At 42.4% G+C, this 72089-nt stretch overlaps 1 protein-coding gene across 3 annotated transcripts; it reads right to left on the minus strand.

Moving 5' to 3' along the window:
• Window positions 1-10288: 10288 nt before the first annotated feature.
• Window positions 10289-42209, minus strand: GPR63 (G protein-coupled receptor 63). Of its 3 annotated transcripts, none has more exons than XR_014710743.1 (3): window positions 41712-42209; window positions 30570-30717; window positions 28630-29805 (listed from the first exon to the last, which is right to left on the minus strand). XR_014710743.1 is itself a non-coding variant. In XM_084622595.1 (2 exons), exon 2 carries the CDS (start codon window positions 11782-11784, stop codon window positions 10525-10527), a length of 1260 nt encoding a protein of 419 aa, XP_084478721.1. In that variant the 5' UTR covers window positions 11785-11928; window positions 41712-42185; the 3' UTR covers window positions 10289-10524. The 3 variants fall into 3 exon arrangements, 1 of the variants encoding a protein (XP_084478721.1); XR_014710744.1 differs by having other exon boundaries at window positions 30570-31784; window positions 41712-41799; XM_084622595.1 differs by lacking the exons at window positions 28630-29805; window positions 30570-30717 and adding an exon at window positions 10289-11928 and having other exon boundaries at window positions 41712-42185.
• Window positions 42210-72089: the final 29880 nt, after the last annotated feature.

The following is a 72089-nucleotide window of genomic DNA, read 5'->3' on the forward strand; positions in this document are numbered from 1 at the left end:
GGAGGAGATGGAGAGGATAAAGGCCCAGCAGAATATACCAACAAACCCTAGCAATCCTTCTCCAGGTACCACTTCCCATCCCAGAAAGTTCCCCACCTACAAGGCAGGTGATGATACTGAGGCCTTCTTAGAAAACTTCGAAAGGGCCTGCCTTGGGTACAACATCTCTACTGACCAATACATGGTAGAGCTGAGGCCGCAGCTCAGTGGACCCTTAGCTGAGGTGGCAGCTGAAATGCCTAAAGAACACATGAACAAGTATGAACTGTTTAAATCCAAGGCGAGAGTCAGAATGGGGATAACACCCGAGCAGTCTCGTCGGAGGTTCAGAGCCCTAAGGTGGAAACCAGACATGTCATTTACCCGACATGCCTACCACATTGTAAAACATTGGGATGCCTGGATATCAGGAGCAAGTGTTGAATCTCCAGTAAATTTGCCCTTCCTAATGCAAATGGAACAATTCTTAGAGGGTGTTCCTGAGGAAATAGAAAGATACATCCTAGATGGGAAACCCAAAACTGTAATTGAGGCAGGAGAGATTGGAGCCAGATGGGTGGAGGTGGCAGAGAAGAAGAAAACTGGCCGCAGTTGGAGCGGAGACCAGAAGGGACCACCCCAGACCACACCCTATTACCGGGGGCCGCCCAAAGCCCCACCTACCTCCCAAAGAACCCTCCAGACCCCTTATCGTCCCACCACCCCGTTCTCCAGCAACCCTCCTCGCCCCAGTGACCCGTCAGCTGGACGATGTTTTAAGTGTAACGAGCTGGGGCATGTAAAGGCCAACTGCCCCAAGAACCCCAACAGATTACAGTTCATTGCACCGGAATCACACCAGAGGTCCACAGGCCCAGATACCTCCCAGATACCCTTGGAGCGGAGGGAAACTGTGAGTGTGGGTGGGAAGAAGGTCACCGCGTGGAGGGACACCGGAGCACAAGTGTCAGCTATCCATGCTTCCTTAGTGGACCCCAATTTAATCAACCCAGAGATCCAAGTGACAATTCAACCCTTCAAGTCCAACTCTTTCAATTTGCCTACAGCCAAGTTGCCTGTCCAGTACAAGGGCTGGTCAGGAATGTGGACTTTTGCAGTCTATGATGATTATCCCATCCCCATGCTGTTGGGGGAAGACTTGGCCAATCATGTGAAGCAGGCCAAGAGGGTGGGAATGGTCACCCGCAACCAGGCTAAACAAGCCGTGAGGCCTAGCTCTGTTCCGGAAACTTCTATCAGGACCCAGTCAGAGGTGATGGACCTGGACCCCAGGCCAATGTCTGCAACAGCAGTAGTGGATCCAGTCCCAGAGACCCAGACGGAACCAGTCCCAGAATCGGAACCAGCCAAACAACCAACACCAGACCCCGTGTCAGCACTGAATCCAGTACTTGCAACCTCAACACCAGAGGGCCCCACCGAACCTGAACTGGCAGCAGCCGATAACCCTACACAAGAGGCTCAGCCGGAGCCTGAATCCCAACATAGTGCACCAGCGGAGAGCGGTTCACAGTCAACAGAAACAGCTCCATCCCCTATATCGCTTCCAGAGGGACCAAGCCTAGGTCCACAATCCCATGAGGAACTGATGTCTCCAGCATCAAGGGAACAGTTCCAGACCGAACAGGAAGCAGATGAAAGCCTCCAGAGAGCTTGGACGGCGGCACGGAGCAACCCACCGCCTCTCAGCTCTTCTAATCGATCCAGGTTTGTTGTAGAAAGAGGACTTTTATACAAGGAAACTCTTTCTGGGGGACACCAGGAAGACTGGCATCCTCAGAGACAGTTGGTAGTTCCAACTAAATACCGGGCCAAGCTCTTGAGCTTAGCCCATGATCACCCTAGTGGCCATGCTGGGGTGAACAGGACCAAAGACCGTTTGGGGGGGTCATTCCACTGGGAGGGAATGGGCAAGGATGTTTCTACCTATGTCCAGTCTTGTGAGGTGTGCCAAAGAGTGGGAAAACCCCAAGACCAGGTCAAAGCTCCTCTCCAGCCACTCCCCATCATTGAAGTTCCATTTCAGCGAGTAGCTGTGGATATTCTGGGTCCTTTTCCGAAAAAGACACCCAGAGGAAGGCAGTACATACTGACTTTCATGGATTTTGCCACCCGATGGCCGGAAGCAGTAGCTCTAAGCAACACCAGGGCTAAAAGTGTGTGCCAGGCACTAGCAGACATTTTTGCCAGGGTAGGTTGGCCCTCCGACATCCTCACAGATGCAGGGACTAATTTCCTGGCAGGAACTATGAAAAACCTTTGGGAAGCTCATGGGGTAAATCACTTGGTTGCCACTCCTTACCATCATCAAACAAATGGCATGGTGGAGAAGTTTAATGGAACTTTGGGGGCCATGATACGTAAATTCGTAAATGAGCACTCCAATGATTGGGACCTAGTATTGCAGCAGTTGCTCTTTGCCTACAGAGCTGTACCACATCCCAGTTTAGGGTTTTCCCCATTTGAACTTGTATATGGCCGTGAGGTTAAGGGGCCATTGCAGTTGGTGAAGCAGCAATGGGAGGGATTTACACCTTCTCCAGGAACTAACATTCTGGACTTTGTAACCAACCTACAAAACACCCTCCGAACCTCTTTAGCCCTTGCTAGAGAAAACTTACAGGATGCTCAAAAAGAGCAAAAAGCCTGGTATGATAAACATGCCAGAGAGCGTTCCTTCAAAGTAGGAGACCAGGTCATGGTCTTAAAGGCGCTCCAGGCCCATAAAATGGAAGCATCGTGGGAAGGGCCATTCGTGGTCCAGGAGCGCCTGGGAGCTGTTAATTATCTCATAGCATTCCCCACCTCCAACCGAAAGCCTAAGGTGTATCATATTAATTCTCTAAAGCCCTTTTATTCCAGAGAATTAAAGGTTTGTCAGTTTACAGCCCAGGGAGGAGACGACGCTGAGTGGCCTGAAGGTGTCTACTACGAAGGGAAATGTGCTGGTGGTGTGGAAGAGGTGAACCTCTCCATGACCCTTGGGCGTATGCAGCGACAGCAGATCCAGGAGCTGTGCACTAGCTACGCGCCAACGTTCTCAGCCACCCCAGGACTGACTGAACGGGCATACCACTCCATTGACACAGGTAATGCTCACCCAATTAGGGTCCAACCTTACCGGGTGTCTCCTCAAGCTAAAACTGCTATAGAACGGGAGATCCAGGATATGTTACAGATGGGTGTAATCCGCCCCTCTGAAAGTGCATGGGCATCTCCAGTGGTTCTAGTTCCCAAACCAGATGGGGAAATACGTTTTTGCGTGGACTACCGTAAGCTAAATGCTGTAACTCGCCCAGACAACTATCCCATGCCACGCACAGATGAACTATTAGAGAAACTGGGAAGGGCCCAGTTCATCTCTACCTTGGACTTAACCAAGGGGTACTGGCAGGTACCGCTAGATGAATCTGCCAAGGAAAGGTCAGCCTTCATCACACATCTCGGGCTGTATGAATTTAATGTACTCCCTTTCGGGCTGCGAAATGCACCCGCCACTTTCCAAAGACTTGTAGATGGTCTCCTAGCGGGATTAGGAGAATATGCAGTCGCCTACCTTGACGATGTGGCCATATTTTCGGATTCCTGGGCAGACCACCTGGAACATCTACAAAAAGTCCTTGAGCGCATAAGGGAGGCAGGACTAACTGTTAAGGCTAAGAAGTGTCAAATAGGCCTAAACAGAGTGACTTACCTTGGACACCAGGTGGGTCAAGGAACTATCAGCCCCCTACAGGCCAAAGTGGATGCTATCCAAAAGTGGCCTGTCCCAAAGTCAAAGAAACAGGTTCAATCCTTCTTAGGCTTGGCCGGTTATTACAGACGATTTGTACCGCACTACAGCCAAATCGCTGCCCCACTGACAGACCTAACCAAAAAGAAACAGCCAAATGCTGTTCAGTGGACCGGAAAGTGTCAGAAGGCCTTTAACAAGCTTAAAGCGACACTCATGTCTGACCCTGTACTAAGGGCCCCAGACTTTGACAAACCGTTCCTAGTAACCACAGATGCATCCGAGCGTGGTGTGGGAGCAGTTTTAATGCAGAAAGGACCTGATCAAGAATTCCACCCTGTAGTGTTTCTCAGCAAAAAACTGTCTGAGAGGGAAAGCAACTGGTCAGTCACTGAAAAAGAATGTTATGCCATTGTCTACGCTCTGGAAAAGCTACGCCCATATGTTTGGGGACGGCGTTTCCACCTGCAAACCGACCATGCTGCACTAAAGTGGCTTCACACCGTCAAAGAAACTAACAGAAAACTTCTTCGGTGGAGTTTAGCTCTCCAAGATTTTGATTTTGACATCCAACACATCTCAGGAGCTTCTAACAAAGTGGCTGATGCACTCTCCCGTGAAAGTTTCCCAGAATCAACTGGTTAAAATTGTCCTTGAGATGTGGAAAATATTGTTAGTCTTTATGTACTTGGTAGTATATTTAGAGATGCATGTGTCTTATTAACTCTGTTTTCCTAGAGCTCCAGGAAGAAATCCCAGCCAGTGTTTCACCCTAGCTGAGATTTGGGGGGCGTGTCATAAATATAAAGGGAAGGGTAAACCCCTTTGAAATCCCTCCTGGCCAGGGGAAGCTCCTCTCACCTGTAAAGGGTTAAGAAGCTAAAGGTAACCTCGCTGGCACCTGACCAAAATGACCAATGAGGAGACAAGATACTTTCAAAAGCTGGGAGGAGGGAGAGAAACAAAGGGTTTGTGGGTCTGTCTGTAGTCGTCTTGGCCGGGGACAGAACAGGAATGGAGTCTTAGAACTTTTAGTAAGTAATCTAGCTAGGTATGTGTTAGATTATGATTTCTTTAAATGGCTGAGAAAAGAATTGTGCTGAATAGAATAACTATTTCTGTCTGTGTATCTTTTTTGTAACTTAAGGTTTTGCCTAGAGGGGTTCTCTATGTTTTTGAATCTAATTACCCTGTAAGATATATACCATCCTGATTTTACAGGGGGGATTTCTTTATTTCTATTTACTTCTATTTTTTATTAAAAGTCTTCTTGTAAAACACTGAATGCTTTTTCATTGTTCTCAGATCCAAGGGTTTGGGTCTGTGGTCACCTATGCAAATTGGTGAGGCTTTTTATCCAACATTTCCCAGGAAAGGGGGAGTGCAAGTGTTGGGAGGATTGTTCATTGTTCTTAAGATCCAAGGGTCTGGGTCTGTAGTCACCTAGGCAAATTGGTGAGGCTTTTTACCAAACCTTGTCCAGGAAGTGGGGTGCAAGGTTTTGGGAAGTATTTTGGGGGGAAGGACGCGTCCAAACAGCTCTTCCCCAGTAACCAGTATTAGTTTGGTGGTGGTAGCGGCCATTCCAAGGATAACGGGGGTAATATTTGTTACCTTGGGGAAGTTTTGACCTAAGCTGGTAAAGATAAGCTTAGGAGGTTTTTCATGCAGGTCCCCACATCTGTACCCTAGAGTTCAGAGTGGGGGAGGAACCTTGACACCTCCTTTAGGCTTTCACTCTTTCCTTCATTAAAAATGCTAACATATGTTTCAGATATATTGGCACCATCTCCATAGCAGTTTTAGCATTACTGCATTTTGTTGTACAATTACCATAAAGGAAATAATGTTTTGGGTGAAACAAAAACAGCTACAAATATAGGAAAGTTTCTAATGGTGCAGACATTAGTCTTCATTATATGAATTATAAAGAAAGCTTTAAAAATATTTGAAATGATAAAAGCAGATATTAAAATTATAGGCGTTTTGACAGGCCTACATCTGAGTGTGAATATAAACAATTTCTTAATGTCACAGACTTTCCCCACATGGTTGAAGAATGTTCATGTTTATTTTCCTTTTTTGTTTTTGAGTTATTTTCATGGGTGTGATATGTACAGAAAATACAACACAATTCTACTTAACAATTTGTTTTTAAAACAGTAAATTCAAGGTTTCTCCACATAGGTAAATTACTACTGTTCAAAAAGATTAAACCAGTTCATAATGACAAAGTCGTGGCTCCAGGAAAAACTGACTTTTAAGAAATTCTTCACCCTTTTCGCTGCAACAAATGTGTGTTCTGGAGTTCTGCTGTCACAGAAAAATGAACCAATAAATCTTTCAAGGAGGGCAACATTGCATGACTTGAGAGTGAAAAATCTCTCACGTTCTTAGAAAGAACATTAAAATCTGGCAGTCATCTAAGCATAAAACCAAATAAAATTATAAAAGTATCAGGCATAAAAGTGAAAATCAACAGAGGAAGAAAAGAGAAAAAGCATTTTCTTCTCTATATAACTAAATACCTTTACATAAGTAGTAAAACTATCCAAGAAATGCAACATCCCTTAGGAATATAGAAAACTCATTTTAGCAACAGATTTGTACACATGAAAGTTGTGACAGCTTCATGCTTTGACTGAACAACACTGAGATAACTGCAAAGTAATAAAAAAAAAATTCATTTTCATTTTCAATACCAAAGAATCTTCAGAATATAATAGATGGGAACACAGTTCAGTCATGAGTAAAAAAAAAGTCATTTTTGGAGAGGAAGAATAATATTGTAATCTCCTAAAATTAAGAAGGATCAAATTAATTTCAGATTTTAACCCCCCCACCCCCGGCCCGGCCCCAGTTAAAATTTCTCTTTCACAATTGCCCTAATACTGCAAACACTTGTTTGTAAAGTTACCATCTGTTTGCAGGATCATAGCCAGCGAGAGTAAGCAGTTTAACAATCTTTATCTTGATCCTAAGAATTCAACTGAAATTAACAAGGCACTGCTCTGTAACAGCCAATTGAACACAATAAACCAACTGGTTCTGTAAATAACACATTGGGGTAAACTGGTCTGATTTTTATGCTGAGCAACTCACCTTTACTTTACTGTACTCCCTCTTGGTTAGCTGGGGGTTTTTTTCTGCTAACCTCCCAATCCCCAAAACCTATTCCATTTGTATGTTTCACCCCCACTTCAAGACTCCTCTGAGTTTGACCCAATGCAAAGAGCTGGCATTAACAGATCAAGCATTGAGAAGAGAACATGCTCCAATGTGGGCTTAAACATTGCATTACCAAGACAAATCACATTTTTGACAGATGCAATTTCTACTTCACAGTTTGCACAGATCAGAGATTATGAAATCCCCGCAAGGTCATGTTCCCCCTTCAAGGAATCATTTAACTAACCTCACTGGATTACTCATCTTCTTTCCTCCTTGAATTATTTTATTTTATTACATCCATTCAAACCAGTTTAGTTCGTCTGGAAGACAGAGCCAAAATATCTGTTCCTGCCAGTGGTAGAGTGTGTGTGCTCCCATTGTATGACATTAGTTAAAGCACAATGTTTCTGTTTTCAGAGAGAAAAGGAGTGGATAGCTCTGAAATACAAAATCGAGCCCAGCCATAAACTGGAACCACAGATGCAAAATTCATTAAAAACAAGAGTTGTACTCTAAGAGGAACACAAAAAAACAAGTTGTTTTGCTCTAAAACTCCATTACTGCCTGTCATCTGATCAGAGGATAACTGTTACAAGTATGCCACCAGAAGAATTAAATGTGAATGTAAGAGCTGACTTCAAGGGGCCTCTTCATTTTAACAACACCTTAGCCCTGGTGCCTCGGCTTGAAAGCCCAAAGTCTTATTAAATCTGCATTGAGTGGCAGTGCATTTAATTGTTCAAAAGAAGATATTATTTAAAACTGAAATAAAAATCAAGGCAAAATTCCTACTTTAATATGTTCAAAATACAAATACCTTTTTATCAATATTTTTAGGTGAGAGGAGTAGAGATTACTTTGAGAGTGTCCTTAGACCTTCACTAAATAGCTTCATAAAATCTAATCCAGACATGCTCTCCAGATAGTGAGTGGTCCCTATGCATTCATACAGAACAAGAAGCTTCTTTGCACACACACACACAAGCCTTATGCAGTATGCATGCATGCTAGGGACCGAATGGCTCGGCAGCAGTTCTGCAGAAAAGGACCTAGGGGTTACAGTGGACGAGAAGTTGGATATGAGTCAACAGTGTGCCCTTGTTGCCAATAAGGCCAATGGCATTTTGGGATGTATAAGGGGCACAGCGAGCAGATCGAGGGACGTGACCGTTCCCCTCTATTCGACATTAGTGAGGCCTCATCTGGAGTACTGTGTCCAGTTTTGGGCCCCACACTACAAGAAGGATGTGGAAAAATTGGAAAGAGTCCAGCGGAGGGCAACAAAAATGATTAGGGGACTGGAACACATGACTTATGAGGAGAGGCTGAGGGAATTGGGGATGTTTAGTCTTCAGAAGAGAAGAATGAGGGGGGATTTGATAGCTGCTTTCAACTACCTGAAAGGGGGTTCCAAAGAGGATGGCTCTAGATTGTTCTCAGTGGTAGCAGATGACAGAACAAGGAGTAATGGTCTCAAGTTGCAGTGGGGGAGATTTAGGTTGGATATTAGGAAAAACTTTTTCACTAGGAGGGTGGTGAAACACTGGAATGTGTTACCGAGGGAGGTGGTGGAATCTCCTTCCCTAGAAGTTTTTAAGGTCAGGCTTGACAAAGCCCTGGCTGGGATGATTTAGTCGGGGATCGGTCCTGCTTTGAGCAGGGGGTTGGACTAGATGACATCCTGAGGTCCCTTCCAACCCTGATATTCTATGCACACACGCACACCTTATGCAGCTTAGAAGGGGACACTTAACAGAACTGACACCGTACTCTGGAGAGCACAGGGACCGCTTACTCCTGGAGAGCAGGATGCTGAAAAAGGGGGTAGGAAGGTAGCAGGGTGATGACTGTATCCCCTAATTGGAGCAGGGCTGGTGCAATCTGCTCCTTCAATTCGTAGCCAATGGGATTGTGTGTGGAGGGAGCAGGCTGCACTCCTCCCATGCACAAATACAGCCCAGAAGAGACTTTACCTTCCACAAGCACAATCTTCCCTGTGGTGATACCTGTCTCCACCCTGATGCCCAATTCAGGGCTGTTACTTAAATGCAACAAATTTTCCCGTTTATCCGATTCACCTGTCATTTACAAGTTTATGTAGTTGATAAAAATACATACCTGGATTATGATCATTGAGGGAAATCCACTGACATTTTTCCTATTCTCAAATATGAATGGATATTTTCAAGGCAGTTATCGAGAAAGGCAAAGTCAGTACCTGATGTGAATCCAAGAGATGGTGTGGCATTCCAGGGAAAGAAGCTTCCACTAAACAAGCTGATTTGTAATACATAATAAATGAGTGGGGCAGTGGCCATGTGAGTGGGAGATGGCAAATAAAAACAACATAAAGAAATACAGGAGAGAGGTAGGGAATTTGACGTATTTGATCCCACTCAAGCCCCACTGCCCAACTCTCCATTATAAATTCTGAACTAGCTTCCCAAACTTTCCCCATTTGTTAAACCATCTCCCCAACTTCTTATAATTACAGATCAGATTATTTCATGGAAAGATTTTCTCAATTTTTGTCGTGGTTATAAATTGTAGGACTGTGGCCAGTCTTTAGATGGTGTTTATTATTGCCCCACACCAAAACATGGTTCATGTGCTTTTTTTTTTTTTTTGGACCCAGAAACACCTATTCCAATTATTCCTTGGCCATAGACTCTCCCAGGCCTTGATCCTGCCCATTTAGAATGCATGGGTGCAGCATTCCACTCACAAAGACTCCCGCTGACTTCCTTAGGGCTCTGAATGGGAACAGTTGTCTGCTTACATGCTGTAAATCACAGGATCACAGCCCTAATTTATAACTTTGACTTTTGAACATAGCAATAGATTTGGAAGTTTCATAATCACAAAAATATTAAAATGTGTACAATGATATTTTATCTTTTCATTCTGCCTCCACTTCCTCATTCACCAGGATGAAGGAGTTAATATCCCATCAGGTTAATTTTCAGGAACAATATCCAGCAAATCAGTAATTGTAGTTTTAGATACACCAATGTAAATCTGCCCTCACGAAACTAAACAGATCTTTCATTAAACTACCACTATAATGTGTAAAAACCTCCTCCACAGGCAACACAAACATTCTGAAAAACAGATTCTGTAGCAAGTTTTGTAAAGTGCACAAAATATTAATGGAAATATTTTTTAAATGTTCTGATGTCATCATCAAAACTCTTGAAATTTTGTTAAAATTAAAAAGAAGTTACCTAAATGTGACTTTTTGGCTCTAATGTCTTGGCAGAAAGCAGCAACATTTTCAGAAAAATTACACCAACTAAATATACTGTACCATAGCAGCATAAAAAACCCTACAATTAGATGCAATTGCAGGCTTAATAAGCAGAAAACTGACAAAATATTAGAAATGTAATTTAAAAAAAAGTCTGGGTTTCCGATGAATCCTGGAGGTAATATTTGTAATTTTGTTTACATTGTTTCTGACAGTAAACCCAGTTCTAATCAATCACGTTTTCCCATAAAATTGAACGAGATATTGGAAAACCATACTTAAGTTATAAGATATGGCAGTTGAAGGAGCCATGTTAAAATAAAACAAAACAAATAATCCCAGAAAATAATCATCATGTCAAATAGCTGCAATTTTACACGACTGACCGGTGCTCCCCACACACATAGATGGCACTTGGCCGAATGCGTCTCCTTGTGTGACCGGGGAACTGTGGCAAAAACTTGAAGTACTTGGGCATTAAATCTAAGCATGCATCATGAAATTTCTTAATCCTCCAGTAGTAAATCAACGGGTTCAGTGCAGACTTGAGGTAGCAGAGCCAAAGGAGCCAAGTGCTTATCTCAAAAAAGTTGTGCTTGTGGTAAAAGTGACTGTTGAATGTGGCAATAAGGCTGTAAGTGGTGAAGGGCGCCCAACAGACTATGAAAACGATGAACAAAATCAATATGGTTGTGAAGGCACGAGTTTTAAAGCTCATATCAATGTTCATTTGAAAAGGTCTCTGAAGGCTCATGAGACCAAGCTTGCTGGCCTGGCTGAGGCATATGCTGTCCGGGTGGCTGTGGATTCGAACTGCATTGTGTCGTACAGTGTTGAGTATGCCCATAAAAGAGTACAGCATCACCATGAATGGAATAAAAAAAGAAATTAGTACAACTAGTATCACATACGCCTGGTAGCCAGGACTAGTGGTGTAGCCAAAAACACACTGAGGTGCTCTAGAAGGTATCTGCAGGTTGGGGTTCCCCACAGATAATGGAAAAGCAACAACAAAGGATGCAGCCCATGAAACAGCAGTGAGAATCTTTGCACGGTAAGGATTCAGCTTATCTTGCCTCTGAACTATAATAAGGAATCTATCAATGCTAATAATGAGTAGGATGGCCACCCCCTCTATGACAAACAGCCAGAAAAACATGGCAGAGACTCTGCAGAAGATATCTCCAAAAATCCATCGCGTGGTAATGATGCTTATCAGAGCAAAAGGCATGTTCAGCACCGCAAGCAACATATCTGCAAAAGCCAGGCTTGCTAAGAGAATGTTAATTGCAGATCGCATGGCAGCCTTCTGGTAGACCATGAGGCAGACAACAAAGTTTCCAAGAAAAGAAACCAACAGTATAAATATCATAGCAGCAGAAAGAATGATCTGGAGTGGCAGACTCAAGCTCTTGAAAACTTCTTGTGTAGGCAGGATAGCTGTAGGGTTCACTAGTAAAGTACTTATCTCAGTGGTGACCATGGCCCCTGAACTGTGTTTCAATGGTTGTGTCGTACCACTACGAAGCAAAAATTGGAGAGTGGTAACATTCATATAGGCATTTTCATAGACAATAAAAGTAGCATTCAATGTCCTAGAATGAGCAGATGTCAACACTGCGGAGAAAACCATTGCTTCTGGAGGAATGAATGCAGAGCCAAGGTCCTCAAGGCATTTCAGCTTGTAAGGGTAGTATCACGTTCCTTGGCCCTGGACCAAATCAGGATTACACAACTGAAAACAGCAGAGCTCCAACTTTCATGACAATATTTATGCCTGAAAAAAACAAAAAACAAACAAACATAGGAATGAAACTTAAAATGAGCAGAAAAAAAATTGGTTCTTAGACATCACTACAGGACAAATAATGTAATAAGTCTGAAAACCCCTGTTTTCTGATATTAACTCTCTGATCATTCTGTAATTGTTCTCCTCCCTCACCCACCCTCCAGTCCTAGACCATTAATCTGAACATTCTGAATGTGTTTTGGAATCTGAGTGAGTCTGAGACTGTTAACATTTCAAGTCTGAAGGGAGATGGAGCACCACACCCAGAAACACAGTCTTTGGCTTAGTTTTATTTGGCATCGGTTTTAGGTACACTTTGAAGTCACAGTGTAACGAGGAAGCATAAGTCAGAGAGTAACCTACCTGCTCTAAAACACATAGGATCAAAAATGTAATCCCTTCCCACAGCTGGAGTTTATTAACAAAGAAATGAACAATAATAAAAACAAATCATGAACAAAAAGTCCAAACTTTTATCCAGGCTTCCCCTAAAGTTCCTAGCTGTCTAGGACCTCTCAGCCCTCAAGTCTGCTTCCTCCACTTCAAATACCCCCAGCAGGAGTGGCCTCCGTCCAGGCTTAATATTGCTGGCAGGTGTTGCAGTGCAAGGCAACTTTCAGCTTCTGTTTCCCAGATGGACCTTTAACCTCTTCCTACTCTGGTCTTGTATGGTGTTTGTTCACTCCCTCACAGGAAGGTACAGTATTACTATGAACATAACTACACTGTTGATTCATGAGTTTAATTATTTTCCCTTACTGCTTGAAGGAGGAGGATTAATGTTTTATGTTTTCCTCCTACCTTTTACATTTCAAAGCCCTGCTGGTAGCTCAGGGAAAGCAGACTGTCCTCCTAAACTACGTAGTGAGATTCTTGTAAAAATGCCAGATAAACTTTGTTCTAGATTTCTTCTTCTCCTTATTACTTGCCCTTCATTTATATTTTATATTAACTCCTCTGCAACAAGCACTAATGTTAATAATAAACTAAAGCACAAACAGTAGACCCACAGTGAGAAAGTGCCCAGAACTTACTGAGAGAAAAAGCCAATTTAGAAATCTTTCCTTTAATAGTCTTCTCCACCAAAAATGTTAAAATTCTGTGTGTAATCAGCACCTAACAGGAATTGATCCCACTCTTTTCTGGTTCAGATGAACAATAATTTTGACAGTATGAGTATCAAAATCCCGGATTAGATGTTATGTCTAATCCAGCTATGATGTAAATTTAGGATCGCCTTAGGTGCCCAGATACTATAGCAGAGGATGTTGCACAAAATGCTAGACAGAAAACAAAATCAATCAATCTAAGGTGTTCTTGTTTAGAGGCAAGGAATTTAAAAATATATGGCTTTTATGATTAATTACCCTTTAACTATCGCAGAAAACAACTTGGGGGGAAAGTACGAGCCACAAAGCTTATTTTACATATATTGTACCAACTCACAAGCATACATGCGCTGTTCCTTCCTTTCTATTTAAATCCCAGTAGCTAATATATGCAACACCGAGAAGGTGAAATTCACCCAGGTGCAGAGTACCAGTGAAAGGTTTTCTGCACCATTTAATCCCTTCTGAAAGGCTGTGCTCGGGGGACCTCTGAACCCTCTAGGTACTGGATCAGTGGAATTGGAGACAGAGGACCAATGTTCCCTGGAGGGACTGCTATTCATTGATGATGAGACATCAGAAAAACAGGCAACACGGAAGTTAGGCTGGGAGCAATTCAGCCACATGGAAAGAGCAATGTACAAGGCTTAAAGCAGCTCCATTTGCTCAATTTAATCTGCATTCAGCTTCACTCCTTGCAAATGAAACAGGTAGGGAGGAAAGGGTCTCCTCACTGACTCCAAATAAATTAACATTGTGGATGAGCTGCTAGGTCCATGAGTAAAAACAGCCATATAGGTGCACAGAATGGCTGTAGATGCTTTCCCAGCCCACTGGGATAGAGTAGGGAGCAAGGAAAGGCTGAGCTTCAGCCCTCTGCCCTGTCTGTGAGTTGAGAGAGTGGGTAGGATTCCCTTTGTCCAACCCCACAGAGTTCCTCCCAAAAAACATGAGCAATCAGGCTTTTTGCACAGAGAGCAAGTTGCAACAAAAAGGTGTTTGAGTTGTTCTCTCTTCCCACCATCAAGCACACAATCGTTTCTATGATCCATCCTGTTTCCCTCCTCCAAAAAAATTTGGAAATAGAAACAGAGGTTGAAAGGAAGTCAGAAAGAAAGGAGCTAAGAGGAGTTCACATTGGTTTTGTTTCACTCTTCAGTTACTAGCTGTGAAGGCCAAATCCTACAGTTTGAAACTGAGACAGATGCATTGGATAGCAGTTACTGAACTGAGCATAAATGAGCCCATAGAGTGAAGATAATCTAAATTGGAAAATTTGCTTCTGGTCAAAGTGGACAAGTACGATGCAGCTACATTTTTGTCACTGTATTCTCATTTTTGGAACATGCACTCTCGTTGATTCTTTTCAAATGCAGAAAAGCTACAGTCCAAATTACTTTTTCCTTTTCAATGCAGAAAATTACTGGGTACGCACATTTCCTCTGAAGCAAATTTCTCACTCAAATGCAACTTTTTTTATATGGAGCATAATAGACATAATTGTTTCTGATGCAGTGTAAACTCACAGCTAAATATCTCACAAATTTCATTCATCAAATATAATTATTGCTAGAACTCTGTTTGAATTTAGCAGATTTTGAAGCCAAGGGCAAAAACCTATCTGTTTAGAATTTGGAAAGTATACCCAATGGTCAAAGATTATGTCTCATGTAGAAAGCCAATAACCATCAAAACCAGAACCTCTCATACAGCCAAATGGTGGAGGATTTTTCTTTGTACTTGTAAATACAGTATTACAGCAACAGTTGTGTTCAAGGCAGAGTAAGCTAGTCTACATTTGGCTGTTGCTCAAGTTTGCCATTAAATTTAAAGTTTTCCTTTTTAATTTGACCTGTTTCTCTACCAAATTCTAGCCACCTACCAGTGATTTTCTTCAAAAGCTTAAAGTTGACACGTGGTTTAAACACATAGAAAGGAAGAACTCTAACATGCCCCTTTACATGGTCCCACTTGGGTTTTGTTTTGCTTTGTTTTTACAATTATCATGGTTTATTTTAATTCACATTTGGTTGGGTTAAAGATGACCTGTAATGTTAATTTTTTTTACCATGTTTATTATTATGTAAGTCTATAAATAGGCCCAATGGCCTGTGATGGGATGTTAGATGGGGTGGGATCTGAGTTACTACAGAGAATTCTTTTTTGGGTATCTGGCTGGTGAATCTTGCCCATACGCTCAGGGTTTAGCTGATCGCCATATTTGGGGTCAGGAAGGAATATTCCTCCAGGGCAGATTGGAAGAGGCCTTGGAGGTTTTTCGCCTTCCTCTGTAGCATGGGGCAGAGGTCACTTGCTGGAGGATTCTCTGCTCCTTGAAGTCTTTAAACCATGATTTGAGTACTTCAATAGCTCATACATAGGTGAGAGGTTTTTCGCATGAGTGGGTGGGTGAGATTCTGTGGCCTGCGTTGTGCAGGAGGTCGGACTAGATGATCGTAATGGTCCCTTCTGACCTTAATATCTATGAATCTATGAACAAATACACTTAGCACAAACAGGGATATAGGTAGGTAGTACAGATTAGGGAAACATTTTTTAAATACAAAACCAAAATGTTATAAATAATGTAACTAATGTTACATCCCTTCTTTGACCCCACACCTGTGTAAGGGGGGCCTGGCAGATTTCTCTCGCTACATAGGAGGGAAAGGATTTTTTCAGTGCCTTAACATTCAATTCCCTGCTTCAGATAGAGCAAGGAGTGGGGCATAGAACCAACAGGAATGGGTAATTTACTTGTTAACCTAACTGACTCTTGACTGATGAGACAATTGAATTAGCTAGTTTCCAATCATGCAGACATGCGTGTCCAGTATCACCAGCAGATTGAAAAAGAGATGAATGAATGAGTGAATCTGCTGGTGATACTGGACATGCAAGACTACATGATTGGAAACTAGCTAATTCAGTGAAGATGGATAGGGCCAAGGCTATAAACAGATTCCATCCACACCTGTTCTGAGTCACCATTTCCATTTGAGCCAGTTGGGGTGTTACCTGGTTGGTCTTATATACCATGTTATACCACTTGGATATCCACAGCCTCTCTCTTGGTGCACTCTTCCATAGTAAACAATTTTAAGCAGTCAGTATGGGGTCAATCTAGCAACATAGCCAAACCACTGTAGTTTGCATCTTTTGATGACTCTAGACATGCACGACACTTTCAGTCCTTTATGGGTGTCGCCATTTCTTAATCTACCTAGCTATGTCATACCTAGGATATGGCAAGGGCACCTTATTTCCAATGTTTGTAGTTTTTGCTCCAGACACTTTGTCAATACTCATGTTTCACAACCATAACGAAATGTGGGTACAACGTTTATACAACGTATATAATCTGGTTTTAGCTGTTACGGATTTTACTTTCCAAACATTTTTATTCAGTTACATGAATGGTCTCCTGGCAGCAGCTATCCACTTGTCAATGTCATCTTCATGGTAGTTGCCATATGTTATAATGGAATCCAAGTAGAAGAATCTATCTACGTGTGATATGTCTAAACCATTAATGACTAGTTTAGTCAGTTTGTTGATTTCTGATTTCACTAATTTCACATTAGTTTGGTCTTTTGTTCATTCATTTTTAATCCCCATTCTCTGGCTCGTGTTTACAGGTTAATTGCTGCTTCTTGATTATATTATCATTATGATAGGCATTATCATTACTATATCATCTGCAAAGTCAAGATGATTGATAATTTGCCAGGATATCCTGCAGCCTCCACCAACGTTACTAAGGGAGCTTGTATAAGATGTTTTCTAAGGCCACGTCTATACTAAAGAGGCACAGCTAGGGTGCTCTAGCTATGCTGCCATAGTTTAGATACTTACTCAAGTGATGGATGGGAATTTTCCATTGTTGTAGAACTCCACCATCCCAAATGATGGTAGAAAGATCAACAGAAGCATTTTTCCATGAACACAGCTATGTCTACCCTGGGGCATAGGATGGCAAAGATATAGCACTATGGGGTGTGGATTTTTCACATCCCTGAGCATTGTAGCTATGCAAACCTTTTAAGTGTAGACCAGGCCTAACTGTACAGCAAAAAATATTGGATTTAGTATGAATCCCTGTTTGACTTCAGTTTTCACTTCAAACCACTATGTCATAGAATCATACAATATCAGGGTTGGAAGGGACCTCAGGAGGGCATATAGTCCAACCCCCTGCTCAAAGCAGGACCAATCACCAACTAAATCATCCCAGACAGGGCTTTGTCAAGCCTGACCTTAAAAACCTCTAAGGAAGGAGATTCCACCACTTCCCTAGGTAACCCATTCCAGTGCTTCATCACCCTCCTAGTGAAAAAGTTTTCCCTAATATCCAACCTAAACCTCCCCCACTGCAACTTCAGATCATTACTCCTTGATCTGTCATCTGCTACCACTGAGAACAGTCTAGGTCCATCCTCTCTGAAACCCTCTTTCAGGTAGTTGAAAGCAGTTATCAAATCCCCCCTCATTCTTCTCTTCTACAGACTAAACAATCCCAGTTCCCTCAGCCTCTCCTCATAAATCATGTGCTCCAGCCCCCTAATCATTTTTGTTGCCCTCCACTGGACGTTTTCCAATTTTTCCACATCCTTCTTGTAGTGTGGGGCCCAAAACTGGACACAGTACTCCAGATGAGGCCTCACCAGTGCCAAATAGAGGAGAATGATCACGTCCCTCAATCTGCTGGCAGTGCTCCTACTTATACAGCCAAAAATGCTGTTAGCCTTCTTGGCAACAAGGGCACACTGTTGACTTATATCCAGCTTCTCGTCCACTGTAACCCCTACGTCCTTTTCTGCAGAACTGCTGCCTAGCCACTCGGTCCCTAGTCTGTAGCGGTGCATGGGATTCTTCTATCCTAAGTGCAGGACCCTGCACTTGTCCTTGTTGAACCTCATCACATTTCTTTTGGCCCAATCCTCCAATTTGTCTAGGTCCCTCTGTATCCTATCCCTACCCTCCAGTGTATCTACCACCCCTCCCAGTTTAGCTCACCGAGAACTTGATTGCATCTCAAGCTATGCTATATAGAATCTGCAATATTTGAACCAAACTTGCTTCTAAAATGTACCACTATCAGGTCTAAAAATAACCAGGTCTCTGAAAAACAACCAGGAACTTGGTCCAGATGGTATCCGCCTGAAGTGTTAAAACATGGCAGAACAGGCATAGTCATGCTCCTTTGCAAACTATTTAACCTCGTTTGGACGAAGAGTGAAGTCCCTGAAGACTGGCTATGCTCAATCACTGTATCACTCTTTTAAACAGATGACCCAATGTATTGCAACAGCTACAGAGAAATATGTCTTATAAGCATTCCTAGCAAGGTATTCTGTAGAAGAGGGATTCTCAGCCAAATGCAAAAAAGAGCACAGGAAATCCCTTCTGAGTCACAAGCTGGCTTTACACCTGAACCTGGACTGTAGATAAGATATTGTTTTTTATCAAATCTTGGAGAGATGCAGAGTTCAACAAACCTCTGTTTTGCACATTCATTGACTTTAAGCATTAGACTTTGTAAACAGAGAGGATCTGTGAAAAACACTCAAGAGGTATGATTTAAGCAGAACTATTCATAAAAAGAGATTATTTAAAATGGAAGTATTTTTCTCTTTTCCATTTAGAACTACAACTATATATTTTAAAAGTGAAAAGTACTAAAGCAACAACCACCACCTCTGGATTGAGCAATTAGTGACACTTAATTACCCTCTTAAGGAGTATGCCTTCTGCCCTTAATTCAGCAATGGTTAATGGCCAAAAAATGCCCAAACATGGGAAGTGAGATTACAAACCATGAACAGATATAGAAAGAAAAGAAAAATAGCATTTACTTAGTTCTTCAGAAAGAGCATGGTCTAGTCTTTAGTTCACAAGAAAGGGCATCAGCGTTCTGGGTTAACTGCCAGTACCGCCACTGACTTGCTGTGCCCCAGTTTCCTCATTAGTAAAACAGTTATTATCCACCTGCTTCACAGGGATGTCATGAGGACTAGTTAGCATTTGGGACACTCTTCAATATCATCAAATGAAAAGAAGTGCAAAGTATTGCTGAAAACTTGCACTGCCAATGATGTTCCATGGTCTTTGCCTAATCGTTAGATTAACCAACAGGAAGATCCATTTTTAACTTCACAACTTCATTCTCAAATTTCCACTGGATTTGTATCCAATGTATCTAAATTGGATATTTAAGTTCAGCGTCCATTTACCCCTGCAGTAACACCCTTTCCTGTCACAAAAATCCAAAACATACAAATCCAGGCAGGATCCCTTGAACAGAATAAGGAATAGTCTGAATAAGTCATCTTTCAGTGCTCTTTTTGAGATTGCATGCACTGATGTTCAGCAGAATCTTCCCATTCCGAGCAGCCTGTTAAAAAATAAGTTAAGTCTACTGACACAGATATGACAAACACAGGCCTCTCTTGAGGTGATCGTATTTATCGTTATGAATGTTATCTGAATGTTTGAGCCAGCCTTGAAAGTACGAAAACTTCGAAGACCATTATGTTGAGATGTGCCAGAGGATACGGACCCATAGAATATTCATAGCCTTTTGTATCAATACATGTTAGGGTGATTAATGCAAAATCCCAAGGCTGATTTTGCAGGCTTTGAAGTCTTACCTCCCAAGGGAAGGGGCATCGACTAGTTTTACCTATTTTCAGGTTGCTGGGAGACAACAGTTTTGCGGATACAAAGACTGTGATTAAACAGACTCGGGGATCTTCTTTCTGATCCCACAAATGGTCATGACCTTTCATCTAAGGTAGCACCCCACCCTGCTGAAGGTTTAGAAAGACTGGAACCTGCCAGCGTCCACACAGGACTGATGGGCAACTCCTGGTACAATTAGTATGCATTGAGACCTTTTATTTGTTTCATGTTTTCTCTGTGTGTTTTTGTCCTTCAGTAAATGTACTCTGCTAAGAAAGAGCTGGATAGTCACTTATAACCACTGGTAAACCACTGTCATAGTCCTTGAAGAGAAAGCAAATTCCAGAAGCTGGACGTTAGTCAGATCTGCTTGGAAAGAACGTGAGTCCCTGCCCAGAGAGGGGATAGCTAGAGACCTGAGAGAGCATTCCTGGAGCCGGCCCTGGAGGTTGTCAAAGATGCAGTTATTCTGAAATTGTAACAACTAAGTCCAAACATAAGGGAGAACAGCAGCAGTTTGCCCTCCAGTAAAACTGAAAAGATACTTTTTGCTGGATGCGGTTAATATTCTGTTAAGTATAACTTAGGCCCCAATTCTGCAGGGTACTTAAGCATATTCCTAACTTTGAAGCCAACTGGACTACTCATGTGCTTAAAATTAGGAACATGCTTAGAAACCTAACTGTGTTAAGGGCCTGATCCAAAGCCCTCTGAAATCAATGGAAAGAAACAGCATTTAAACACACAGGCTGCTGTGGAATTTCATAAGGAGGGTGAATGAAGTTCGCAGAAAGTAACGGACATCAACACAACCATATTAGAGGAGTGAAAATGATTGGACAGCTACAATAACAGGAATGGACCATCTAGTCACCACCACCACCGCACCCAGTTGTCAACAGGATAGTTCTCTACTTTAACAAATATCTAATGTGACATCTGTCAAACAGGCTAGGAGACCTGAGTATTACTTGTTCGTATGGCTCTGGTGAATTCACACCATCCATTTTGAAATGAGCATTTTGCAAACTCTTCTACTTATTCTCAAAGGGAAATGAGAGAGTATCAGCGAGCCTTAAAAGCTGAAACATCTTAATGCTTTTTGGCAGCTCCCAATGATCTCAGTTATTTACAAATATTTTGTATACATAAAAATCAAAGCACAAGGTAAATGTAGTGGGAGGCAGAATTGCATTCCTCTGGAATGTTTATGGACACTTGTCTCTCTTTCTGGTTCTTAAAAGGCTGGAAAGGCTTTGACCTGTTTCACAATCACTCTGTCACAGTTTTCCCAAATGGTCAGAAGTCAGTATTAATGGATGTTATTTTGCAATCAGCTCAAAATTAACGATGTGTTTATTCCAATAAATAGGATAGGAGGGAATATTATTTAGCCATGTATAAAAACAACACAGATAAAATGCAGTGCTAAGATTATGATAGGTATTCATCACTAAATCTGCTCCCTGTTTAACAAGATCAGCGTCATAAACTGTTAATCTTTTCTCCCAGCCTCACTAAACCATCAGCTAAGGGAACAGGTTTGCCAGCAGGGAGAAAACAGTGCCAAGAACTTGGAAGGATTAAATTCAAATTTAACTTGTCAGATCTTCCCACAAGGTAAGCATATTCTTTGAAATCATTTTTTATTTCTTCTCATTACTTGCATGCTAAGAGAAGATGCCATCAGTAAGAGCTGGTAGTGTTTTTACAGCCAATTAAAAAAGCAATCTAGAATATCTGTGACATCTAGGAATAACTTTAACCTCAAGCTGCCAAGCAGGTGGATAAAAATAAAGCATTTTTTAAAGAAATGAAAGTCAATCAGAACAGTTTGTACTGTGTCCAATTGGTATTCCCCATTATATGTATTGAGAAACTCTCTCAAATCAGTAAAATCTATCAACATGAAAAAAAAAAAATGTCCTGATCCAGCAGAGTTCTGCATAGATGGAACCCCATGCATACACAGAGCTGAGTCAATGCGACTCTGTGCAGGCATGTCTGCCCACACAGAGCAGCTTACCTAAGTTTGGCCACTGTATATTAATGAAGGCACTCAAAGAAATATAAGAATACCCAAATTATTTTGATTTCAAGGTCAAAACCAATACCTTACTGCACCACAAATGAGTATTGCTTTGTGAGATACATCACTTCACCTCTCTTTGCTCTTCAGGATAGTGACTGTCCCTTAGGATATGTCTACTCATTTTAAAATGCTAGATTGCACTTCACTGTATACACTCACTGCAGCGATGGGAGGGGTTCTCCCATTATTGTAATTAATCCACCTCCCAAGAGGCAGTAGCTAGGCTGAGAGAAGACTATCTCCACTGACTTGCACTGTCTACACCAGGGGCTAGGTCGGCATAGCTACGTGACTTAGAGATATGGATTTTTCATAGCTATGTTGATGCAAGTTCCCAGTGCAGACCAACCATTAGTATGTGTTCATACAGTGTCTAGCACAAAGGGGCCACAAACACAGATGAGGGCTTTAGACACCACTGTAATACAAATAATACATGCAAGTATTCAGAACCATCCATCATACAAGACATACCAGAATGCTCATGACTCCCTCAAAAGGCTGCAAAAGCTTTTCAATAGCTTTTGGTGTCAGTCCAACAACAATATTCTTTTGGCTAGCTTTCATTAAATTTGGTTTGGACATTTTGGGAATGTAACATATGATACAATGTCTGAGCTCTTGTACTCAAATAAACCAAACCCTGCTTACCTTGAATACCTTAAACTGCACAATCAGGGTCAAATACACCTTCCATGCCCCACCTGAAAACTTGGTCTGTACGCTGAGAAGGTGGTAAGTAGAGCTTAGGACAAGCCCAGTCTAGGTTGCAAAGCTGCAGAGCTGTTCTGTTAAAGCTAATTCAGCTTCCTGGCTGAGGCAGTTTACATGTCACCTACATGCACTCTTTCGTGGCATGGGAGGATCAGATGATCCATGTAGTACACTTTCGGCTTTGTCTACTGGGCAATGCCAAGCAGAGAGAGAACCTAGACCCAGGCTCCATGCCAGGCAGGGGGTATATCTCTTCCATGGCTCCCCTCTACACTTTCACCCATTTATATCCTGGAAATATACCTGTTCTGCTGCCAGGGAAGAGGGAGCTGGCTGGATTTGCTCCTTAGTCATTAATGGTTTAACAAAACGTTAGCAGCTGTCTATGAATGGAACTTAAAAGTGCACACACAGTTTGTCCTTTTTATGAGGTAACACATCATTATTGAAATGTCCTAACTTCCATTACTGACAGAGCTAGGCAAAATATGCACACTTATCTCATTATTGCTTTCATAGATACCTGCCTGACTGAAAGAGTAAGGATCGGGGGGGGGGGGGGGCGCAACATTAGGGTCGAAATGGGGGTATTAGAATGAGTGGAAAAAATGTGACTATTTTGTATTCTTTACAAATTGTGGGCTGGGTATGTTGCTCACGTGGTATCTAGTGACTGAATGAGCCTCCCACCTGTAGCATAGTATCTTTACTAGCAAACTTTGCAGCCATAATGATCCACCAGAGATAACAACAGTGGTCAGAAGCCACCACTCTCCTGCTGCCCAGCTCTGAAGGCAGCAGTGCAGAAGTAAGGGTGGCATGGTATGGTATTGCCCCCCTGACTTCCGCGCTGCAGCTGGCGGAGTGCTGCCTTCAGAGCTGGGCTTCCGGACAACAGCCACTGCTTTTCAGATACCCAGCACTGAAGGCCGTGCAGAAGTAAGGGTGGCAATACCACAACTCCCCTAAAATAAACTTGCAACCCCCCTGCAACTCCCTTTTGGGTCAGGACCCGCAATTTGAGAAATGCTGGTCTCCTCCCGTGAAATCTCGTCTTTTGTGTGCTTTTAACCTATACTATACAGATTTCACGGGAGGAGACCAGATTTCACAATCCATGATGCATTTTTCATGGCCATGAATTTGGTAGAGCCCTACACGTAACTGCCACTCTACATTTAAGATAGCTGTAAGAAACAGTTAAGCTCCTTCATGAAACAGTAGTGGCCTTCATCCCAAACAAAGGTACATGTCACCACCCAAAACCAAGACACATGGTGGCTGATCAGGAATTTGAATTATGAGGGAAAGAGGCTTGGCTGGGTACTGTTTGTAGTAGAAGTTTGTGTGTGTAAGAAAAGCAGAAACTTCTGAGAAGCCAAGACAGAAATTAGCATGAAACACAAGCCTGAACAAGCACTGAATGTGTGGTGCTGGTAAAAGCTTAGAGAAAGAACTTTGGGGCTGGGTTCCGGCTGAAAGGGGGCTTTGAACTGTAAGCAAAGAAACTATATCTCCTGTTGGTTTTCTCCTGTGTTCAGGGGGGAGCAGGTCTTTGTACAATTTCTATAAATAAACAGAATTGTATCAAATATCGGACTTCATCAGCAATTTCTCCTCCTAAAGGAAAAAACCTGCAGAGCCCCAAACTTTCTCAAATATCCTACCATATCTCCCTTAACTCTTACACACATAAAACCAAAAGAATTTTCAGACTGCTTTCCAGTATATTACTTAGAATTCTGGAAAGGTCAGGATTACATATTTGGAAGCAGTTATATATTAACTCATGCTTTCTTACACATTAGTAATTCAAGATCATATTTCCCTCACTAATTCAAGAACATGTTTCCCTCCATGAGCTTAAAGATATTTCAGTTAACTCATTTTGTTAATATTAAAGCTTAGCCAAGGAGTTTCTTAACCCCAAAGATTTTACTCTTAAAAGCATTCAAGAGTTACAGATCTTTGAAAAATAACAGATGACCAAAGAGGCACCGTCCCCATGTTTGATCCCAGCCCTTCAGTGAGTCTGAGGTTTATCAGCCTTTTAGGCAAGGCAGTGTCCCTCCTGCCTTCTCCCTCTCCAGCAAGAACATGAAACAATGGGTGTTACCATACACACTATAACCGGAGTGATCACTTAAGGTGAGCTATTACCAGCAGGAGAGCAGGGCTGGGGGAGGAGAACCTTTTTGTAGTGATAATCAAGGTGGGCCATTTCCAGTAGTTGACAAGAACGTCTGAGGAACAGTGGGGGGTGGCGGGGGGGGGGGGGGGGAGATAAACACGGCTCTTCTGGCTCTGTCAATCTCCAACGAGAAACTGCTGAATTGGAATAAATTTGCAAACTGGATACAATTAACTTAGGCTCAAATAGAGACTGGGAGTGGATGGGTCATTACACAAAGTAAAACTATTTCCTCATGTTTATCCCCCCACCCCACCCCCCACTGTTCCTCAGACATTCTTGTCAACTGCTGGAAATGGGCCACCTTGATTATCACTACAAAAGTTTCCCCCCACCCCCACGCTCTCCTGCTGGTAATAGCTCACCTTAAGTGATCGCTTAAGTGTTACAGTGTGTATGGTAACACCCATCGTTTCATGTTCTCTATGTATATAAATCTCCCCACTGTATTTTCCACTGAATGCATCCGATGAAGTGAGCTGTAGCTCACGAAAGCTTATGCTCAAATAAATTTGTTAGTCTCTAAGATGCCACAAACCCTCCTTTTCTTTTTGCGAATACAGACTAACACAGTTGCTACTCTGAAACCTGCTCTTAAGGACAGTCTCTCTCTCCTCTTGTAGTCCTCTCCCACAGTCATACACACCACCGGGTAGAAAAAATACTGTTCCATGGAGGTAGGCCAATATTTGAGAGTCAAAGTCAATGGCCTGAGATCGCAGATTTGATACCTTCTCACCCATAGTCCTTCAACAAGGTATCAAACTCCTTTTCTGGGCAGGGCTGCTGTCTGGAGTGTACTTTGACAGGCTGTTATAAAGACCAAACAGTAACAAATTGTGATACATCCTACCCCTCTATCATCCTTGCTGGTAGCGCTCTCTCTTCCACACTTAAATTACCTTAACTTCTCCTCCCACCCCAAAGGCATTTTTCCATAGGACCCTACCGCTCTTTGGTCTTTATATCTTTACCTATCCATCAAACAGTTTTGATAATTATTTTTATGGTAGATCTTTTATTGTAGTTTCTTAATGTTTATTTTATCATTTAACTGTAAATCATAGCGAAGTGCCCCATCTACCTTCATTGGCATCATAAGGAATTCAAGTACCTTTAGTAAATACAAATGAGCAATAAAAAATAAATAATGAAATGTAAAACTCAGGAAATTAATATTTCATAATTGTATCTATTTTATCTATCTGCCTACATGAGTTAAAAATACCAGCTTCAAATAGTCTGATATTCTGGGAACACTCAGCTACCACTACATTTATAGTCTGTTTCCTTAGCAACACTATATAAGCCATCTGGCTGCACACAGCTAAATACTAATATCATAGTTCATCTATATCACAAATAGGCTAAAAAGGCATTTATATTTTAAAGTGTGTAGTCACTATGATAATTGAGTAGGCTAATAAAACAAAAAAGTTATTGGTATTCTTGGGGGATAGGGAGGGGAAAAGTACACACATTGGCTTGATCAACTGGATGCCTCGGAGGACTGATAACGGGATACAGAGTCTTTCACTGGGCTGCCAGAAAAACTCCCACTCCTCTCACTGCAATCAGCAGAGCTGCTCAAGATGACAGTCCCTTGGTTTGAAAGGGAGAGAGATGCTGGCAGGTCATTTTCCAAGAAGAATTTTCAATTTTAGAACTCTTCCTTCATCTTCATCCTACAGAGCTCAGATTTTACAGTCTTCAGGATGCACTACAATGCTCATTTGTTTTCTTGAGCCTTTCTGGGAGGCGCAGTTTGAGGAAGTTGAGGTATGGTGCTATATACACTGAACTATTAAGTGTAATACAGGCTTATGGCACAATTAAGCAGGCTATAGACATGAGGTGGTCTGGCAGCAGAATTATTTATGGTAAGGATATTTCTCCTTCAGTTTTGTTTTTTTTTATTTTTTGGGTGGTTTTTTAAAGATAACTGTTCAGGTATCTAGAGCTTGATTGAACTGGCAATTTAAATAAACGTAAAGAAATAAATTCAGCCCAAGTCAGTATTGCCCATACACTGCTACGAACTGATGTTTCTTAGTCTCTGTGAAATGAGTGAATGGATACAGTCCAGTTCCTGGTAGACAGGTGTCCACATAGTAACTGCAGTGGAAACGTCTCAGAGTAAAGAGAAAAGGTTTGCCTGCCCTCTTACAAGTCAGGCACAGTTATCTTAACTGCATCTGTCAGGGATGTAAAAAATTTCATGCCCTGTGTAATGTAATTAAGCTGACCTAAGCCCCAGTGTAGATACTGCAAGGCTGACAGAAGAATTCTTCTGTCGACCTAGCTACCTCCTCACATGGCATGTCTATATTACAAACTTTTGCCAATGCAAGTTGCACCAATATAATGCCACCATAGTATATCACTTGTACACGTGATACTTGGCTCCCTGCACTGGTGCTATGCGTATTCACCAGAAGCATTTGTGACGATGCACAGCGTGGTACACCATGGGTAGGTACCCCAGCATGCAACTCACCACCATCCAGTGCACTTTTTGGGAAGTTTTGGCAGTGCAAGGGGGACAGAAACGGGTCATGCTTGGCTGCCTGGGAGCAAGGAGTCAACTTCCCAGCATGCAACTTTCTCCATCTCATAATGTCATCTATATTCCCATAATTTTTGCACCTTTCAAAAAAAAAAATCTCATAAACCCATCTGGCCCTTCTCATTGTCCACCATCTCTGACAGAAACACAGAGCCTGCACAGTTCTGTACTACTGTCATGAGTGTTACAAGCACAGGGCGCACGATCCTTCAGTATTTGTAGAGCCACAAGAACCACTGAATCAGAGGGGAACATGATGATTCTGTGGAGGACAGCAAGAACCAATTCAAGTTGTTGGTGGCATTCACAGAGCAGCTGCAGATGGTGAAGTGTTGCTTCTGAGCCTGAGAAACAAGCACTGACTGGTGGGATCACAATGTAATATGGATTTGGGATGATGAGCAGTGGCAGCAGAACTTTTGGATGGGCAAGGCCATGCTCCTGGATCTATATGGCAAGCTTGCGCCAGCCCTCCAGCACAGGGACATCACAAGGAGAGTTTCATGGACTGTGGAGAAGCAATTGGCAATCACATTCTCAAAGCTTGCAACACCGGACTGCTACCAGTCAGTGGGAAATCATTTTGAAGGCAGAAAATCCACTAGGGGGGCCCTTGCCATGCCAGCCTGCAGGGCCATTAATCATCTCCGGTTATGCAGGACTGTGACTTTCAGCAATCTGAGATGGATGGATTTGCAGCAATGGCTTTCCTGAACTGCAGTGGAGCAACAGACAGAACTCATCTTCCTATTTTGGCACCAGACCACCTTGCCGCAGACGCTGACATTTTTAAGGACACAGGACTGTACAGAAAGCTACAAGCAGGAAGTTTCTTTCCCCATTGATGGATTAGCACTGGTGATGTTGCAATGTCAACAGTGATCCTGGGGAACCCAGCCTACCTAACTCAGGAAGCTGTACACCCACCACCTTGACAGCACCAAGGAAAAATTTATCTATTGGCTCAGCAGGTGCAGAATGACAGTTGAATGTGCTGTTGGTAGACTGAAGGGAGGCTGGCATTGTTTACTCACAAGAGTGGATCTGAGTGAAAACATCATCCCACTGCCTGCTGTGACCTGCATAATAACATCTGTGAAGCAAAGAAGGAAATGTTGCAGCCGGGCTGGAGGGTGGAAGTGGAGCAGCTGTCTGCTGAATTTGAAAAGCTGGACACAAGGGCTATCAGAAGAGCTCAGTGCAGAGCTATCCCACTCAGGGAGGCTTTGAAAAAGAACTTTAATAGTAAAAAGAAACGGAGTACTTGTGGCACCTTAGAGACTAACCAATTTATTTGAGTATAAGCTTTCGTGAGCTACAGCTCACTTCATCGGATGCATACTGTGGAAAATACAGAAGATGTTCTTATACATACAAACCATGAAAAAATGGGTGTTTACCACTACAAAAGGTTTTCTCTCCCCCCACCCCACTCTCCTGGTAGTAATAGCTTATCTAAAGTGATCACTCTCCTTACAATGTGTATGATAATCAAGGTGAGCCACTTCCAGCACAAATCCAGGTCTTCTCCCCACAAACCCACTCTCCTGTTGGTAATAGCTTATCTAAAGTGATCACTCTCCTTACAATGTGTACGATAATCAAGGTGGGCCATTTCCAGCACAAATCCAGGTTTCCCCCCCCCAATGCACTGTGATGTACTGTGTTCTACCTCGCCCTGCTGTTCTGGTGCCTGTTAGCAACTGTGAGGTGCTTGGTGCACATGCATAATGTAACACTGTCAATGCACCTATTAATTTTGTGGCATTTGCTGTACATTTACGATCACTACACTGTGTTTGTTACTGATCCTATGAGTTGTGTCACACTGTGCAACGAGGAAGTGGGTGCTTTCATTACTGCTAGGCATTCTGCAGCATATTTCGGGAGCTAATAAAGATGAATTATTTTCCGAACAATACAATGTTATTGACTAACAAAAACACTGCAAAAAATTCTGTGCAAGTTAAAAGCAAGTACATTAAAATCTTAATAAATTTATGAAATAAAACTTAAGAATATTTATTTCCATTTTAGCAATCGCTGCTCTCATAGGTCAGTGTATGTGAAGTTGTGATTGTCCGAAATGTCCCCTGGTGTGGAATGGCAGGGGTAGGGATGCACCCCCAGATTCCATTTGGAATGTTGAGGGGAGCATAGGGAGGTGCTATAATGGAGTTCTCCAGAGGCTGAAAAGGGAGATCAACCCATGATTGTTAAACCTGTAGGTTCACAAGAGTTTGCAGCGGTGTTTGCTGCTGGAAAAGCTCCATTATGGACTAGTGCATCTCCTCCTCCACTTTCTGCTGAGAGTTTCTCATGTCTGCTCTTTCCTTCTCCATGCAGTCTGCAATATTCACCCTCCAGGCCCCCTGCTCACGATCTGATACAGCACTGGCTTGCAGGATCTCGCTGAACTTGTCATCCTGAGTCCTCTTCTTTCTCCTCCTTAGCTGGCTAAGGCATTTTGTGGGTGTGGAGCAGGAACCCCTCAAGGACATAACAGCAGCAACTACAGATGAAACACACAGAGGTACCACTGTAAGTATAGTCACAATAGAAAGCAAAAATAAAGATTTCAGAACTCCCTTCCCTTGCTCCCCTAAAGTTTTAAAGAAGACATGCTTAAAGGCACATCTGCTTTGGAGTGCTTGTGCACCACACCACTCACTGCATCAGCCATGGTGAGCATGGCCTGCCAGGGGCGAGGGTAACTAGAAGGGTATTGCTCGGTTGCATGAAATCATAAGTAGAGGGAAATGGTACTAAATACTGGCACCATTTTCTACAGGCAGTGGAGATTTTAGCTGAGATATCACTCCTGAGGGTGATAAAGGCACCAAGAATACAGCTGCTGCTGGCATCCCAAAGCTGCCAGGGCCCATATGCCGTTAGCCTGTTGACTGCAATGGTGACTGCCAAAGTAATTGTTGACCAGGATGGGAAAGTGTCCTACCGCGGACAAAGAAATAGGGATGCCATCTGTAGAAACCTTCGGGAAAGGACTACAGAGTAACTCCATAAAAGTTTTATCAAGATCTCTGAGGAGGATTCAAGGGACATCCCTATATACATAAACAAACTGCTCCGCATGTCCTTCTGCCCCCCACCTAACTCCATAGGGAACAAAAAGCAGATAACAACACTACCTCTCTAGTTGTACTGCTACCTCTTCTAGTAGGAATAAATTAGTGAAAAAAGTCAATAGCTGTGTCCTGTTAAGTTGGGGACATCATCAGTACTTCATTGTAATGGAAAATACATGTACACACTTACCCAACATTTGTTTCCCTGCATCGGGCTCACCCGTGCTTTACTGGACTGTGGTGGAGTCTCAAACAGGTCTTGTCTTGTAGCATAGCTGGACCTCGCCGCACCCTCCACTCACATGCTCCCCAGTCTCCTCCTCTTCCTCCTTCTTGTCCTATTTCAAGGCAAGGGCTTGTGACTCCAGCTCCTCAGAGGTATACACCATGCTCTGTGGGGTGCAGGCGGGGTCTCCGCCAACTATGGCATTCAGCTCTTTGTAAAAGCAGCTGGTCTGTGACTCAGCACCAGATTGACTGTTGGCCCCCCAAGCCTTCTGATCTGCCTGCCACAGCTCCTTTGCTTTCACTTGGCACTGCTGCGGATCTCTGTTGTACTCCTTCTCCTGCATCCCCTGTGCAATCCGCTCACGGATGGCCTCTTCTCACCACAGGCAAGGGAGATCTAATCTCTCCAGCCTACTCCAGGCTGGAGTACATCTGAAGTGTGTAGCTGGCATGGTCAGCTGGGCAGTTGCAGACAACAATGGAGAGCTGCTCAATGTGCTCGGTAAGCTGGACAATCAGGAAAAAGCCTTTCAAAAATTTGAGAGCTTTTGAAGTGTGTGGGTTGGGGTGGGGGGGAGAAAAAGAGGGGAAGCTTCCAGTCTCGGTCACTCCTGAGCTGTGGAGATCTCAACTGTGACCAGAGTGGTCATTGTCAGGCATCGTGGGACATCTGCTGAAGGACTTTTAGGGTTGAAATGGGTAATGCAGTATCTGGACTCATGCTATATCGAAGTCATTACATCAACCATGGCTCAGGGAGCTGGTGTAATTGTGTCACCATAAGAGAGTGCTTACATCAAGTGTAGACACATGTACAGCTAGGTTGATGCAAGGCAGCTTACATTGATTTAACTTTGTAGTGTAGACCAGGCCTCAAAAGAGGTGAATTTACTACCGCAATAGAAGAATCCCTTTGGTCACTGTAATAAATGTCTACACTGGAAATGCTGTAGTGTTTCTAGTCTAGACATACCCTCAGCAGATACTCCAAAGATTCAAGCCTGGTCCATATTTAAAAGTTAGGTCGACACAGCTATGTCGATCAGGGGTATAAAAAATCCACACCTGTGCCCACCATAAGTTATGCTGACCTAACTCCCAGTGTAGATGCAGTTATGTTGATGGAAGAATGCTTCCATTAACGTAGCTACCGTCGTTCCAGGAAGTGATGGTGTTCCTACACAGAGTGCATAAAAATAGATAAAATTAAAAAAAAAAATGTTTTTAAAATCAAACACGGGTTTGTTTTGATTTTTAAATAAACCTATTTAAAACTAAATTTGAAACTGACAACCTAAGTGGAGGCCTAAACTTATTATAATCTATTCAATTATTTAAACAAAAAAAATTATAAGCAGTACATATTTGCTGCCATGGTTTAAAAAAAGTCAAACCACAGAACTAGTAGAAGTCATTGGCTTAGCACCTGGAACCAGAGTTTGCTGACGTGCCTAATCCACTTTTGACAGCTGTAGTGTTTCTGCAGGTTGACAGAAAACATTTTCTTCATTTCAGTTTATTCAACCAGTTCAGTTCAATGACTAGTTCATTCAAAGTTAAGAAACCAACTGGGAGTTGAAAAAATAGGAGAGAGAATGAAATAAAGCAGTTCTAAAATCTTGAAAGCCATGAGGATAGGAAACTATCAATTCAATTGATTAACTACAGGTAATATTTCCTTTAAGAAATCAATTTTCAATGCAAAACTTTTGATAAGCCTTTTTCCCCCTTCTGCATCTAGCATATTTAATGTATTTTAAATAAAAATATTTAAAATGCTGTTTTAGTGCATTTTTTATTTCCATCCAAATAGAGCTTGACAAATCACAAGTAAAAAATTAATCATGATCTAGTCAATAAGAAATAGATCATTCACCATTTTGTAATTAAAAATGTAAAAATTAAGAATCTGAATGAATGTAGATTAATTTATATAACTGCTTAAATATATACATGTATAGCTATGGCACATTCTCCTATTAGCAAAAAGAAGCACCAAACTTAGTACAAAGGCTATATTTAGTTGCAAATCAACATTTTAATGATTACCAACCAATGAGGATCAACCTTTAAGAAAATAACTAAAAAGTTCAATTGAAAACATGACTGAAATTGATTATTTACATCAATGTTTCCTGCTTGCTGATTTAAGTCATGATCAGTGACACTGCTATGCCAGCATAGTCTCCATAGTGTAGACAAACCCTCAGTGGTCCTGGAGACCAAACTGACTTTTCAGCTCTAATGGTGAGCCCTTCAAATCAGGGTTATGACATTCGGGGGGCGGAGGGTCTTCATTTCCACTAAATGTGTTGATTCTTCTCCATGAATAGAAGGATTCCATCTCCTGGGATGTTACTTCATGTACCTTTCTAAAGCACTTACTTCACACACACACAAACCTCTGATGAGAGATTGAGTGCAAGCATGCACACGAGCATACTCTTTAAATGCTTCAAGAAGAGTTTTTGGTTAGTCTGTTGTTGTTTTCTGTAAATTATTATATAAAATAGAAGTTAGAATAACTTCCTGTATCATAAAGAGTGTTTGTGTATATATATATACACACACACACACCTTTTTTTTAATATAATACAAGAAGTTATAACAAACAATATCCAGGGCAGAACAACACAATTTAATAGCTTCCTAGTTAGACACACCTATGTACACACCAACTCTTGGCAACAACATACCAAATCACAAACAAATTTCAGGAGAAAACCTCAAAAGTGACAAATAATACTGAAGACTTTAAACCTAAATGATCTGATAGAATACAAGGCTCAATGGAATAAGAGTAACGTAGTAAATCTGCAGAACTTCAGAATTTAAGCAACACAATTCAATTTTTCTATTTCAGAATCATTTTCAATACCTTTTTAAAAAGCGTCTTTACTACTTTTTTGAGAAATCACATACTTTTTCATTATTATAAACACAGAACTTTAGAGGATGCTCAAAAAGGTGTGATTTTATGGAGTATAGTAAATCCTAAAGCAATGACCTGCTCTAATAGTTTTTATAGTCTATCCAATTCAGCTGTAAAAAGATATGATTTTTACAATCTTCATATAAAAAATCTGCTTTTTCCTTTGTACATCTGTTGCATAAATTTTCTCTCTGGATTTTAAAGTAACTCAAATTGAGCACCCTAAATTAGTGGACACTTTTGACCTTAATTTCTCTGTACCTCAGCTTCCCATCATAAAATGTGGATAATACCATCTCCTGACCTCAAAGAAGTTTTCTGAGGATAAATGAATTAACATTTGCAAAGCATTCTGATACTGTAGTGATGAACGCTATAGAAAATTAATGATGAAATGAATAATTCTGTCTTCAGAGCAGGGTTTGAATAGTGTGCTGCACATAAGGCATGGGACCACACACGGAACAATGAGGAGAAAACAAAATACGGAGTAGCTGCTCATTAAGTGAACACTGGCCATCCTGTGCACTGAATGAGGAAGGACTCCTGTGGAAAAATAGCATGTAATCATGTAATTAAAGACTATCATCAGGGCTGGCCTAAGACCAAATGGCATCCCAGGCGATGGCATCCCAGGCGATGAGCATCTTCAGCACCACCTCCCCCGCCCCAACCCAATTTGTTAAATTTTTGAATACTTTATTTTTTATTGCATTTGTAGCCCATTTCATGACTTGGATGCACAATTTGTATGCATGATTTATCCCTGTCATATAAGATGCTAACAACAAAAACAGCATCCCAAGCCCCAGGCAGTTGCTTGCCCCTAAATCTGGTCCTGTGTATCACAATGCATAAGCACAAAGGAGCTGAATTAAGGTTGCACAAGCAACTTTAATTCTGGCATTTTTCCTAACTTTTGGGTGCTTGACTTTGCAACCTTAATGTTCTTTTAACATGGTTTTGTATGTGTAACATTATAGGTCAGGCTGTTAGCGCTGCTGATTATTGAGGAGGCCAGATACTTCCCATTATAAGACCCTGTTTTCAATTGCTTTTAACTTTGCCAAAAAAAAAAAAAAAAAAAACACTAACTAAATATTTCTGGGGAAATTTCAGTGAAATAGTTCAGCCACTTCCAAGAAAAAGGCTAAGGAAAAATATGTTGTTTTGTCCCATATATTTCTCCTGGGGAAATTCTGCAAAATTTTGCATTGCGCAGTGGTTCCGAAATGAAATTCTGCCTACATAATGTTACTGTCCCCCAAAGAAATGGGCCGCAGTGCTGCTAGCTGCCACTAGGGGCTACTGGACCCAGCAGAGCCCAGCTCGCACATAGAAGACACTGCTGGGGGGTGGAGAAGATAGAGGGTGCCTGGCAGCTACAGTTCCCAGCACCTCCTGTGTGAAGGAGAGGGTGGCGGCACACAGGAAACTCCATGCAGGCCTGGGACTAAGCAACAGGCTGTTTCTCCCTCTGGATCCCTGGGTTCTGGGGTAGGAGGCGAGGGGGAGGGGGTGTCTGGGCTGTGGGGCAATGGCTAGGCTCTGGGGAGGAAGGGGTATGAGTATATGAGCTAGGGGGCCCCAAGGCTGGTCTGTGGGGGGCAGTGGGTTCAGGTGTATTGACTGGGGGGGCCTGCAACTGGGCTCTGTGATGGGAGGGGTTGTGGGTGTCTGGCCCCCCAACTGGGCTCTAAGGGGGGGAGGGAGGGAGAAAGGGGCAAAGAAACAGGAACTGGGTTGTTATAGGGGTTTCTTTGGTTAGTCTCTAAGGTGCCACAAGTACTCCTTTTCTTTCTCCTCCTGGAGGAATTTTTGTGTGTGTCTGTATTTTTACAGATATACTTTCTACAGGTATTTTGAAATAAATTACCAAAATAATTGAAACTGGTGTGATTATGTACGGTTATTTTGACAAATAAAAATGTGCAGAATTTTAAAATATTGCACGCAGAATATTTTGGCGCAGAATTTTTAATTTTTTGGCACAGAATGCCTAAGGGGTACCATATTAAAAAATTCCAGCAGCCTGTCTTTTGAAAAGTTCTCATGCCACCATGCTTCGAAGCAAGGAGTTTAAACTTGGCAGGGGTGTGGCCTTTGCATCAGTGATGTGCCTTTTGCTCTCACCAAGAAAATCCACCCCGATTTGGCCAAATTATAAGCCTTTAGGAAAAAAAGTCGCCGTTTGCATATGCTCAGTAGACATATCTTACATTTTAGCTGCTAAATTCCCAAGATGCCCTCCACACTGGCTATGTTTCATCCCAGGACTGAGTAGAACTTTCCCTGAAATTAAACCGTTGGGCTGCTATAGGCCCTGCTGGGTTTGGGAACAAGAACTGAGAGCAGGGAACCAGTCTCTCCTGTGCTTTCAATGACCCTCCCGATGGTACCCAGGCAGTGTGGAGGAGGATAATGCCTGATTTGAATGCTGAGGGGGAAAAAGAGCCAGACCTGCAGACAGGGAGAATAGACAAAACAGCTAGAGATGGGGGGAAAAGAACTAGGAGCGGGAGCTGTGGGGACATTGAGACTGGGCCTGAAGCCAGGAGGGTCTAAACAGGTGTTTTGGGGTGGAGACTGGGACCAGCTAAACAAGAAGGCTGGAAATGGGAGCTTCTGGTGAACTGTGATGGGCTGAGCAAGAAAACTGGGATGAGAAACCTGAAGAAACTGGGACTGCATAGACAAGGAGAATGGTATTAGGACAAGGAGCCTGATGTGGGAAAGAGACAGGTTGGAGGGGATGAGGTAGAAGGGTCACACTTTGGGAGGGAAATGGACAGAAAAGTCTGCACCCACTACAGCACACTTCCCACGAGAGCCTTGAATGGAACTCAAGGTTTTGGAGTCTCACCATTCCTCTGATGTCAGCAAATATCTGTGAAATCCACTTGCAGAATGACAACCTACTACTGCTAACAGTTAGTCCGTTAGCTTAAGTGGCACAAGCCTGCATGTGGTTCAAGGTTCAAACGCTACGGATGTCAACTACACAGGCGTCAATAGGATGCCACAATCAAATTTCTGCTTTTTCAGTATGCTTTTTAGAAAGCCTAGGAATTACACACACAAAAACTAAGTTAAAAGAACACAGGCAACCTTAATTTTGGCATTTCCTAACATTTGCGTGTTTGACTTTGCAGTCTTAATAATGTTTATTTCGACAGTTATTTGTGTGCTATCTATATATAGATGGCGGCAAAATATACTCAATTCAGCAAGGTACTTCAAAAGTGCCATTGAAGTCAACTGGAATACTCCCATACTTCAAATTAGGCATGTACTGAAATACCTTACTGAATCAGGGCCTTAGACAGTAAGCTAAGCTTTAGAAAAGAAAGGTGTTGAAACATGTGAACACTGAGACGCTTGTATCCTATGAGGAATCTTTCAAGTAAATTTACATGGAATGACTAAACTGGGGCTTCAGCTCAGAAAGCGCTTAAGCACTTGCTATGTTCCAGTGTGTAGTTAAAGTTAAGCATGTGCTTAAGTACTTTCCTGAACTGCAACCTAAGTGATTAAAAGCTTCATGTTCCTGCTCTTCCCCTTTTTACTCACAAAGTGTTTAATAGTATTCCTCCCTCATGTTATAAAACGTTCTATGGAACTAGTTTGCTCTTGGGGTCTTGACAGGTAATGTATAAAACATGTGTGCTGTGTTTTATCATGTCACCGGATTTCCTCGTTGAATTATTTCCTACATTTAAAATATCACTGTAATTCATCCATGTTCTTCTTTATTCAGGTTCATCAATACATGAGAAAATCATGTAGCAAATCTAAATTCTTAGTTGTACTACTAATTTGGATGGTAGTTATAGGCCTTAGCACACAGACTACACATGCTTTTTAAAATGCACTGCTTTCCTGAGGGGCAGTGTACCCATTGGGTTCTAGTCCTGGCTATGTCACTGGTTGGCTAGTTAACCATGGGCAAGTCACTTTTTACTTCTCTGTATCTCTGTTTCCCCATCTGTAAAATGAGGATAATGATACTGACTTCCTTTGTAAAGTACTTTGAGGTCTTCTGATGAAAAGCTATGTAAGAGATAGGACTATTATCTAGACACATCAAGATATCTTCCCTCACAATTCTTCCCCCCCCCCACAAAAAACCCCATAACATAACATACGGTACACACACAGTGAGACTAAGAATTCAAAGAACACCATAGATTTGAACCAAGCAGCAAGATGCATATTTACAAAATTCCAGACGGATTCCACATGCCCAAGATTTGTTCATAATTCTGATGGAAGAGGACCAGTGCATGAAGAAATCTCCTTGGACTTCAGCCATGCTAACAACTTTAAATCCAGCTTTGAGCCATTTAGCCCAAGCATTGTGTCATGCTAGTTGGTGTAAGAATATTAGCACGCTCAGGGTTGGCTTCTCATACCCTTATTCACATTGAATAACGCCTTACTAGCCCAGTGGGTCTGCCCCAGAAGGAAATTTGGAGTGGGAGGAGGAAAAGTAAGTTTTGCCAGCCCTTTCCTGAAACAGCTTACTTCCCCCCTCTGCTACACTGGCCAGTGCATAAGGTGAGAGTGTGGGGGAATGGAGTCAAGCCTTTACCCACTCCCTGCCTGGCCCCCTATGCAAAAGAGAAGAGTAGCATCACAGATACATCTGCTCTCCCCAACTCTCCTGTATAAGTTGATCTTGTGGGTAGCCAACACAGGGGAATGAGGGAGAATCTTGGGCTTCCTTATGCCCGCTATGCAAGTGACTTACACCACTTATAATTGAGCCCATTGAGCTCAATGAGACTACTCACTGAGCAAGGTGTTATTCAGCATGGATAAGGGTACCAGAATGTGGCCTGAAATGAGCAAAGTCAAAATATGTTGGCAGACATTCTACCCAATTAAGATATTTAATTGATCTCAAGATCTTTTGTTTATTCAAGACAGTGGAATGTAATATAGATTGGAATGAATAAGCAAAACATCTACCAGTGAAATAAGGCACTAAGAAGCATGTGATAATCCCTATATATGTTTTAATGCCCCATCATATCTACAGCACTTCAAAGCAGGACCAATGTCTTACACTGGATGTAAGAGACTCCTCCAGATTTCTTTCTACTACAGTAAAGTTAAGTTATCTTCACGCAAATGGTTACACAACAGCAATACCTGTTTCCAACTTCAAAACTACAAGCCTTTGCTACTGTTTCGTCACTTAGGGCTAGTCTACAATAGCATGAATGCAGCTGCACCACTGTAGCATGTCTGGTGAAGAGCTCTCCCATCAGCATAATAAAACCACCTCCAATAGAGGTGATAGCTGTGTCAGTGGGCGAAGCTGACATAGTGCTTAGGTTGGTGTAATTTATGTCACTCGGTGGGGGAGGGGTGGCTTATTCACACCCCAAGCTACACAAGTTATAGTGACATAAGTGGTAGTGTGTACAAGCCCTTAGTATGCTATGCCTCCATACATCACCTACTCTTATTATTAAAGGGAGATTTTCAGAGTGGCACAGGAATGAAATGTGAAAACAACGTGATCAGCCATTACCTTATGAAAAGTGTCAACATCTCTTAATAGATGAGCAGATAATGGGAAATGAGTATGCTGTCAGTTTTGTCCTGATTCATATTATTTTCTCAATTTATAAAGGCAGCTATCCATTTGACACACACTGTAATAATAAGGACACTGTCTAATAACTTATGCAAGTAAACGTGCATAAGAAAAGCATCTGGGTTTCTGATCTGGGATAGTATGAGTGCAAAAATTCAATTTCAGGTATGGAAACAAGCAAAAATTATTCAAAGATGATCACAGTGAATAAAACAAATAAACCTCAATACTGGTCAACGTCAAATCTGCTTCTGTAGACAGGTTCATTACAATTAAATTTTTTAGTCTAATATGACCCTGGGAACGTGACAACATCACTGTTAAACCTGACATCAGACAGTAGAGAGTAGAACACTGCAAACATTGAAGCAAAGCACACTGAAGAGCTGGCAATCACTGTTCCCTCTAAGCTGTGCACGTGTGCGCACGCACACAGATCCTAAACCCTGCACACCCGGCGAAACACCACACGCACAAAAATTTGCACAGAAGCACAACAATTTGCACATAAGAAATTTTTTGCACACACGGCCTGTCAAAAATTAGAGGGAACTTGGTTTTTCCCATTCAACTAACTGCTTTTTTCAAAAACAGCTTTTAACAGTTATTCAGAAATGGTCTATGTAATCTGTGAGAAACTGTCTCTCATATCAGATTCTTATTCTCTCTGCTATAAGATCAGCTATGTACCATATGTTCCTCACAATAGCAGAGAATGCATTGTACAAAATATATTTCCCAGTATTTAAACATTCATTCTTCAATAAAAATGAACAATGACAGTCCCCTCAGCCACACACACAACTTGCTTGTCACATCTTCTGCCCCATTTTGCAAATGTAGATGTTGCTTATATCTTTATGCATATATATTCCTTTGTTTCACCCCATTTTCATGGGGAAACAATTATACCTTAACTGATTTGCCAAAAATGTCTCTACAATTCTACTTACTGAAACATTTCATAGTGTGTCTTGCATTATGTGTCTTTGTACAGTCATTAATGAAAGATGCTATGCACGAAGTTGCATTGTAAACACAAATCCCACAAATAAAATTGTTCTAACCTGATGGGAAAACCAGTTTTTCTCATGTTTTCACATGGGGCACTTTTTTGGCTAAGAGTCACTCTTCAATCAAAAATATATCAATGCGTGTATGTTAGTATTTTTGTCTAGTAAAAAACTTTTCACAATCAAGATGCAAAACACTGCTGGTAAGGACAGAAAATCCTAAAATAACTAGATAGATACTCTTGCAGTTCTCACAGTCCAAGAATTCACAAGTCAATTTCCTTTCTTAGGCAATAAATAACATGAATCCTCTGGTAGAAAGTATTTTGGACCTGAAATCTATTTAATATATTTTAAAAGTAGAAATCTGAGTCCCCAGCCACCCAATTTAATTTGCATTTCTGCAGGCAAAGTGATAACAAGACAATACATAAAAGAGAGAATTGGAATGAAAAATAGAGAAATATAGATACTGTATAGGCTATAAAATCAAACTGTAAAGAATCACTCTTAAAAAGGTAAGGGAAGATAAAGAGATGACATTCAACCCTTTAAATATCTACTATGAATGTAACTCCTCGAGGATAATAGGGAGCTTTCATATTTGGATCACATACTGAACTACAGCTTTTATTTAGCAACCACTCGAAAGAACAAGCCCACAACTGAGGCAATAAAAGAAAAAAAACATGGACTGTGTGTTTTCAACACCTTTGCGAAGAGGCCAAAGACCACTGTAAAAGGCACATACTTTATGGCCAAGTTTGAACAGATATAAAATAATGCCAGAATTTGAGGGGCCAGACGAGGAAACACTTTTAAAAAAGAGGAAATGGAAACGCCTCGTGTGAAGGTTTGCCTTGGGAAACAATTGTGTGAGAAACCTAAAGCGCCTACCTCATGGCTGACAAAACCTCTACTTTTTAGCACCTTTAGATTCGGAAAGAAGAGTCAGTTTCTTTGGCTGAACTCTGCAGCAGTGCAACTGGGTTATAACTAGGGTTATAAAACCCTAGTAACCACTCTGCCTATTAATTAATGGCTTGATAAATGGCTCCTGGAATAAAGCCTGAAGATGAAGCGGATTTTTCCCACCTGGACGGCTGGCTAGAGATTATTTGCAACTCGAATTAGGCTCGACAGCCAGTTGCCCTGGGGCCCAGGAATGCAAGTACTCTTCGGGGTGCACATGTCTAAAATGGCCTAGCTGCTTAGAGACAACAGCCCGAGTGAAAGGGCACCAGGTGCCACGGAGAAACGGTGCGTTTCTAGCTCAGCCCCAGTCAGAAACGAGAGAATTAGTCTAGCGGATGGGCTCCGCACTGTAAGTTAAACAAAACAAATGCACCTGGGACAATTGTGCAGGACTCTCCAGAAAAAGAAAAACCCCAGCACAATTCTGGAGTTCACCTCTCCCCTCTCTCCCATTCAGATGATCCGCTCCCTCTGGCGTACACGCAGAGCCCCCCCTCTCCCCCCACACCCACAACTGGAGCAATCCACTTGCTTTGAACAGCGGGCAGAAGGGTGTTTAGGAAGAGAACAAAGTCTCACCTCGGAACAACCACCGCGCCTTGCAGATCCCGGCAGAGCAGAAGCCTGGCCTGATCCGACGCCTCCTGGAACTTGCCTGACATAGCAGCAGCCAGCAGCTCGCCGCCCCCGACTGGAGAAAACAAAAGGTTCAAAGCTGGGAGCAGGAGGAGGCAGCCCGGGAGGCGCACTGCTTGCAAGCTGGGGCTGCTCTCTCTGCCTCAGGGTAGCCCGCCTGCGCCCCGCTCAGCGCAACCTTCCCCATTGCTTTGAGGACGGATCTGCTGCTGCTGCTGGACAAACAGACTCAAAGCCTGCTCGGAGGAGGAAACGTTTTCCAGCCAGCCGCCTCCTTCTACTAACTGCTTCCCTGCAAGGGGCTGCTGGCCGTCCCGGCCGGTCTGTGCAATGCTGCTGCGGCAGCCACCGCTGCTGCTGCTGCTGCCGGGGCGGGCCCCCGCCCGGGAGGGGAGGAGACTCCGCGCTCCGAGAACGTGCACCAGTGGCCGCGCGCTCCCGCCGAGCATCCCTCGGGCCGGGCTCGCCGCGCCGGGCGCTCCAGGTATGTGGCAGCAGCCTGGCGCACCTTGCACCTGCCTTAGCAGTCGGCCCCGGCCCTGAGTGGCGGGCGCGAGCGAGCGCACGGCAGAGGCCCGTTGCAATGGAGCGAGGCTGGTGCTTCCCAAGGGAGAGAGCTCGCTGCCTGCTAGGGGCTGCTCAGAGCCGGGGTGGACCTGCCTGCACCAATCCTGGGCAGGGGGAGCGTGCACTGGAAAGTCTAGTCTGCTCTTGCTCTGGGCATGTAAAGGAGCAGTTTATAGAAACAGACTGGGATTTAGCACCAACTGCTATGGAAACACTGTGTGTGTGATCCCACTTTTATTTTGTTCCTGCATTCGCATTAAGTTCTTTCTGTTAAATTGGATGTTTAAAACAGATGCACACATGACATTTCCATTAGGGGAGATGGATGTTGCTGCACACTATTTACAATAAATCGTTTGCCTCCCATTGGCTTGGCACATACGTATAAATATGCTCCATTTCTCTAATGTTGGATTCCCCCCCACCCCCCAATCCTTAACTCTAGTTATGAACAGAAAAATGACTGTAGAAATAACACTTCCTCGCTCCATAGAGATCTGCTCCCTTTGTGGATTGAGTCATATGCTGACTTTAGTGACTAAGGTACATTTTTACTGCTTTTGACTCCCCATAGAGCCAATACGACCAAGAGGAAGAGGGTTGGATTCAGTTCTGGCTCATGCATCATCATTAACTAAGTCTAACTGCAGAATCTTCAAGCAAGGTGCCTATTAATAGCATCAGTAACACAATTCAGGCAAAAAGAAAAGGAGTACTTGTGGCACCTTAGAGACGAACCAATTTATCTGAGTATAAGCTTTCGTGAGCTACAGCTCCACTGAATGCATCCGATGAAGTGAGCTGTAGCTCACGAAAGCTTATGCTCAAATAAATTGGTTAGTCTCTAAGGTGCCACAAGTACTCCTTTTCTTTTTGCGAATACAGACTAACACGGCTGCTACTCTGAAACAATTCAGGCAGGGAATGAGCTTAGCTTTCAATAAATGTTATTACATTGTATCAAATGTATTAATTTTATTTCAATTAATTGTATTTTCAGTTAAAAGAATTTGTGGAAGACTAGTTATTTCTTTATGGGAGCAGTATCAAGACTGAAAGGATATAATGCCACTATGAAAACTCTTTTTCTCTTTTAACTTATAAAGTGAGTGTATTTGATCTCTCACTCAGAGAAAGTCAAACTTAAAACTCCAGAATGCCATTTTTACACAGACAAGGTGGATGAGGTCATATCTTGTACTGGACCAACTTCTGCTGGTGAGAGAGACAACCTTTCAAGCCACACAGAGCTCTTCATAGTCAAACTGCAGTTTGGCTATTACAAAGACTGTAGTAGGCACTCAGCATGTGTCTCTATCCAATCCCCAAGAATCGGACAATAACCCAAAATGAGAACGAGAAGAAAATGAAGATTACAGGAAGCTTCAGGTTCTCTCATATTAATTTCTTGAACACAATACAGATAGTGGGCATTATAACAAAAAGAAGTCAAGGCCCACGCTTTCAATAATAGCTACCAAATACGCGTCCAACCTGGGTCAGGTTTTTTGTAGGGAATGGGAAGGAGGGATATTTTCTTTTGTTTTTTAGATGCTGAGCACAAGTAGCTTCCACTGAGTTCAGCTGGAGTTGTGGATGCTGAGCACTTTTGAAAATCAACTTTGGACTTTCAGAAATGAAGACACCCAAAATCAACGGCTGCTTTAAAAAATGCGACCCAAGTAACTTTTCCGTGGCCACACAGCAAATCAGTAACTATCAAGTGGCTATCAAGATGGAAATTAACTCCCTGAATATTCTTAAAACATATCTTCAAAGCTTATCTAATTGACAACCTGTTATATCTTCACTGCTCAAGATTAGCATTCCCACAGGATTCTGCATTTATTTGCTGGTTTTACTGTATGCATACACAGTTTGTGCTTTAATTGAGAGACGCTTCAGTTGAATGTGCCTGAACAATTAACTTGTCAGCATGGATAGGGGACTTTCATCCCAGAGAAAAGGAATAAATCTTGCCTTGACCTTTATATTTTCAGTTCATCTGGATAGAATGCAGTGCGCACATTGTTTTCCTCTTTGTTCCCTTGAATTAATGCACCAGCTTCACCTCTCTTTCTTCTTTGTCTGAGGGAAGAGCTTTGTCATTCCATGGAGGACTGTACATGGAGGGCAACACTGCTCTCTGGTGAATACCAGCAGTGCACTTCAAAAGAAGGTTTCCCTTCTCAAGTGCATCTTTAAACACTAATACACTAACACTAAGACCGAGTACTGGTCTTCCCAACTGAGAGTTCAGAATGCCTAAGGAGACCAATGGATAGATCATTAGTCTTTCAGATCTTTGCTTAGGAAACACTTACAAAAAAACTATATTGTGGCAACACTGTGGCCTCTATAGGTAAGCTAGCTCTTCATTGGACCAAGTATGGGGAGGGTGATGGAGGGGCTTCACTTGTCTATGCAGTCAAGACCCACAGAGCTGGTCAAGAAATGCACACAAATGAGCTCTTTGCCCCCCTCACCTTTCAAGTAGCCTTCAATGGGCATTGAACCTTTCTCCTTTGATGCCCATTCTGACCACACAGAACAGCTCCAAATAATAAGAAAATGGTTGTAGAAATAAATACTTATGGCATATTCATACCTAGCCAGTGCAGGAAGGGATTAACAGATTTCCCTGGAATCAGGAAAGTAGAAAGGCCAATCCTGTAATAACTGCCCAAGATAAGATACTAAGTCTGGAGAGAGGACCCTTTGACAAACTAATGAGTAGCAAAAAATACAAGGAAGGGTTACTCTCAGCCCACAGCTGGAGGAAAGCTTGGGTTTTTAGGCTGGTATGCCAGGGAGAACACATTGTCTCAGATAAAAAATAACTATGAGCAGGATCTAAATGTACCTGCTAGGGCCCTTGAATAAAAAGTGACTTTTCTGGTCATTTTACCCCAGAAGCAAGTGGCAGGGGTGGGGGAGGGAAAGTGGAGGGAAAGTTTCCCTAACGTAAAAGGACTGTCATGAGTGGCTACATCTACATGGAACTGTTTTTGAAAATCCTGTTGCCCCAGCATTAGTACAGGTCCTCCAGGGGTAGGAGTGAAAGTAAAGACTGGCTGTTGGCATTTTTACTGCTGTTTCTTCTAGCACTGCAGGTTTAGATAACACAGTGGTTCTCAACTGTTCTATTTACCATTGTGGGCCACAATGTTTTATGTGGGCCACATCCAATACCATCTCTCTGGCCCTGAGGATGTCACATGGGCCACAGCTCTGTGCTGATTGGGCCCCCGCAAGCAGCCTGCGGGCCGCAGGTTGAGAACCACTCATAACACAATGGTCAAACTGCTAGTGGCTTCTCAACACCAGCATTTCCACCTTTGTTAGCATCTGTAGAGCTGCAGCAGTGCTAAAGCAATGGAGAGATTTTAGGAAATATTTCAGCATGGACAAAGTCCTGGAAGCAAGAGTAGCCCAATTTGTGGACTAGTATGGTAGCAAAGACTGGTCTATATTAATTCCTGATGTGTGGGAACAGGCAATGCTGATGGCAGAGACTCATTTTAGATTTGGTTCTTTGCAGAAGGATACCCCCACTGTTAAGATCTTTGTTTACCCTTTACCTGCGTGGTGTTCAATTTTTTGAGAGCAGTGGGTAACCATCTAAAATGTCATTGGCCTGTCTTACTCACAGTGCATAATACACAATGATTAGCACAAGTACTATGTAATTTATTTCTTTGACTACAACTGTCAGAATCCTTGAAGCAGTCACTACCTGCAAACATGTTACATGAGAATATTTGTGTTTAGACTTTTTGAATTATTTTTCTCACAGGAATATTTGCATGAATATTTCTCTTTCATCCATGATATTGCTTTTTCAACCCTACCTAAGAGGTGGCTGTGGGAGGGTGGCTTTCAACAGCCAAAGTACTATTCTGAGCCATATCCCATTCAGATTTCCCTCCTAATGGAGCTTAATACAACGTAAAAGATCTTGCATGCTTCTTTTGAGGTATCTGCATAATGTGCAGCACGGGCCAAAGTTTAATAATATAGGAAAGACTAGGAGCAGAAATCACACCCTCCCAAAATCTCTTTATTCATGAAAATTGTCAACGTGTGGAACACAGTTGATGGAATAAGCCAATTATATTTATATATAAGCCAAAGAGCACTGGATTCAGGAAATAGGCATACCGGATGAGATGCTGCACAGACTTCAGGCAAGAGCACTTATTCTATTATGAAGCAATTGCATAACATTAAATATTCAGATTCCTTTACAAAGTACCATCATGTGCTAACCAGAAACAGGGCCTGAGTTTCAATACTTAGGTCTGGATCTGAACTTCTTCCCCCAAGTGCAGACATTTGGATCTGGGGGGTTTGGTTCTAGCACATCTCTAGTGCCAAGATTTTATGAGGTCCACCCTCTTAATGCCTGCTTCGTCACTGTAATAGAGGATTAAACTGGACGACTCACTGCAACAATTTGGGCTCCAGCACAGCATAGCACATGCACAATCACATGGACTTCAGTGGGACGACTCATGCTTAAAATTACACACACGCTTAAGTTCTTTTGCTGAATCTAGGCCTAGGATACATGCAACCATATGACATTAACTGAAGCAAGCGAAGAAAGACTAAATGAATAAGGGTTATGTTGAAAAAAATAGACTGCTATTTTTGCAGTGGAAGCATATGACATGTATCTGTTAACTGATGCAGAAGGCTAGTGAACTGGAGCTGAGCTTGAAATGTAGCATGAAAATCATTTCACACCTCTCAGAGTCATCCTGTGATGTGCTGTGAAGCTGCCTGTGCTAGAATGCACACCTCCCATTCCCATGTTATTTCCTCACAGTTTTAGTATTCTGTCTCCCTTACTAGGCAACAAAACAGAAGACAAGAGACAGTGATCACACCTTTGGAAACCTGAGATTAAAAATAAATTGTTATTGACAAACAAATCTTTAAAAAAAACCAAACATAAATCATGCCCAATCCTTTTTAAGAACCAAGAGGATAGAACAAAAGTAACTCTTTTGTTACTTCCCTTGCCTTTAGACTTAGAGATTTCCACAACAAGGATTTGTAAATTAACTCTGTTAGATGTACCTGAAAAGAGTGACAAAGCTAAAGATACTATATGAAATAATATCCTGCCCTCTATCTGTGCATGGAGGTCACTGGCACTTTGGCACCATGGATGGTGCCACCCTCTCAAAAAGACCACTCACAGTTGGTGCAGTGTGGATCTGCTTGCCTTTGAAATAGGCTAGACAAAAGAAATCCTGTTGCATCTGTGTGTCATCCTCATCGTCTCTTTAATCTGGGTGAAATTCAGGTGTCCTTTGTGATCTAGGAAGCCCTAAAGGGCCTGGACCTCAACTATGTCCAAGTCCATCTTCCACTTCTATGCCCTTTTATGACAATGATGCTTGATTCTAAGAGGACTTGGGAGCCTATCTGCATCTCCAGGTGCCTCAATACACATACAAATCTGTCCCTTTGTCTTCCAGTATTTGTAGGGAGCCTAGTACAACAGGCTCCAGTTCTTGATCCTGTAAAACAAATACTGTATGACCACATTTTATTTGCAAAAGGTTGGTATTGCTGTGGCACAAGACTGACTCTGGGAAAAGCAGAGTGTTTGATATGATTTGAAAAAGCATTTTTACTCACTGAAGCAATCACAGCTTAGTAATGAACATATGCTTCCTGATGCAAGCTGTGATCTATTGGGCTAATACCCTCATTAAATTCTAGTCTCACCTTTTGAATAGTGATGTCTTTTAGTGCTTCCAAGCTTAAGATAATTTTGGAAGGCCTATCTAACAGTTCTAATAGTTCAGAGGTGGGGAAAAGAACAATAAAATACTACTTAACTAATAAAGAGCTGGAGAAAGGATACATTTTAGAACAGACACACACTGTCAAGTCCTGCCCACTTTATTTACACAAGTCTTGGCTTCACTATTATTTTTACTCTTGATATATGATGATGAGATAAGCAGTAATAGAATTTAGATCCTCCTTTTCCAAAAGCACAGGCTTACTATCACTAGATCTGAAGGAGAATCTCCAAGTCTTAATGTAACACTAACAGACCCCGGTTGTCGGAGGACAGTATTAAACCGGGGACCTCTGGAGCTTAGTGCATGAGCCTCTACCGCATGAGCTAAAAGCCAACTCCCTGTTAGCTAAGGCTGTAGGGCACACTCATTAATCTCTCTCTATAGCGGTCTTGGTGCCACTAGATGGGACAGAAACCACATCAAGAAAGTGTGTGGATTACATTAGCACCAGTGGGACCATTCACAGACTAAGAGGAAGAGAATTTGGTCAATAGTTAGCAGAGCAGAAATGCACCAGAATTGTTCCTATTTGTGGAAATACCTTTATTTTATTTATTTATTTATTTATTATGATGCTTGTAACTCCGGGAGCTGAATGATAGAACATTCTCCACAAGGAGTTTTCAGCTAAGAAATCAGCTTCTATCCTTGCTCCTAAATAGTCAGGAATCATTGAACTTTCAGAAATACTGTAACGCCCATCTGTTTGTCCCTGAGTGGATGAATAGATTGGGTTGTGTAAAGGTTGTACTTTTCTTAGGGGGTTGCTCCTGGTTCTGTTTTTACTGGATTATTTCAAATAATGTCAAAGGCACCCAGCTTAACAGAAGGGTTGTAAATTGTTGTAAAGTGTTGTAAAGTGTTGTAAATTGCAATAGATACATAAAATAAGATTATTTTTCTGAAGGCTAATATTGGGGGGAAATTATAAATCACTGAAAACGACGGTTAGAAATAAACTGCCTTTTACTCTTTTAGTCATAGCTCCGGGCACTGTAACTGTGAGACCGTAGCACATGTGGGTGTGTATTTAAATATGCAGTTTTATAGATCTTTCCTGACTCTGTGAAGTTCTGGCCCTGTTGCTACCACTGGAGCAAAGTGCACAGCCAAGGTGGAGTTTTGCACCAATACAGTAAAACATTCCGCACTGTGGTTTTCAAGTGAGGAATGAACCTCCAGAGGTTCTCTGCTAATAAGTGGGAATGCTTACCTAAGGGCTTGTCTCCACTGGCACTTCACAGTGCTGCAGCTGTCTCACTCGGGGTGTGAAAAGACACCCCACCCCTCCCCGAGTATTGCAAGTCCCGGCGCTGTGATGTGCCAGTGTAGACGGGGCACCAGCGCTGGGAGCTACCCCCTCCCGGAGGTGGTTTTTTTGGAGCTCTGGAAGAGCTCTCTCCCAGCGCTGTGCCACGACCACACAAGCCACGTTAAAGTGCAGCGCTTTAACGTTGCCAGTGTAGACAAGCCCTCAATCTCTGGGGACCCCTACCCAGCCACTGTCTAATCCGCACATCTTATTCCCGCTGCTATAATTTATGGTTGGAGATCAGAGCAAGGCCTCCCTCCTGGGTTCTAGCACACTGCTCTCTGCTAATATACCAACATCTGTGACTTTCTTGTTAGTTGTACTTGCCAGTCAGTCCAGCAACAAATATGTTTGAAGTAGAAGTTCAGGTTATGGAGGTTTGGGGGTTTTTTTTCTATTATCCAAATTATTTTGTTGCTCATTCAGTGTAAAGTCGGGGACAACAAACAAGAAGAATATAGAACAGTTCCACTGAAAACCAGGCCTGATTCTCCACTGCCTTGCACTTTGTATAGTCATTTACATCTCTGTAAAGTTAATGTATTGTGGGTGTACAATGCTACCATTCAGATTGTTAATGAGAGGTGTTAATGAGCTCTCTCCCAGAGCTGGTGCCACGACTCTACAGCCACGTTAAAGCCACGTTTAACATTGCTAGTGAAGACAGACCCTAAGGCTTCCAAGCCATGTGCTGGGTAGCTTGTGTTTGAAACAAAGGAAGCACAGGCCACATGGCAAAAGACTATAAAAGGCAGCTGCATCTTCTCCATTTTGTCTTCAAACCTGCTTCTAACCTCTGGATGAACTTTGCTACAAACTGAAGCTCTGAATAAAGGCTTGAATGGCCCATCCAAGCTGTGGATGTATTCCAGAGAGACTTTCAAGCCAGCAAGCTCACCAATACTGCTAGGAACCTGATATATGGACTTTGAAGTCTTTGTATGTATGTGACTATTTTACCACTTAACATCTCTCTTCTTGTTCTTTCTTTTTTCTTTATAATAAACCTTTAGTTTTAGACACTAAAGGATTGGCTGGCAGCATGGTATTTTGGGTAAGATCCAAACCTATACTGACCTGGTAACGTGGCTGACCTTTGGGGTCAGAAGAACATTTCGTATATGTGAGTAGAGTTTTAAAATAACTTCTCACTGTACTGGACCTAGGTGCTAACTGGGAGCCAGAGAACTGGAATGCAGTAAAGGGGGCGGGGTGATTTTTGTTTTGTTTTGTTTTTTGTTTTTTGTTTTGCTTCTTGATAACCAGCATGGGGAATCAGAAGCACAGTTTGTGACTGGTTGAGGAGTTTAACTTCAGTGTTACCCACCAGTCTTGGGAGTATCTGCTCTCCCTTTTGCAGCCTGCTCTGACCTTGGCATTTCCAGTGAGGGCTACCCCAGGCACACCGGGTCACAGCCAGCACATCAAAACCACTGCAGAGAGTTTAATTTCTTAATAGATATCAGATGTGGGAAAGGAGCACAGAAGTGGAAGAGGGAGGCCCTTAAAGAAAAATTGCATTTTGGCAAATATCAAAGTCATTCATCCAAATTCCCATAGGCTTTTACTAGTTTATATGGAGCAGAAATAGGAAAAGCAGGCTGATCATAGCATAGCAAGATGGAATAGATCCATGATTATATGCACTGAGACTTTACTAAACAGGTCTTTCCAGGAATAATTTAGTTTCTTGCCTGCTAATCTAGCACATTAATAATAGGCTAATATGGGTTAGCCCGATTCTCAATAGCACTTTCATATTACATTTCAGTCTCTGATGTTTTTAAAAATGTCAAATCTGTCTTTCAAATGGGAACTTAAGTATTCTTCAGTATTATGTGGGAGAGACCTTGGAGTCTCTACATCATTGTTTGGTGAAGACTGGAGAAGTGACATTCTAATGTCTTAAAAACAAAGGAATCCACCCACAGAACTCTTCAAAAATGTCTGGAGTTTGCCAAAGGAAAATTCACAGCTATAGAATGAAACCATATATAGTTTAAAAAAAAAAAAAAGGACACCAAAACAAAGCAACTTCCTTTGTTTTTATGCCTAATGTGGGGAGTATTAGGAAAACTAAATTTTGGCCCTTGTGCTAAAGTTGCCCTGTATTCTTTAGAATACTTTTACAAAGGGAGTAAACACTGTTTAACAGAAATCTCTTGCACCCTTGTTATTCAAAACCTTAGGCAATGCTCCGTATACTTACTATGATGAAGAAGCAAACCTTGTAATAAAATGGATCACTGAAACATTGACAGGTCACAAATATCCTCTCATAGAATCCTTGATCTAACCAAACAAAATCGGTTACGTGTTTATTTATAATTGCAGGCCAACATTACAGTACATTAGGCAAACAATTCAGCATCAAGAATAATTTGTTCAAGGCCCTGTTCTGCAAACTGGAAAGTAAACATTAAAAATCATAAAGTTTTTTTCCAACCCTGAGCAAAGAATGATGGAGAAATAGTGCATCTTGAAGCAACGCTTTGAATGAGAAGAATTTAACAAAAATATAAATTTGCTATATTAGTACTGGCTACAATTTTCAATTAAGTCTCAGAGAGCTATTACCCTACTTAGGAATCAAAAGCTCTGTATGGGATTAGTTACTGTCTTTCATTAGGAACAGGGGAGCTTGACTACAAATGTTTCTCGGGGTCCTTACAGAAAGGTACTAATCAACTTTCTGACAACCGAGTTTTTCCAGAGAGACTTTTCAACTCATACACGTAGAGCTAGACGCCATGGAAACACTGTAAGGAATCTACACACTTCAGAGGAAGGGGACAAATCTAGCCAATAGTGCAATTATGTAAATTGATAGTAGGGAGGGAGCATATCTGTGATCCTGAGTCCTGCATGTGATCACTTTACATGAAGGATCAGATATGACTATGGATTGGCAACAGTGCAATAGCCCTTCCACATGTAGTACTCCTATTGAAGTCAAATGAAATTCTTAATAAATGAATCCAAAATTATCATCTCCGCTTCTGTGAGTGGACAAGATGCAAACACAGTGGATCCCTAACTGGGGTAGGGGATACAAAAGAAAGCAAAGTAGAATTATTTCTGCAACATCTTTCCTCTGGGCCCTGTGATAACCTTTCTTTGGGCTGCGGCTTACACATTTTGGGAGGAAGTGAACTGGGGCAGGAGGGAGGTGAGGGGTGCTCCTACACATTGGCATCCCACATATGAATTATTATTGAAGTAGGGATTTTTTTTTATTTCATTCCTCTAAAGGGCATTGACTCTTTCTGTATGGACAGTGGCCACTCATGGGGTATGTTTAGTATTATTATTTTTATTACAGTAGCATCTAGAGGCTCCATCTGAATCAGGGACCCACTGAGCTAGGCCCTCTACATACACACCATGAGACAATCCCTGATCTGAAAATCTGACCATCTAGATAGACAAGACAAACACAGGATGGGAGAAGGGAGGTATTCTTATATCCATTTTACCAATGGGGGAACAGAGGTACAGAAAGATTATGTGATTTGCCCAAAATCACACAAGGGGTAGATGACAGAAGCCAGAACTGAATACAAATCTCGTGAATCCCAAGCCAGTACCTTAATCACAGGACCATGGCTCCTCTCCAAAGCTATGGTAAAGCTTTCTGGGATCAACAAAGATAGAAAAAGCTGGTTCATTGTTTTATTTCTTTAGCTGCGTTAACATGAAGGGAGGAGGAAAGCATCCCTTGTGGACTGAAATTAAATGGCATTACCTTTTTTATGTTTCACTTTGCTCATTAATTCTTGGCCACTCATCATCCACACAAAAAAGTAATGGCTGTTAATGAGACTTGTGATAGGGAAAGTGCATAGCCAGTTAATAAGCTATTCCTATAGTATACATTTTTTCCCTTTGTAATCTGTGCTTTAAAACATTGGCATTTCAGAACAACTTTCCATTAAGAAGAATATGGTGTCATTTTTTGTTTGTTTTGTAAAGTATCCAAGGAACAGCCTTTGTTTGAAAAGAAATTAAATTTATAACACCATTCCAGTCTCATGGAAGGTGAACCCTCCAGAAAAACAGTGGCAAGGAGGAGTCATTTTTGCAGTCTCTTTTGAGTAGGAGCACATTTAACGTCCATGATTAATTCAGCCTTATGTCCTTGTGTGACAAGTGTAAAGGATTAGGACTAATGTGTGAACAGCAGAAAATGTACTTTACCATCAAGGTCCAACAAAGCAAGAGAGAAATGCTTCTCGTCACCAGGAAGTTAGCAGTCTGCCATAGAGACTGAGACAGGATATATACTGTCAACGAGCTCTTCCTTTCCCAGACAGCGCTGTACCCTCCACTCCCACAAACACATAGGCCAGAGGTTCCCAAACAGCCAATGTAAGTAATGCAGTTCTCCTAACTACACCCGTGTAAGTCCTACACCTCTTGTGGAGGTGGAGTTATTATGTCAGTGTAGTAGGGCACTTACATCGGCAGGACAAGGCTGTAGTGTGTACACTGACATAATTAGGTTGATGTATGCTGCCTTACAACAACCTAACCGTGCAGGGTAAACCAGGCACGTTTCCTTCAGGTAATAGTGAAAAAGTAATGGTTTGCAGCCGGATTGGGCCAATGTACAGAAATGTATTTCTCAATGTTTATTTGCAATTTTTAGTATATTTACTTCATGGTTTTGCCTAGAGGACCATAGCATCTAGAAATGGAAAAGATCCTTTAGATCACACAGTTCATCCCACTTCAATAGAAAATGTTTATGTCACAGTTTGACATAATAGCATCAGTGTGCATAAGAGAAAGAGTAAGTCCCAGAGCAGTTTGTAGTATACAAAACAACTTCTACAGCCTCTGGTGTGTTTTTGCTCAATAGGGAGAATAAGCTGGAATTCAGATTAGGGTTATTGCTAGTATTCTCTTTTTTGGAATAGGTAAGACTTTTGTTGGGCCTGTCATTTTTACAACAGTTTTAGTTTTTCAAATGACTTTCCATTCTTGTTCACAAGCAGTAATTATTACACAAGTTTTGTATGTATGCACTTAAAGAGCATCTCTATGCTATGACTGGATAGGAAGCTTCTTCAGAGCTAATAATATTAACTGGCAATTTTGTTGTATTACATAAGGTGCATGAAGCCAACAAATATCTCCCATAGCAGCGCTACACTGAAATCCCGTAGAATTGCTATATGAAGCAATTTAGAGATCGATAGAGCAGCATAATCTTCTATTCTGTGGCATTACTATATGCACAGACTGTAAGTACATAAAAGGAGAACAGAAATGTAATAATAGAGGGCTCTTCATTCTAGCAGACAAAGATATAACAATTTCCAATGTCTGGAAGTTGAAGCTACACAAATTCAGACTAGAAATAAAGTAAGATGCAGACTTTTAACAAAGAGAATAATTAGCCTTTGGAAGAAGTTACGAAGGATGGTGCAGTCTCCATCACCGGGAATTCTTAAATCAAGAATGGATGTTTTTTCTACAAGATATGTTCTAGTTCAGACAAGAATTATTTCAGGGAAGTTCTATGGCCAGTATTATACAGGAGGTCAGAGAGATTATCACAATGGTCCTTTCTAACTTTATTAATCTATGGATAAGAGAATTCAATATATTAACAAATCGCTGGAAACAAAATTTGTCTTCTAATAATTAATAGAAAGTAAAAATCATTTAGTTTTCATAGAAAGTTCTTTTCTTGATATTTTTGTGTTTTTAATAAATAAAAGTAACAACTTCTATTTGTATAAAACTTTTTATCCAGAGGGATCCCATAGTGACATACAGACTATATACAGGGATTGCTTAATTCATCATTGAAATGCAAACTTCCATTCTGGTGTGGAAATGGGGCAGCTATCCTCTGTCCACAGCAATATACCTTCTGGGATGTGGGAGCGTAGAAACTACAAGGGCATTTCAGATAGCTGTAGTGTGAATACCTCTGCTGGACCCTAGCGCTACTTGCTCTTCCCCTATATGAAAATTGCCATGAGGAACTGTCATGTTAATAGCAGTTGTTGAAGGAAACACCAATTTATATGATGAATGAGCTCATTAGGCTTGATTCGGGGCATGGGGCCAAATAGAAAAGTCAATTTTAAATTATCCCAGGATACATTTTTCTGGGAGTATAGAGAAGGATGATACAGGTACTAGCTTGAGATTTGGGAGACCTGCAGTCATTTCTTAGTTCTGCTATAGACTCAGCATGTGACCTGGGGCAAGTCACTCTGGCCCAATAGCTCCACAAAGGTAATTGGGTACCTATACCTCATCCTTAGGTCCCTAAATTCCTGCAATCCTACAAATTCCCCTTGAACCCTCTTGGTGCCTAAACTCACTCAGCACCTAGGTTTTCAGGGTAAAAGTTCCCTGGCCAGCTAAGGTTCTGCTTTTGGCCATGCACATGGCTGCCTTACCCTAGCCATCTAAATGCCTATCTCCCACCGAGCCCCAGTGTGGTCCACAAACCAGTGAAGACAGACAGGGGAATGCCTATTTCCCATACAGGTCTTGATCCAGTAGGTGGACTCTAAGCAAGTCTACCAGATCAAGTCCCATCCAACTTGTGGTGTCAGAACAGCCAGGCAGCCTGTCAGGACTACCAGTAGCGTAGAGTATTTGTGACAAAGTATTGACATTGAGCAGACTAGAGTGGCTACTCACATTTGGAGCCTATATACTTGCCTTGGGGTCACCTGGTTAGACCCTTGCTTGTGGATTGGCTAAACCCTTAGCACTGAAAAGTAATTACCTCAAATGACTTATCAGGCTCAGAGCATTCTTCACAGCTGGATGGAGGTGGTTCCACCAACTACCTTCTCACTTTTAGCCCAATGGTTAGTACATTCACCTGGGAGGTGAGAGACCAGGGTCCAATCCCCATCTCAAAAAAGGGAGTAAGGATTTTAACAGGAAACTGCTACCTCTCAGCAGAGTTTTATGACCATTGAGCTATGGGATATTCTCATGTGTGTCACCTTCAATCTTTCCTGTTTATTCTGTGTAGGTTTTTACAACAGGCCCACATTTATGGCAACTGAGTACACTGCTTTATACAGCTGGTATAGTGAAAAACTATTTCTAATTTGTAAATACTCAGCTAAAATTACTTGACATTTAGTCTAAATCTGTTATCCAAAACTCACATCAGCCCAGATCTGTGTTTACTTCAAAATCCATGTTAACTTTTAATCATCGTTAACTGGCACAGTTTACATATAACTCTAACTACAAAACTGGATCACTTATTCACCTTTCAGTTTACCAAGCACACCTTTGGATGCTTGGCAGATTTCAATTTTTATTTTTTTGTAATTTTGACAGATAATAATGATGTTTATTTTAAGCATTTTTTTCTATTTTCATCTATTTAAACTTTCATAGTTGGAAATTATGGGAGGAGTCAGACAATAATTATTCAATTGCAGTATATGTTGAGATTCAAAACGTTAAAGTTTATTGCCATTAACACACAGATTGTCAATATGTCAAAATATACAAAGCAAATATATTTAAATCAAACTATAATAAGTTCTCAAATAGCATTTTTTGCTACTTTGCCTATCTATAAATTTTGATTATTATCGATGGAAATATTTTTTTTCATTGGTTTGTGAGTGTAGCCAGTAAAATTGACATTTACCAATAAAAATCTAATCCTTCCAATCCTGTGTATAAATAACTGTAGGCAGCTCTACAACTATTAATTGGATCACAGGGGAGATTGACACCTACTGAGTCATCAACATCACTTTAGTATATTACTTTTTCTTGGAAATCTCTTCCAGCACTGTACTTTTTCATCCCTACTTGGATTCTCATAAGATCACAGCTCAAAATGGTATTGCTACTTTATTGAACACTCATAGCTTATATTAATTGGACATTCAACATTTCTTTCCAGTAAAAATACTGATCCAGGTGTTTGTACACTACCGAAGATTTTTTTCCTAAATACATGTTCTGCTATGATAATTATCCCTTCTGCACTGTAATTTCCTTCCTACAACCCAAAAGTTGATTTATTCTCCATGTGTCCTTTGTTGTGGAATTGAAAGGGTAGTGGTTGCAATGGACTTATTTCAAGCAGAGCTAATCTAAACAATTGCAAAAGTGTCTTTGTGTCCTCACGGTTCATGAGCACAATTAAATTGTCAACATTTGCCAACATTTACTTACTACAAAGTTACCACAGCTATTTCCTATTTTAAATAAAGTGGGGGGAGGAAGCCCTCAAGACAGGGGCCATCTCTGACTACCTGTTTGCACAACACCAACATGAGACCCTAATCTTGGTGACGATCTAAGACCAATCCTAATATAAAAAATAAATAATGTCCATGCAACCCTACTGATTTCAACAAAAGAATTTAGTACACTGTTTATGGCTGTATGGGAAGCTCCATGTACTCCATGAATCTCACAGGGAGTATTATCATATTCTGAGAAAAGTTACTATGATCCCAGGTATCCCTGTGTTCTCACCTACACACTACTGCAATGTTATTTGTATAAAATATGCCTTGTAAGGCATGATTTGAAAACTAATAACACATGGGTCAATAATATCATTGTGAAATGTATGTAATAATGCTGTGTGTGGAATTATGGATACTAAAAGGTCCTTAAACCAGGCGTGTCAGAGGAAATGGATGACAGGTTTTCTCCAGACAAAGGAAAGAAGCCAACACCTCAAATCAGATGTGGTCAAATTTAGTGGACTATTCATTTGTATCAAAGGCTGCAGAAAGAGGACATTTACATTGTAAAACTGCAGCAGGAAGTATCACCAGGGAGTACCCCAGGGAGTACCTTAATCAAGATGGAGGCAGTCCCCTGAAGGAGACAGGAGACTGAACCCTAGGGGATCAATTTGACCCTGAAACAAAGGCAGACTTTGAGATATAAGGACATGCAGAAAGACTTAGGATTATCCTACACCTGAGGAGACAAGGAAAACTAACATCTTGGATTCTGTGAGGATCCTGGCTAAGTGTTAGTCTGCTACTGCTGAGCAAGGAAGCTTAGAGAGGAAACTACCTTGAACAAAGACGGTCGTTTGTTAAGGTCTTAGCCATTAGAAAGCATATTTTTGTTTGTTTGTAACCATTTCTATCTTTATTCCTTCTACTTGGTATCACTTATGTCTTTTGTTCATAAACTTGTTTTATTTATTATTATAAAGCAACTCAGTACCGTATTTGAAGGGAAGAGTATCACTTATGTCTTTTGTTCATAAACTTGTTTTATTTATTATTATAAAGCAACTCAGTACCGTATTTGAAGGGAAGAGTGTGCTTACGTCAATTAAGTTAATAAGCTGGAATGTACTGACTCTTTGAAAGAGCAGCAAAATTAATATATTTTGTGACTGTACAGTGATATGCACTGTGCGTTGCAGACAGACACCTCTGAGGAGCTCAGGAGCTGGCGTTCACTGATTGTTATCTGCTAGGCAAGATTTGGGCAGGGAGAGCCTCGAGGAGTTTGCTGGTGAGGAAGACAGACTTGTGTGGTAGGGGGCTGATGCACGGTCTAATCTCCAGCAAAACTAATTCTTGCTGAGGCAGAGAGGTAGCACAGTGGCTCATAGCTCTGGGTGTCCGCAGTAGCAGGTTACTGTTATATTGGAACTAATAATGCTATTTGGGGACCAAAGTACTAATTAGTGTGATTATATGTGGCAGAATCCAGCCAAAGGAAATAACAGAAGGGGTTATTGTAATGACTCTATTATTCAACTTCATATTTCATCCATTATAAACTCCCCGCCCCCTTCCCCCCTCACCCCATGAAGTTTCTGCAGAATTTCCCAGCAGAATATCACAGAATCCAGAATCAGTATCACAACATGTAAACCCAGTTTGAGAGCACAAGGGGGCCTTAATAAAGGGCAACATTTGTGAAGAATGTTGGATCATATTAAAGAAGTTCTGAATTAAAATCACAAATGAGTTTGATTCCCCAGAGTTCAAATTCCAGGGTATTACTAATTAAGAGGTCTCTTGGTTTTTGGTACTCTTTCTCTCCCTCTATGTGTGAAACTTGCAAGCTGCTAACTGTGTTAGTACATTCTAAGACAGAGTCTGTTCTCAAAGCAGTTCACAGAGAGAGAGACTCAAAACAATACTCTAACAACAGAAACAGCACCCAGAGACTTTCATGCCCTTTTGTTGTATTAACAATTGTGATTAAAATAGAGATAGAGGATGTATGTGGATGGATGCTTGGTGTGGATAATAACTGAATGATCAGGGAGGTGCCAGCCTAAGAATCCAGTGTCCATTGGCTGAAGAAGGCGTCAAGTGGAAATAACCAGAGGGACCCCCCCCCCCCCGGAGGGCAGACTGGAATCCACCCAACAGCCTCAAGAATGGGAGAACCAAAGAACAAGATAACATCTTGGAGCCGTCAGGAATGTGCTATCTGCTGATTGATTCAGCAACAGCATGATGAAGCAATTCCCATAGACTGGCATAGGAAGAAATTCCTATAAAAATAGACTCTAAAAAGTGAGAACTTTGGGGTCTGATTCTGCAAACCAACTTCCAGGAGCATCAGATGAGCATCTGACAAGGCCCTGCTCCCTCCTCATGTCCAGGCCACCTGGCCAGTGGCTTGGCATGAGCAACTCTAAGGCTGGTAACTATGATAACAACCTTGCAGAACCTGTGTGTGTGGGTGTGTGTGTGTGTTTGTATGAATGAATGTGAGAATAAATATGAGATTGAATGGAATGTTATAGCTATAACTAACTGCTTACTATGATTCTTTCTGTATTCACAATAAATGTGGTATTTTGCCTTTTTCCCTTTAATAAGATCCTGCTGGTTTTTATTTTATTGGTACAACAAGAAGACCCAACTCAGCCTTAAATTTGTTTATGCAGTTTTGCAGCTGCTCATGGGCTCAAACTCAAAAGCCATTTAAAAAAATTTATATCTCCTCAAAATTTAACATATTTGATCCCCAAATCTGTAACATCTGCAAAGCAAATATTGTACTTGAAATGAATCAGTTTTTACCTTATCAAAACCCTGCTATTTTAAAAGGGAGCCATTTCCACATTTTAGGATTTTTCACCAAATACATCTTTAGACAGAGTTCTGCCATCTTTGTAGTTGGTTGAGATTTCAGGGTTGTTGGAAGTTTCAGGCAATTTATTCTAGTCTGCAAGCCAATTGTAGCTTGCGGGTGATTAGAAGGTATTGTCAAGCACTAAATCTGAAATGCACAATCCATCAGCTTTCACAGTGAGTCATCACCTGCAATTTTCAAAAGTCTGAGCACATACCACTCAGCTCTCTTTAATAAAAGGAATCTTTGTAACAGCATTTATTTTTAAATTCCTTTGGGGGAAAAACCCAAGAAGATTCTATGTCTGTGAAACTCATGAAAGGAATCAAGTCATGACAGTGTTTCCATGTATGTTAGTTTGCAATTCTTTTTTTTTTTTAAGCCATCTAAAATGATTTAAGTAATGAATATAAAATTAAGCTTAATTGTTTCCTTTCTGAGAGGGCACTGTGTGTGCATGGAAACCATGGTAACTAGGAATATGCTGGTACCTTGTTCCTGAGTAATAACATTGCATACAGAGTAGGTTTTGTGCCTAGCAACAAAGCTTTGCCAACTGAGTTTTTAAATAGCCCTTTCCCCCTCTCCCAAGCCTTTCTTGTCCCATGCTCTCCATATGTACATTCTTGGCACCCTTATGACTTCACTAAAGTGCCTCCTAAGCATGCACTAAACAGCATAAAATACAATTTCACACAAAAGAAAGCAGTGTATTCACATGGCCATAACTTTGAAAGAACACAAAGATCAAGTCCCCTTCCCTGTAGAGCTGTTATTAAGCATGACTCATCCTTGGCCAACATATTGGATGCTCACTTTAATTTGGATATGTACTTCAAAAGATTGCTGCAGACATTTGCTGCTAATAGCAAATCAGTCCCTGTCACATAACTGGGAATAAAAATGATTTCAGTACATTATGCTGTACATTTAAGTCATTTTAGGACAACATGTGGACAAAAATTAATTAGGGAAATGCACTAACTTGCATCTATATTGTCTACCACATACATCATGTTGGCATTAAAAAGTGCAAATGAAGCAAGTTGTGCCACCAAGTGTTTGTTACATAATTTTCTAAACACTGAATAATTATACATACAAATCTGCAAAATCCAGTAGATCAGACAAACCCAGATGAGGATCCGGTTTCCGTGTTTATCCTTGGTAGATATGAGATGAACAAAGCGGTACAGCTTTCAGACTGTTGATGATGCAGGCTAAAAAGCTGACTTTCAACTCGCATACAGATACCTTGTTCTGTAGAGCCAAGTGAGAAATATGAGCAATGCATGCCAGGCTTTTGTGTCACTCAGGGTCTAACAAGCTAGCACATATACATAATAGTGCTGCATCTAGGTAGCTGAAAAATTATCAGCTGCAAATAATCCACATGAAACATGCTCTTAGGAGACTGGTCAGTGAATAAATAAGATTATGTCTATTCCCACAGGTAGCACAGGACACATGATATGGGTAAATCCTCACCCTAGTTCCAATGGAGTTAATGTTAATGTTCATAATTTATTATTGCAAAGTATGAGAGTATGATGGACTCTGGGGTGGACGTTCCAGGGAATCTACAATGTGCCATGAAGACTGAAGAGGCCCAGTAGCTGTGGTTCACAGAAAATACCACATTCTGCTGCCTAGTCACCGAAGGGCAGGAAGGGGAACTAGCCTCCCCGCCCAAAGATGACGTACAACACATCAGAAGTCTTTGTGCAAGTTGGAGATGAGAGGCAAATGGAGCTGTTGGGCAAGGGCAGCCAAAACAGATTTGGGGATTCAAAAGGTTTAATTAAGGCCTGAATAAGCATCCTGACTTTAGGATGATTATCCAGACTGGATAAGTTGAGGTTCCCTGAACATGCTTAGGGGATAAACACTTTCAAAACACCTTGGTGTAGAACTATGTCATCCAGTTAGCCACTGATTCATGCATTCATTCTCCCTCTCTCAAGTGTGATGCACAAAGATAAATTAACTTTTCAAGTTATCTCACTTTTCAAAGGGGATCTTTCAAGTCAAGAGGTGACATCTGTATAATAATGCTCTCAGCTGGCAGAACAACATTTAAGATGACTTTTTCCATTCTGAAAGTGATATTTTGCTATATGGCACCTCTAGGGTTAGCTCTTACTGTGCTGCAGAAGAAGATTGACACTTCCATTACAACGCATTGGATCAGCCGCAACATGGGTATTTTGTCAAATAAAATCCACATTATTTACATATGTAATATACATGTAAAATGACAGACTTGTCCCAGTTAGCACAAAAGTGCCTTAAATTCACACAGAGGGGAACATTTTGTATGAGATTTGGACACATGCCAGATCCGTTCAGGAAGCTTCCTGTGTTTATCCATGGAGTGTGAAAATAACGTGACACAGCTTTGCTTTAGACTCTTAACCATTATTGCTCCACCAGCATTTTTCCTGCAAGTATGGTTAATGTGTAGCCAGTATAGACTAAAGCTAATGTTTTCCTAATTCATTTTTCTTTATCTGATACAAGAATGACTCACTACCATTTGAATTTGCTCAGGACCCTGGAAACAAAGTTACTGAGGGAAACATTGGTTTCTGTTAGTGTAAACAGAGCAAACGTTCAATTCTCTTAATTGGCTAAGACGGTTTTCACTACTGACAAAGGCATTCTTATGAATAAAGCATAAATATATATGATAAGACAAGGTATGTTTTAGTGGCTAAACAACTCCTACCTAGTTTTGCCAATTGAAAAAGTTGCACTAAAAAACAAAGTGTGTTCCAAGTGGGGAGGGGTTGCAGGTGCTTTGGGGGATAGCATTAAAATTCAAAAAGATTTGGACAAATGGGAGAAATGATCTGAAGTAAATAGGATGAAATTCAATAAGGACAAATGCACTTAGGAAGGAACAATCAGTTGGACACACACAAAATGGGAAATGACTGCCTAGGAAGGAGTACTGCAGAAAGGGATCTGGGGGTCATAGTGGACCACAAGTTAAATATGAGTCAACAGTGTAATGCTGTTGTAAAAAAAGAGAACATCATTCTGGGATGTATTAGCAGGAGAGTTGTGAGCAAGACCATCATCATCACGTTCCTATTATGCCTCTGGCGTTTAGGGCAGTGACGAAGCTCCTCTACTCTTGTCTGTTTCTGGCAAGTCTTTCAGTAGTTTCCCAGCTGTGCCCCAGGTTTTTCAGCTTGGCTTCCACAGCTCTTTGCCATGTAGTTTTCAGGCAGCCTCGTTTTGCTTGCCTTCAGGTGTCCATCTTATTGCTACTCTGGTGATAGAATCAGTTTCCATCTGAAGCACATGACCGATCCATCTCCAATGCCTCCTGGCAATGATGGTGCTCAGATCCTCTTGGCTGCACTGTGTCAATAGATCTTGGTTTGAGATTGTTCTGGGCCAAAAGATACAGAGGAGTTTTCTGAGGCAGGTTGTATGGAATGAAGACATTTCGGACATGTCATACTTTCTCATTGCCCAGCATTCTGCACTATAAAGTAATGTTGAAAGTACGCAGCTCTGATAAATCTTGAGTTTGGTTTTGGTGTTGTATTTTGATGATTTCCAGACTGTTTTTAAGCTCCTGAAGGTGTTCCTGGCTTTATTGATTTTGTTCCAGATGTCCTGGCCTGTTCCACCATCTTGGCTGATGATGCTGCCCAAGAACATGAATGTTTCTACATTGGTGAGAACTTAATCCTCTATCCGTACTGGTGAGGCAATATTAAAGGTCATGATATCTGTCGTATTGCAGTTGATTTTCAGTACAATTTATTGGCTGAATGTGTTTTGTCCAGTTGTTTTTTTCTTGTATATGGTGTTGGGTATGTGATAGGAGAGCAACGTCATCTGCAAAGTCCAGTAAGCAAGACACAAGAAGTAATTCTTCCACTCTACTCCGCACTGATTAGGCCTCAACTGGAGTATTGTGTCCAGTTCTGGGTGCCACATTTCAGGAAAGATGTGGACAAATTGGAGAGAGTCCAGAGAAGAGCAACGAAAATGATTAGAAGTCTAGAAAACATGAAGGAAAATTGAAAATATTGGGTTTGTTTAGTTTGGAAAAGAGAAGACTGAGAGGTACATGATAACAGTTTTCAAGTATGTAAAAGGTTGTTACAAGGAGGGAGAAAAATTGTTTTGCTTAACCTCTGAGGATAGGACAAGAAGCAATGGGCTTAAATTGCAGCAAGGAAGCTTTAGGTTGGACATTAGGAAAAACTTCCTGTCAGGGCGGTTAAGGACCGGAATAAATTGCATAGGGAGGTTGTGGCGTCTCCATCACTGGAGATTTTTAAGAGCAGGTTAGACAAACTCCTGTCAGGAAAGGTCTAGATCAGTGCTTCTCAAGCTATCTGATGTGGGGGACCAGCAATTTTTTTTTCCAATGCGTGCGCAGACTGGCAGCTGATGGCTCATGGACCGGCACCGGTCCGCGGACCACCACTTTGAGTAGCACTGGTCTAGAAAATACTTAGTCCTGCCACGAGTGCAGAGGAGTGGACTAGATGACCTCTTGAGGTCCCTTTTAATTCTATGATTCTATGATTCTTAACTTGGGTTAGCTAACCCACATTAGCTAACTTGGGTTCAAATGCCATTGTGAAGATATGGCAACTCCGCAACATGTTTAGCTGCTCAAGTTCATTCCTGAGCTCTCCTATGAGCTTTAACTCAAGTTGCTTTTAAAGTTAAAATACAAAGTTACCATGTCTTCACTGTTATTTTAACTTGAGTTAAGAATACACTTGATTTTTGGCATTGTAGATATATCCTTAGAGTCAAGAATCCCGCCTGCCAGAAAACAGTGCTGAAAGCAACTGGGTCTATGATGGGAGAGTGGCAAGTTAAAATAGCCCCCACTTCATAACCGCTGTGAAATACCCATCTCAACAGTGTGACACAGGAGGCTGAAGCCTCAAGAATCTATAGGTAAAGCAAGAGTTTAATGTGGGTTCGTTTTAGGTGTTTAAATTGAAATACAGCTATGAAAGTAGAGATTAGCTCGCACCACATGAGTTGATTATGTGACCCTTACGCTCCTTTGGAGATCTTAACCCATATATCCCCACAGGACAGTCCCTCAGATAGTTTTACCCTACTGACCAAGCCTGAGGGTATGTCTACACTACGAAATTAGGTCGAATTTATAGAAGTCGGTTTTTTAGAAATCGGTTTTATATATTCGAGTGTGTGTGTCCCCACAGAAAATGCTCTAAGTGCATTAAGTGCATTAACTCGGTGGAGTGCTTCCACAGTACCGAGGCTAGTGTCGACTTCCGGAGTGTTGCACTGTGGGTAGCTATCCCACAGTTCCCACAGTCTCCGCTGCCCATTGGAATTCTGGGTTGAGATCCCAATGCCTGATGGGGCTAAAACATTGTCGCGGGTGGTTCTGGATACATATCGTCAGGCCCCCGTTCCCTCCCTCCCTCCATGAAAGCAGCAGCAGACAATCATTTCGCGCCTTTTTTCTTGAGTTACCTGTGCAGACGCCATACCACGGCAAGCATGGAGCCCGCTCAGGTAACTGTCACCATATGTCTCCAGGGTGCTGACAGACACGGTACTGCATGGCTACACAGCAGCAGCAACCCCTTGCCTTGTGGCAGCAGACGGTGCAGTAGGACTGGTAGCCGTCATCGCCATGTCCGAGGTGCTCCTGGCCAGGTCGGCCAGGAGCGCCTGGGCAGACATGGGTACAGGGACTACATTAGAAGTGACTTGACCAGGTCATTCTCTTTAGTCCTGCAGTCAGTCCTATTGAACCATCTTATGGTGAACAGGTAGGCGATACGGATTGCTAGCAGTCCTACTGCACCATCTTCTGCCGAGCAGCCATGAGATGTGGATGGCTTGCAGTCTTTCTGCACCGTCTGCTGCCAGCCAAAGATGTAAAAGATAGATGGAGTGGATCAAAACAAGAAATAGACCAGATTTGTTTTGTACTCATTTGCTTCCCCCCGCCCCTCCCGTCTAGGGGACTCATTCCTCTAGGTCACACTGCAGTCACTCACAGAGAAGGTGCAGCGAGGTAAATCTAGCCATGTATCAATCAGAGGCCAGACCAACCTGCTTGTTCCAATAAGAACAATTACTTAGGTGCACCATTTCTTATTGGAACCCTCCATGAAGTCCTGCCTGAAATACTCATTGATGTAAAGCCACCCCCTTTGTTGATTTTAATTCCCTGTAAGCCAACCCTGTAAGCCATGTCGTCAGTCGCCCCTCCCTCTGTCAGAGCAACGGCAGACAATCGTTCCGCGCCTTTTTTCTGTGCGGACGCCATACCAAGGCAAGCATGGAGGCCGCTCAGCTCACTTTGGCAATTAGGAGCACATTAAACACCACACACATTATCCAGCAGTATATGCAGCACCAGAACCTGGCAGAGCGATACAGGGCGAGGAGGCGATGTCAGCGTGGTCACGTGAGTGATCAGGACATGGACACAGATTTCTCTCAAAGCATGGGCCCTGCCAATGCATGCATCATGGTGCTAATGGGGCAGGTTCATGCTGTGGAATGCCGATTCTGGGCTCGGGAAACAAGCACAGACTGGTGGGACCGCATAGTGTTGCAGGTCTGGGATGATTCCCAGTGGCTGCGAAACTTTCGCATGCGTAAGGGCACTTTCATGGAACTTTGTGACTTGCTTTCCCCTGCCCTGAAGCGCATGAATACCAAGATGAGAGCAGCCCTCACAGTTGAGAAGCGAGTGGCGATAGCCCTGTGGAAGCTTGCAATGCCAGACAGCTACCGGTCAGCTGGGAATCAATTTGGAGTGGGCAAATCTGCTGTGGGGGCTGCTGTGATGCTAGTAGCCCACGCAATCAAAGATCTGCTGATATCAAGGGTAGTGACCCTGGGAAATGTGCAGGTCATAGTGGATGGCTTTGCTGCAATGGGATTCCCTAACTGTGGTGGGGCCACAGACAGAACCCATATCCCTATCTTGGCACCGGAGCACCAAGCCGGCGAGTACATAAACCGCAAGGGGTACTTTTCAATAGTGCTGCAAGCTCTGGTGGATCACAAGGGACATTTCACCAACATCAGCGTGGGATGGCCAGGAAAGGTACATGACGCTCACATCTTCAGGAACTCTGGTCTGTTTCAAAAGCTGCAGGAAGGGACTTTATTCCCAGACCAGAAAATAACTGTTGGGGATGTTGAAATGCCTATAGTTATCCTTGGGGACCCAGCCTACCTCTTAATGCCATGGCTCATGAAGCCGTACACAGGCAGCCTGGACAGTAGTCAGGAGCTGTTCCACCACAGGTTGAGCAAGTGCAGAATGGTGGTAGAATGTGCATTTGGACGTTTAAAGGCGCGCTGGCGCAGTTTACTGACTCGCTTAGACCTCAGCGAAACCAATATTCCCACTGTTATTACTGCTTGCTGTGCGCTCCACAATATCTGTGAGAGTAAGGGGGAGACGTTTATGGCGGGGTAGGAGGTTGAGGCAAATCGCCTGGCTGCTGGTTACACGCAGCCAGACACCAGGGCGGTTAGAAGAGCACAGGAGGGCACGGTACGCATCAGAGAAGCTTTGAAAACCAGTTTCATGACTGGACAGGCTACGGTGTGAAAGTTCTGTTTGTTTCTCCTTGATGAAACCCCCCGCCCCTTGGTTCACTTTACTTCCCTGTACTTCCCACCTTCTCCTCCTCCCTTCGATCACCGCTTGCAGAGGCAATAAAGTCATTGTTGCTTCACATTCATGCATTCTTTATTCATTCATCGCACAAATAGGGGGATGACTACCAAGGTAGCCCAGGAGGGGTGGTGGAGGAGGGAAGGAAAATGCGACACAGCACTTTAAAAGTTTACAACTTTAAAATTTATTGAATGCCAGCCTTCTGTTTTTTGGGCAGTCCTCTGTGGTGGAGTGGCTGGTTGGCCGGAGGCCGCCCCCCACCACGTTCTTGGGCGTCTGGGTGAGGAGGCTATGGAACTTGGGGAGGAGGGCGGTTGGTTACACAGGGGCTGTAGTGGCAGTCTGTGCTCCAGCTGCCTTTGCTGCAGCTCAACCATACACTGGAGCATACTGGTTTGATCCTCCAGCAGCCTCAGCATTGAATCCTGCTTTCTCTCATCACGCTGCCGCCACATTTGAGCTTCAGCCCTGTCTTCAACCCGCCACTTACTCTCTTCAGCCCGCCACCTCTCCTTCTGGTCATTTTGTGCTTTCCTGCACTCTGACATTATTTGCCTCCACGCATTCGTCTGTGCTCTGTCAGTGTGGGAGGACAGCATGAGCTCAGAGAACATTTCATCTTGAATGCATTTTTTTTTCTTTCTAATCTTCACTAGCCTCTGGGAAGGAGAAGATCCTGTGATCATTGAAACACATGCAGCTGTTGGAGAAAAAAAAGGGACAGCAGTATTTAAAAAGACACATTTTATAAAACAGTGGCTACACTCTTTCAGGGTAAACCTTGCTGTTAAGATTACATACATAGCACATGTGCTTTCGTTACAAGGTCACATCTTGCTTCCCCCCACCGCGTGGCTACCCCCTCAACCCTCCCCCCTTCCCGTGGCTAACAGCGGGGAACATTTCTGTTCAGCCACAGGCAAACAGCCCAGCAGGAATGGGCACGTCTGAGTGTCCCCTGAAGAAAAGCACCCTATTTCAACCAGGTGACCATGAATTATATCTCACTCTCCTGAGGATAACACAGAGAGATAAAGAACGGATGTTGTTTGAATGCCAGCAAACATACACTGCAATGCTTTGTTGTACGATGATTCCCGAGTACATGTAACTGGCCTGGAGTGGTAAAGTGTCCTACCATGGAGGACGCAATAAGGCTGCCCTCCCAAGAAACCTTTTGCAAAGGCTTTGGGAGTACATCCAGGAGAGCCGCGAATGCCAGGGCAAATTAATCCTTTCACATGCTTGCTTTTAATCCATGTATAGTATTTTAAAAGGTACATTCACCAGAGGTCCCTTCTCTGCCTGCCGGGTCCAGGAGGCAGCCTTGGGTGGGTTCGGGGGGTACTGGCTCCAGGTCCAGGGTGAGAAACAGTTCCTGGCTGTCGGGAAAACTGGTTTCTCCGCTTGCTTGCTGTGAGCTATCTACAACTTCATCATCATCATCATCTTCTTCGTCCCCAAAACCTGCTTCCATGTTGCCTCCATCTCCATTGAAGGAGTCAAACAACACGGCTGGGGTAGTGGTGGCTGAACCCCCTAAAATGGCACGCAGCTCATCATAGAAGCGGCATGTTTGGGGCTCTGACCCGGAGCGGCCGTTCGCCTCTCTGGTTTTCTGGTAGGCTTGCCTCAGCTCCTTAAGTTTCACGTGGCACTGCTTCGGGTCCCTTTTATGACCTCTGTCCTTCATGCCCTGGGAGATTTTGACAAAGGTTTTGGCATTTCGAAAACTGGAACAGGGTTCTGATAGCACGGATTCCTCTCCCCATACAGCAATCAGATCCCGTACCCCCCATTCAGTCCATGCTGGAGCTCTTTTGCGATTCTGGGACTCCATCATGGTCACCTCTGCTGATGAGCTCTGCATGGTCACCTCTGCTGATGAGCTCTGCATGGTCACCTGCAGCTTGCCACACTGGCCAAACAGGAAATGAGATTCAAAAGTTCGCGGTTCTTTTCCTGTTTACCTGGCCAGTGCATCTGAGTTGAGAGTGCTGTCCAGAGCGGTCACAATGGAGCACTCTGGGATAGCTCCTGGAGGCCAATACCGTCGAATTGTGTCCACAGTACCCCAAATTCGACCCGGCAAGGCCAATTTAAGCGCTAATCCACTTGTCAGGGGTGGAGTAAGGAAATCAATTTTAAGAGCCCTTTAAATTGAAAAAAAGGGCTTCATCAGGTGGACAGGTGCAGGTTTACATCGATTTAACGCTGCTAAATTCGACCTAAAGTCCTAGTGTAGACCAGGGCTGAGTGGGACTGATTATCAGTCTGACTACTGGAGAGGTCCTGGCTTGGGTATTGCCACTCCTGGAAAGATCAAACATGCTTATGGGACAATTTGAGGGTTTCTTTTGAGCTATGGTGGTGATCTTTGATGATCGGAGTCACAAGTATATGGCTGAAGCTATGCTTTAGGTGTTGTAGCAGGGACATATTGACCAGTTGCTAAATATGCAGCAGAGTTCCAATGCTTGGTAGAAGTAGAACGAGGCCACTCAGCGTTATTTCTGGTTTGACCTAAACAATGATATTAAAAGTAACTGGTACAGGTGGAATCCCCACCTGGCTTGGATGCCTTATCAACCTATGCATCACGATCGATGACCACCTGATCAAATGCCACCAAGAAAAAAGATGGTCCTCCCAGCTCTTGTCAGCCTTGCTTTCTCCAGCACCCACGCCCCTCCCATCAACAGTCCCTTCTTCATTGTCCAGACTCATGCAAGTTGATCAGGTCCAGCCCCCACCTCTCCAACACAGAGATGAATCAGTGATGGGTATCGGGCCTATGCCTATCCTGCAGGGAACGAGGGCACTTTGCATCAAGCTTCCTGACATGGTAAATCTGTGCCCAAGTCCTGGCCCCTGATGGTGGGGTATGAGCTGGATTGGCACCCTTCCTCTCTCCCCAGCAAGCTGCTCCAATGCTTGACCACTAGTACACTGGTGTTGGCCAATCAGTCTCCAACACATCTCTAACTCCCTCTGCAGCTCAGGAACCATGCAATGCTTCACACCAATGTAGAGGCACTGGTGGACTTGGGTGCCTTGGACTATTTAATGGATCTAGAGTTTGCCCAGCCACTCAAGATCCCCACCCAGCACAAGGACTGCCCCGAATTAGTGGAGTCCATAGACAGGTCACTCCTTCATCAGGGTCAGTCACCCCCAGATGGCTCCCTGAGAGGTAACTACCCTTTGAGACCACCAAGAAACCCTCCAGTTTTGACTAGTTCATACACTGCATTCATCAGTTGTCCTTGGCATCCCTTGGCTCATTCTGTATGAGTAGGGCCCTACCAAATTCACGGCCATGAAAAACACATTTCTGCAGTCAGCAGCAGAGAAGTAAGAGTGGCAGTACCATACCATGCCATCCTTACTTCTGGGCTGTCGCTGGTGGTGGCTCTGCCTTCAGAGCTGGGCTTCCAGCCAGGAACCGCCGCTCTCCAGCTGCCCAGCTCTGAAGGCAGCACCGCCACCAGCAACGGCGCAGAAGTAAGAGTAGCAGTACCGCAACCCCCCTACAATAACCTTGCAACCCCCCCCACTCCTTTTTTGGGTCACAATACAACACCATGAAATTTCAGATTTAAATGGCTGAAATCATGAAATTTACTATTTTTAAAACCCTATGACCATGAAATTGACCAAAATGGACAGTGAATTTGCTAGGGTCCTACCTATGAGCACATACTGGTAGCACTCCCCATTTTGCCAACAATCCTGTTTCCCAAGACCCGACCTAGGACCAGCAACCCTTTGCAGCTTACTTGATCCTCCAAAGAATTCAGAAACGTGGAGAGAGAATCCAGACAGGACCCTGGCAACCCCCACATCCTCCCTGACATCCCCAGGGATCCTTG

The sequence above is a fragment of the Lepidochelys olivacea genome (assembly GCF_965140295.1).
Source record: "Lepidochelys olivacea isolate rLepOli2 genome assembly, chromosome: 3".
Lineage (NCBI taxonomy): Eukaryota > Metazoa > Chordata > Testudines > Cheloniidae > Lepidochelys > Lepidochelys olivacea.

Coding starts and splice junctions, on each gene's coding strand:
- GPR63 (XM_084622595.1), bottom strand. CDS start 11,784: ATGGTTTTCTCCGCAGTGTTGACATCTGCTCATTCTAGGACATTGAAT.